Below are 60,948 nucleotides of genomic sequence, written 5' to 3'. Positions count from 1 at the left end.
GGTCCTCTTCCTGTGGCCCCTCGTGGATAATATGATTTTGTCTGACTGTTGCTTGTCCCATAGAGCCCAGCTCTGAGTTAAATTCATTCCAGGTGTGTCTGGTGACGTAGCCTGTAGATCACTGTACACATGCTCATTATGCGCTGCTGCGATGTCGTCGGTTCGAATCTGGCAACGCTATGTCCCTCGCTCACCGTTCTTCCTGTCCCTTTATGCTGTCCCGTCCAATGAAGCTGAAAAAGCCCTAAAAACACTTATTTAATAAAGTGCATTCCATCTGTTTTCTTTTGAATTGCCTCCTATTTCTGAAGAGAGAGAATCAAAGGGAACATGTTAAGCAAACCAATTAAAGAGGGTTCTTTTCTTCAATCACATTAAGATGGAGGAACATTAAAGTTGTCTCAATTCGGGTATTAAAACATTATGAGGGCAGTGTGTACTTCTGCAATCATGTAAATGGGACTTCATTATTACAGGGATAATGCATTAGTGCAGTTTTGAAAGCCCATTGCACAAAAAATGCAGTAGCTTATCTAATTAAATACACATTTATTTCACTGTGTAGAGTCGAGAAGAACAACTGGCAGCTCCAAATTTGCGAAGAAGAAAATCTGAGAAAATTAATTAGACTTCAAAAGACAACATAGAAGAGAACAAGATGATTCAAAAGACATGCATACTTTGAGATGTCTCATTATATGTAGCCAAAACCAGGAAATGTGCCTCATCATAGTGTGCATTTGACAGATCCATTGTCATTTTTATCACTCTTTCATCATTGTTCTTTAGTGAAGAGAATGTATAGAAGACATGGTTATTACAAGTAATGGACTGCCACTCAATGTTTGAAATGAACAAGATATGTCATGTGATCAGAACAGAAATGATCAATCATAGGATTCTGGGACATAAATGAACAAAGGACCATTGCATGCCATATCTCTCTCTCTCTCTCTCTCTCTCTCTCTCTCTCTCTCCCTCTCTCCGATTAATTGTCAGTCATTCAGATTTTCCTCAGAACATCTGTAAACACAAAATATCCATCCTTATAGTTAAGAGTGACAGGAATTTAAATAGTTTTTTTTCCCCTCTCAATTCTGCACATCATAAAATCACTATTTTTTTAATAATCATATTAATTCATTTAAAACTGTATTTTAATTACTTGAATAATTTCAACTTGCAAAGGATTTTAATCATTGCGTCTTTACTTTGTTATTTACGATTTTTTTCCAATTAAAAGTGCATAGTGATTCTGACAACTGGACAATTTTTTCAGGTATGCAAATGGAGATAATGTGTTCATAATGTTCATTTGTGTCAATTAAATAAACGAAAAACAATTTAATTAATTCAATACCTGAATAACTTTCTCTTTTGCGACAACCATGCGTGACATTTGCATTCATGTGTAAAGTGTGAAGAAAGAATTTAACACGCATAAAATACAACAAGCTGGTGCCTGTAGGAATTAACGAAACTGTCAACCTGCTTTTAAACACTGACCCAAAACAGAAAAGGGAGGACATAACTGTTGGCTTGAAAGGGATTTTTAACTTTCAGGTCGTTTCCCTGTGCGTTAATCGCTTTGTAGGAACGGCTGCGTTTTGCATGAATGGCCAGGGCTAGCCCCTGGAGGTAGTGGAGCAAGTCGAAGTGGTTGCCATGGTGATGGAGATGTGGAGCGCGAGGAAGGATTTGCCGTTAAAATGGGAGCTCTCGCATAGCTCAACACGGAACAATACCGCCGAGCGCACACAGGCGTAACCAGGAAGCCAAACACATGCGGGACTGCAGACACTACATAGCAGAGCAAGCGGTCTCAGTACTGAGAAATAAAAATGAAGGAATTGTGTAGCAGAGACAAATGATAAATGGCTCTGGTCCCTCTTCCCCACCTTATTTGTCTGTGACAGTGCCAGCACCACTCCCTTACAGTGGGGGTTAATGTCCTGAGATATACAGCAGACCTGACAGTTGTCTCATTTCAAGGCTGTGAATGGCTCTTTATTGTCTTCAATAATTGATTTACTCTTTTTCAGACGTTCCACTTCACCGTCCATTTTTCACAGCCCTTTGTTTTATTTGAGGACAGCGCAATGAATGTGAAGTGGAGAGGCTAATTTGCTTTTTATTTATTTATTTTAAATGTAGCCCAACTTTCTCTACATCACTGTTACGTCTGACACTGTCTGGCCGTTTAGCCTGCTGGAAACAAAGAGCCATCACACAGGCCTGAATAAAGCGCTCAGACCCAACAGCGTTTGTGTCAGAAGCAAATATGAATGCTTTTCAGCATTTAAACTGAGCTTAGAGGATGTTAGGAACTAAAGTTTCAACTCTGGTGACTGCCCTCAGATTGGCTCATAAAAAAGCAGTTCATGTCTCTGACTATGAATTGACAAAGATTGCTAAACTGCACTGTGACCTGTGGTTTAGAAGGCTTCTGTACCTTCTAAGCTATACGAAACCATGTGGGAAAGTCTGTGTTCTGCTGCAGCACTCCTTTTGGAATGTACTGGGTTTTATACAAGCTTTCTGCAGATGGAAATTACAGCCCATGTGCATTACAGGACCTCCGGGCACCATTGGAAGATATTAACAATCTGGAGCATCGGCTGCCTTTTGTTGCAAAACATGGCAGAGTCAAGAGTTTTGATCGACTTCATCCAGTGGTTTAATAGCCGAGAAGAAAAGTGTTTTGATGAAAACACAGAATTCACAAAATTTACAATACACTTTAGCAGCTTATGAATGCATATTAAACATTGGCAAAACAGATTCATAGCAGACAGAACAATAAACAGTTAATGGATGAAAACATTAGATGGAAAAAAATGATCAATTTGTCATTTTATGGGTAGGTATTTATACTTTGTTCCACATCAACACCAGGCACAAGCCTACTCCAGGGCACAAATAAACCTAAAGGAGCTGACGTGGATTACCCAGACAAATGAAACATTTTTCACATGGCTGTAAAAACAGATTAATTCAAAGTGCTTTATTGGTATGACAAAATTTGCATTTTCTATTGCCAAATGAACTCAGAGTAACTTCAAAAATAAGAATTACTACAGCAAACAAAATTCATTATTTAAAACAAAAAAGAACTCTTCAGAATGGATTTCAGAGGAACGCAATTCTTTCGGCCGCCACTAGAGGCATACAATCTGCGCTTGCGCATAGTGCAAATAGGTAGACTTCCTGTTCTCCTATCTTTCAGTGGTGGGTGCATTGTTGTTCATTGGGTGGGTGTAAAGTTGTCGTTAACCTACCACAATTCTGTGTAGCCTACACAACAAATGGAAAAAAGTTGGAAGCTGTTAACTTTTGCATTGGTCAATCGGGTGGTCCTGCCACTCCGGCCTGGATCTTAAATATGAATTTCCTTTAGTCGTGATGACGGAAGTAATCTACTGATCTCTAAGTAGCCTTCTGTCAGTCACTGAAGTTGACTGTCTCTCATCCTATTTTAAACTATGGAAAACTATCTCACTTTGTTTTTCATAGGAGCTTGGACAGCTTTATGTGTGTATTTATTTTACACCTACCTGTATCGCTCATATAAACTAAATAAAAGCGGCGTCGTTGTGTTTGACCGCCAACGGGAGATTCCAAGTTTTGCATACCTGCTGTATAGATTTACAAAAGCAGCCCTGCATAGGAGACAGGGAAAGCTTTATCCGATCAAGGATAGTGCCGAAAAAGTTACTTTTACCATTTTTAATTGCAGGTAACGTACCCCGGTGTATATCTTTCTTGTAGCAAGTTTCCACCCTCACTCTATCGTTCTTTCCACGTGCCCCGTACGAACAAAAATATTATGTTGCACTTTGCATTTGGGAAGCAACGGGCGTATTTATTTATTCATTTATTGGCGTTTTAACACAGGCTACTTAGAACAGTGCCACATATTATAGTAACAGCAGGGAACAAGAATGCAATTTTACTACTACTTGGTTAGTAATCAAAGGAAGCATAAAGAACAATCGCTTTAAAATTAAGTCAATAGTTAAACCGTGCGTTGATGGAAGCTCTCTTATTTTTAACAAACACATTGAGCTGCATACATAAATTGACAGTGGATTTTTACAGAGATCATTCCTGTATTTATTTTTTATTTTCATTAGAAGTGCCTTTCACCATGGTTTGTGTGTGTTTTTATATTTCTTTCAGATTTCAGTCCAAGCATTTGAGGCGGTACTGCAGTGCGTTTGGGTATGGTTGGGACTACCCAGACTCTACGTACAGAGACATCCCGATGTGCTATCCAGAGGTTCTCTCCTTCCGGTTACTCACTATGGTTGTATGTGCTGAAAGATTCAGGTTAAGCCCCTTGGGTAAGACTTATTTTTGTGAATTCATTTTGTATTTCTAAAGTCTATCGATGAAATCTAGATTTCTATATTCATTGCAATCTAGTGTGATTTTCAAAATCACCTCCAACAGTATTAACTATCTGGTGCAATCTGTGTTTCTTTTGAGGTGGTGAGACTTTTCTTTTCGATGTGCTAATGTGAACATTGAATTCTGTAGTGGTTTGCATTTCTGGGTAAATTCATTCCAAAACACAGGACATGAGGACTTGATTTGGAACTATCCAGAAGGTATGGTGTCAATGAAACAAAAGTACAAATTATACAAACATGGGACCTACTGAGATGTTGCGGATGGAAATTCTGATGCACTGCAGGAATTAGCACTGTACGATGATTATAAGTGCCAGTCAGGTGTTGCTCTTGTTTTTTAGGCCTTGTTCGTGTAGGCCAAACCCTGAGAACCTTCCAGCCGGTAGACGAGCTGAAGAAGGGTCCGTTCTCCCTGCAGGCTGGTGTGGTGGAGTACAGGGCGGTGGAGCGTGGTGTAGAGGTGGATATTAAGCTCTCTGCAGCCGACAGAGCTGACCTACCTGTGTGGGAAGCCAATGTGACACTGCTCTCCAGAGACACCCAGCACATAACGAGCAGGCAGCCTCCTGCCCAAGGGCTTCTGGGTAAATATAACCAGGAGTTTTATCCACATGGCTGTACACCGGTGGGGGGATGATCATAAATATGGATTAGAAGGGTTTTTTAATATGTTTGCAGGATTTAATTTGGTTCCCCCATTCAATCATATACATTAACATACTGTAACCAAAGAGTTGCTGTTGTCTGAATGCATATTAATAAAATTAATTAACCAGTGTTTTTGATGATCTTTTCTGCTCTGATATAGACAAAGAGAACCTTTGCGCATGATGTAGCGGTGTTGTGATCTTTCTGTTATGCTGTTATATCAGACCCAGAGTCGGAGGAGGTGAAGGCGGTGGAGATCTCCGTGCCCTGGTCCACCGGGCTGAGGTGTGCTTGGGCGTCCGGTGATTACTCCCCCCAGCACCTCCTCCCTGTCACCGCCCGGCTGCTGGGCTGCAGGCGCCCCCTCGCTCCCAGCCTGTGGGTGCTGTCCAAATGCCTGGCTGAAGTCGAAAAGCACAAAGGTAACATTATGGAATAATACCAGTCATCATCATCACTACCTATGTGGTGGCTTTAACATGGACGTGTTATGAGTTGTATGATAAGGATAATACACTAGGTAATTATGTGGCGTTTGTTTGAATAGTATGTTGGTTATGTGCACACTGACGCTCCAAACTCCAGCCCTTGGGGCCTATGATTCATTTTGTAATATGCGCTATACATACTCAGTTGTGTTTCACTACTATAAGTGCAAGTACTCTATGTAAATCTGCTAACCTGCAGATTAATTGGCTTGTTTTTTTTAAAAATCTGATCAAATTAACATGAGCTAAGTGATGATATTATAATGTAGGCGTGAGTCGTGGGTCTGCAGTTACAGCTGTAAGAAGCGTTTACAGTGCTCCCTGGGCCTTCAGCCACCCGCGGACCGTGCAGGGAAGTGCCACCGTTACTGCGCTTCTCACAAAATCCGTTTGTCTGATCACCAAGTCGTGCTCAGCTCATTAAACAGCAACATAAAAACGTCTGGATTCGCTGTTCTGCTTTACAGGCCCAATATGATTCTAATAAGATAATGCCACACTCATAGATATGAACTAAGCCATATGCTGTAAACAGTAAATCTGATATTGACTAAACTATCAAATTCTTGAAAATACAAATTTGCTTGAATGCAATAAAAGGGCACCTGAAGCTGTCGTAAGAATTATCAGATGGCCATCATGTTGTCAAATACTCACTGTTCAATGTAACTGTAAATTGAGATTTATGCAGTTTTCTGTTAAGGTTAATTTAATAGCTCTGTTGCGTTACAGTAAGTATTTTTTAAAGTGTTTTGATGAACATTTCTAATGAAAGTCGATGGGCAGAATGCAGCTGTGTAAATCCAACCAAACCTGGTCTGTGGGATTTATGTGCATCGCTGATCTACTAAAGGTGGCTTTTATAAAATGCACAGAGGAGATGTGCATCTGGTGACAACAACCTGTAATGGAGTCCTTATTGATTTGCCATGCGCTGAATAGATTAAATGGTGAAACTGGAGGCTTCCTACATCCAAGTCCCATTTGTATTATGTTTCATAGAGAGAGAGGGAGAGGGAGGGGGAGAGAGAGAGATGACTTATTTTAGATAATTCTAGGAAGCTTCCCGAAATCCCATTTATTTAAAAAAAAAAAATGCAATTATGCTAATTACCAGAATAACAAACCTTTTTTATGAACGTAGTGTGAAATCCTAGTTATCCTGGCTAGGGAGTTGTGTGGCTGTTTATTCAGTACGTTGCTGAATGCTCTTCTCTCCACCTCTGAATGATCCGTTAATGAAGATTAATAGGGGCGCTCCTCTGCAGTAAACCCGGATTGTGATTAATTTAATTTGCAGGAGCTGATGCTGTCCGAGCCCCAGTCTGCATGCGTGTCTGGTTCAGCCAGCCATTGTTCCTGCCTGGGAAGGCCGCTGTCAGGCTCTGGGAAACGGCCCCAGGGGCCCCAGGGGCCACGGGTCCCTCTCACAGACACTGCGCCTTTCAAATGGAGGACAGCCTGGGAACGCCGTGCATTGTGGGAGAAATCGGCAGGTTGGAGCAGTAGCCTTAGTAGGCCTTCAGATGATCTCTACAACGTTAGGAGAATCTGCCCCTTCCTCACCCCCTACTCGCCCCCTACTCATCCCATACTCAACCGCTACTCAGCCCAGCTCTTAGTCCAGGCACTGATCACCTCCCGTCTGGACTGCTGCACCTCCCTGCTCACTCGCCACCCTGCCTCCCCCATCAGGCCTACCTATATCAGCTCACATCACATGCACAACCCTGATGCTAACCTACTGGCTGCTAAAGGGACAGGCTGGCTATATTGTCAAAAAGGTCCTCAGACCCTAAACACCTCTTCAGACTACACTGGCTCACCGCGTCTCTAATGGTTTGTGATCGTTGCTCACTTTAAATTCACAGCTGTTGCCGAGTCACTCAGTCTGTTAAACCGCTGTGTTTGGGTGCCATGTCAGGCTGTGTGGCCTGCTCTGAAACCCTCATTGTGTGGGTGCTGTACGAGGCCTGCAGTATGTAATCAGCTGCAGGGAGGGTTTCGGTCCATGGGCGTGTCCTTGTGTTCCTGTGCACCGCTGCCCCCCTGTGGTCAGATTGTCCTCGCTGCGCGTGAGCAGAACTCCTCCAGTGGACCGAGCGGTAGTGAGCAGGGGAGTGACGTGGGAGTGTCTGGGGAGGTTGAAGACCAGACGAGCCGCAGCATTCTCATTCTCGCTGAATTCTCATTAAGTGTTAGCATTCAGTTCCTTGGGAAAAGCTGCTAACATATCAGTTAGCTTTAAATAAGCTTTTTTATGTATAGAAAGCTGAGGAAGTTGTTTTTTCCCTCAAGTTTAGTTCTGGATTCCCACCCATCGATTTGAGTCAATTTTCAGTATATGTATTTCATAATCTGTAAGATAAATTGCACATATATAAATACTCATATTTTGATTGAAATATATTAAGCACACCAAATTCACCTTACTTGTGTTCCTCTTTGCTCGGTTACTTCCGTATTAAATATGTTCAGCCGTGCAGAAGAAAGGGTTGGTCATCCCGTCAGAGAACCAGCACATTAATTCAGGCGTGCAAGATCAGGGGTGTTCAGGGGTGATTCAGGGGTGATCAGGGGTGATCAGGGGTGATCAGGGGTGATTCAGACGTCCGAGATCAGGGGTGATTCAGACGCAGGTATAAAGAGGGATATTTAAGCAGCGTGCTGATCTGGGTCCATTGGGCGACTCTGTTAAGCAGTTCAGCGGTGTATACAGCCACATACCATTCCCCCGCCTTTGTGTTTCTGGAAAGCCTTTTCTGAGCTCAAATGCATCGGTTTTGAGGTCTTGTCGTTACCATGGCTACCTCTTCAGCCTGGTTTATTTATAGCTCTGTGTAGTATTCTGCTACCGTGTGTGTGTGTGTGTCCACTGGCCTTCTGAAAGTATGCCATTTTAGTTTGGGACCTTTCTTTACATATTACTCCATCAGTATCAGCATGTTGCAAGAAATGTGTTCCTGTTTTTGAGTGAATAAATCAGACAGATTGATAAAATGAGAACCCACTTTTGTTTTGAATAATTTTTAAAACCGCGGCAGTTAAATTGAAAAACAAATGAATTATTGACTGTGATTTTTGCGATATGTGGCACAAGTCTGCCTTCATCTGTGACAGGCTGTTATGTATCATTATGTCTCTATCATGCTTATCATGTGCCCTAACTGTGCTGCTTGTATATCTTGTGTCAGTAGCTTTTTGTTTGCTTTGGCCAGTGGGGAACTGAAATAATTCCTTGATTTATAATGCACAAATCTGTCTGTCAGCCTGGGATAATTAGTGTCTGAAAAATTGATGAATAATATTGACGCACAAAGGTCATTGATATTTTCCACAGCATATTAAAAATGTCTGTCAAATATAATTCAAAGGCATCGTTTATGGTAGGTAGTTTGATCACGTTAATTGGCAGTAGAATAATAGGATGTCCTGTCATTGGTCCTCACAGTGACGGCAGCAGGACATTTCTCCAGCTTTGTTTCTGAGCCGTGACTTCCACCTCAGACTGTGTCATTCTGGTTACGAGCCAGCCACTCAGATACTTACGCCCGTCCGCACCAGCATCTCCATGACAACAGGGGGAGGGGCCAGGAACTCCGAGGGAGGGAAACTGGATGCCAGAATCAATACATGCGGGGTTAAATGCAAGCATATTGAAACTGAACAGTGCTTATATTACACGATAATATTAATAATATGCTGAGTGTGTGTACAAATCAATTTCCCCAAGGCCGAAGGAAGATCCAGTGCCTGGTGCCTTGTTGTTTTTATTCTGTGGCACACTTGGCTGGAATTAGCAGTTCATACACGTGTCTGATCCACATTTATGTGTGGCAGGAGGGAAAAGCATGTTAGCGCATTCCTTGCTGGCATACTGGTCCAGCAGCTAAAAATGTGTATAGTGCACTTCCATGTAAGTTTTCATCATTTTGTCTGATTCTGATCCCACATATACAAATACCAGACATTCAAAATTAACATTAAAAGGACTATGACATTTGCATAGTGCCATATTACTAACTAATCAGTTGGTATATAACGTATAGGAATATAGTTAAGAAATATAAAGTATAAATTCACTGTTTTCACTTCTGCATGTTGCAAATTTCCCTTTGTGACGTGTATTAGCATTCCTGTGTAATTAAGTGGCCTAAAAGACGTCTGTGGTATATATGTGACTGCTTGTGTACTCCTGCAATGTGCTATGCTACTTTGTTTTATGCCCCATTTTATAAATGGCCACATATTAAATGGCCACCACATAAATAAGTGTAAATTAGGAAGCGGTTTAATTATTTAAAAGTGCTCCCTGCTAACTATTTTCCTTTTAGCTGTGCTCTAGCTCGTCTGGCTGGTCATTGTTATTGTTGTTTTCTTCCCGGTCAAATTTATCTGAATTTAACACAGTGACCCAAAAAAATCATTCATTTGAGATCCTTAAGGAGGCCTTGACTGCTTTGTTAACACTAAAAGATCTGTAGCTACAATCAACACTGCTACCTCGTCAGATTAGATTGGTGCATATTCGATCTGAACATTTGATGTTGAAGCTTCTTATTATGATTAATCCTAATTTTTTTGCAAAATGATTATTTCTTATTATTTTGTGTTAATGGCTTCATTGTGGAATGTCACCGCTGTAATGTCACAATGACATCGAAAAAATATGGCCTTTCCCCTATCCCCCTATATATCCCTCTATATATACCCCTATATGTACAGTAGCAGACTACCAAAAGCTATAATAAGACCCAATTCTACTCTGATATAAAACGTGGCTGATTTTGTATCTGTTCTCAGTTAGCAAAAGGACTATACAGAAATTCTAAATTTGTGGTTTTCAGCTTTCAGACAACAGTGGGATACTAATTACAGCAAACTGCTGTTTTCCCCTCAGATGATTAGAGGTCCAGTAACACACCGGCAGGGACAGAATGCATGTTGCTCTTATGCAGCTGCTGGGATCTGAAATATGGCTCCATTACAGGAAGCGATCGTGGCATACATCACGTCACATCTGCGTAAGAGAAAATGGCATCTCTCATTGTGTTTATGGTAATAGACTACGCTTAAACTGGATTCGTGTTTAACGGGCTGGAAAAGAATATCACACAAGCATTCGGGAGAAACACTGCTTATTACAATTGCACATTATGGAATAGAAGCGCTTAAATAATGAAGCTTTTTGTAGTTTCCTGATTTCATTAATACATTTTATTGCGATTAGGGCGATTCTCAGTTGTGTAGGCTCACTCCTTGCCCCTGGGTATATGGGCAATGTAGGCTGCTGAATCACACATCTCGGGCATAATAGTACACAAGTGCAATTATGTTTTATTTAACACCATAAACCAAGCTAAAAGTAAATAAAGTGAAAAATAACACTTACTGATATGTAAATAAACCAATGTACATAATAATGTAGAGTGCAATTCAGTCTCAGCAGTGTAGTCAAACAGCCATTATGAGAATCTGCTCTCATTGGTCGAACCCCAGCAGTGGTTCCAAATCCCCGCCCCCAAGAGTCCTGGCCTGTTCCATTTCAGTCCCGTTCTCATCAGGGCTATCTAAATGTCATTTTTGGGGCCGCAGTTAATAATTGTGTCATTTCTACAAGAATCGTCTACTACAGCGCCTCAGCAATTAACAAGAATTATATATATATCAGTATTTAAGTGAGTACTTGATAATAATTTTGGGATATATATTAACAATAAAAACTGTAGTTGCTTCCTGTGAAATGGATTCTCCCCATTCCAGCAAAGGCTGCATGATATGAAACCTTGAGACAGACAAAGATCCTCCTCTCCCTTACTGCTAGGACACATGAAAAGCCGCTATTTTGCGTGTGCCAGGCTTGTGCGGGATTGTTCATTATAAAGGTTGAAGCGCTGAGCGCTAAATGACATGCGCTGGTTTGGGTCATCGTCCGAGTCCGTGTCATTCCTCTGTTCTCAGTCTCACATTCTCTCCAGAGCCAGTAATACTGCAGGCTATCAAGAGCCCTGTTAATGACAAGGCATCACCCAATGCTAGTGTACCTGGCTTCTCAGGGAAGGAGATCAAACACAAGCCTGTCCTCCCCTCTCTTCCCTGGGGCTAGTACTAGTCCCACTTCTGCTCTGGACACATGTACCTGGACCAGGGGTCTCGCTTCAAAGAGCTCTGCAGGACTGGAGAAGATCATAGGTGCTTCTGAGGCACGTTAGATGTCCCTTCCACTGCTCAGTCCACTGCACTTTGAGCTTCTGGCTGTCATGGTGATGAGGCTAGCCAGGGGTACGGTCACTGGCTCACAGGGTAAAACGCCTGTGGTGTGTCTGAGAGGACCAGGGTAATGCCTATTTGATTCTATTCAATAGCTATTATCTAGGGTGGCAATCATCAAATGAAACACCAAATTCTGTGGATCAACCTAAGTCAAGATATAAAGCATAGTCTCTGTGGATGCATGGAACAGTGGGCCGCAAGGGAAATGATAAGCTTTTCTTTAAACTGAAACATTTTCAACTTTTCCCCATTAGTGGAAGGACGAGCTACCATGCAGTCCTCTTCCGGCCGTTGGTGTCTTGGCTGTTTCCTCAGTCCTCTGGATGCTGTGTCCAATGTCCTCCTCTTGTTGACAGGATGACATTATTGACTCCTTCCTTGTATATTCTGTTTGGATCTCTGGCTTTCCAGGGAGCATCTCAAAAGTGTGTGTCCTTCGGGCCCCCTTCTCTTCCATGAGGCCCTCTTTGTATAGGGTCTCTTCCTGAGCTGTTTGTGGCAATGTCCTTGTCTTCAATGCCCCCCCCCCCCCCCGTCATTGTTGGATGATTCAGTCTCCCAGCACTCACTTAACCTTCATCTGCCTGGCCTTTACAGAGTGCAGCCCATAAAGATACGGCTTCAGCTTCTTGTGTTCTCAAAGGTTTTTCCCCCTAGTCTCAGATATTTCACTCAAGGGTCTGAAGTAAGGTCACTGAATTTTATGTCGGACAAGTAGACATTACATTATTTAGTGGCTTGGCGGACTCCCTCATCCAGATCAACTCACACAGCAGCCTTTTCTGTTAAATGATTTCTACTGTATTTATATAGCTGGATAGTTTACTGGAGAAATTGAGGTTAAGAGCTTGTGCAAGGGTGCAACTGCAGTGCGACAAGTGGCATTTGAACCGGTGCTCTCTTAGTGAGAATTCCAGTTTATAAGCACTACACAGCACCAGTGTCACAGCCTGCAATTGAGTTCAAGGAGGTTTAACCAGGGGTGGAAAATCCAGGTCCAGGAAGTAAAAGTCCTTCCCAGTGTTTTGTTCCAGTCACCTGAATTTGCTACTTAGCACAATTCTTCAGCCAGGAGGTAGAACTAATTAATTAAATCAGCTGTCTGAGTTCATGGGTGGAAGAAACACACGGCAGGACTTTTATTTTCTGACCCCTGAAAAAGCAAAAACAGCACATACATCTGCACCATGCACAGAAAATGTAGCACCCTGCTGTACAATTGAGTAAATTATCTACAAATAAGAAAAGGTCCTCCTAGTGTACCTATGAGCACAGCTGGGTAAATGAGAACAAGCGTTGTTAGCACAGGGAGCTTTGGACTTAATTGGACTTGGAGTTAAATCGGAGCATTTATGCTCCCTTGCAGTTACAGGAGGACAATCAAAATGAGCGTTATAACTGCCTCGGGGTATTGTGGGTTAGGGTTCTTACAAATGAGATGTGACTGCACAGAGCAACTGGGTTTTTAGTCATGAATATCATAGTGGCTGATGAAAAAAATACTGTGTATTGCTGAAGTATTTGGACATTGACAGAATTTTTGTTGTTTTGACTGCACTTTGGATTTGAAATTTTAAAAAAGATCATTTTAACACATAGTCCCCCATTTTAGGGGACCAAGTATTTGGACTGATTAACATAATCTTAAATAAAGTCGTTATGTTTAGCTTTAGTACGCACCGATATGCATATAAATACTCTCAAATTAAAGGTGACAGTCTGCACTTTAACGCTATATTAATTATTTCATTTAAAATCCAATGTGCTGGAGCACAGAGGCGAAACAACAAAAATGGTGTCACTGTCCCTTACGGACTGCACTATAGACCGCCAGATCCTATTGTTGATACGATGCGCTTCCATTTGTGTTTCTTTGCAAAATCGTATAGATTTCACTCCGTCAATAAGAGTTGCATTTGTATCATCATATAGGCTATTTCACAGACAGAGGAAGACGCAGAAGGGGGAGGGGCACGGTACTGCTTGCTCATCGCGGCTCACGGCATTAGCGTTTCTGCCAGAGATGACGAGGTCAGCATGGTAGTATCACACTGTCCAGCTTTATTATAGTCTTGTCGTGATCAGTGATCGCTTGGTGTACAAGGACGATACCGCACCGCAGCGAAGCGTGGCCGTCCGTCTCCTTCCCTTGCCTCCAGAACCGCTGTGCTTTTACGAGCTCCACCCCCCTACTCACTTCTTGTGTTCAACCTCTTCAACAAACACGACATCCTGTAATCACAACCCAGCCGAGTGCCGTGATACTGGAAGAGTGGAAAGGACCATGGACTAACACCTGTCATTTGTGGGATTTCCCTCTTCGTTCCTTTGATGCATTTCCCTCCTCACAAAAGGAAATCTTGATCGTAAGGTAAGTTTCGAAAGGAGAAGGGTTGGTTGATGAAAATATTGCTGTTTTCTGTAAGGGATATGCATGATCTTTCCGTTATCAGCTTGCGTGCGCGTTTTATCGTTGAATATCGAGATGTTTGTTACTAATTATGGCAACATAATCTTTGGTTGCACCATATTTACTCCTAAAAATGCAATATTTCTTTTGCGTCGTAATGACTTCCAGCAAGACCACATATATAAATACTGAAGCTTAGGTTAATGGTACGTGCTCCGTCGTTTAAGACATGCATTACTTCACCGCACTGGTATCGTTCTAATAGATTCGCCTAGCAAATTATTTGTAGAAACATAATAGAATTACACTTAATAAATCGAAGGGAATTCTGGATCGGGGTTTTCTGGAGCAAGCCAGGTTGCTTTTTTCAGGACGTGTGGATTGTCGGGATTCCATCAGTTCGCCAACCTCATACACGCCTCCATCAAATGTCATTTTGAGTTGTGGGTTACAACCGATGTGTGCCACATGGGTTTTTTTTTTTTTTTAAATATATTTTTTATTTACTTCATTTTGGCAATCGCCATTTCATAATATACTGAATAGATATAGTATATTTGTTATGAAATATGCAGTACAGATATATGCTTCGATAACCAAATATGAATTGTGCATTTAACATTCTTTACCTGCCAAGCATTTATAATAACATTTAACATTATATAGCCGATTATGTTATAGTGCAGGAACAACATATAACAGCGTGTAATTGGTGCTTGCTTGTTAATAACAGTAACATGCACTCTTCTCAAATGCATTCAGTATCCTTTTCCACAGATAATTTTACTGAAAACAGTCCACATTTTGTATTATTATTATTATTATTATTATATGGCCTTATTTGTGCACTGTGAGAATGGCATTTTAAACAATCGTTCACTGTTTATTTATCATATACAACGTAATATTGACTTTGTATTGTTATACTCTACCCATCATTGCGGACATGAATTAAAATAATTGTTATGCAATGCTGTGGATGTTATGTTGCTGTGAATATCCCGGAAGGAACAGAAGAACGCAGAAGGTAGGATGTAGGTTGCAGTGATGTCAGAAAGGCATATAGTGTTCCTGAAGTGCAGTTTAGTTTTCACCTGACTGAGGACTGCCTTGTTTGATTTATTATGCATTTTAAAAAGACACCCACATATTTGTACTTTCTGATGTTCAAAAATGGGATAAAGACAGAAAAGAAAGTTTATGAGATTGTCTGTCTGGATGGATGGACCACCTTCCTTTTCACATTCAGCCTCCAAAATGTGCTTGAGATAAACCTGGGCAATAATAATAATCTCAGCCTGTACTTTTTATACATATTTTACAGTTGCAGAATTTTCAGCTTAATGCCTATGAATCTTACACTCTGTTTCTGATGTTCAGCTTTGATAGACCATTTCTGAGTGGACAGCAGTTTATTCTGCAATAGGCTCTTGTACCATCTCATTACTTCCCGTTTAGAGGTGTTCCCCCTCCTTGGTCTGTGGAAGAGCGGTTTGCTCGTACTGTGTGGACCGTAGCGCTCAGTTATGAGGTCAGGTTGAGCAGACTGCTGAACTCATAAACCAGGAATCTGCAAGTGGATGAAATGGTTTTAATCAGCAGTTCTCCTCCCATCTCAGCGAGACTGAATGTGGCCTGAAGGATCCTGCTCTTAATTGGCAGTGCTGTGAACTGCATTGTCATTGGCTGATCAGCCGGATTCATTTGATGCATTTCAATTTGTCTTCTGCTTTACAGCTCCAGGCCTTTTCAGGGTAAAATAGACTCGCAATGAAAGCGGTTTAAATTTTACATTACCGAAGGGAAATAAAGAGATACAAAGAGGAGGAAGGGAGAAGATTTAAAGTTTTTATGTTGGAGCTCAGGTAATGGCTGTCTGGACTCCACTGCTTTGATTTCTGCCTCGTGTGTCAGAGACACGTGTAGGAGGGCGTCGCTGTAACTCATGCTGAGGTGCATTATGGGTACTTTCATACTCTGATACTTCTGGTCAAAAGTGTCAAAATATTGTATATAAAAAAGACTAATATATAAAGCATTTTTAACACAGTACAATACTAGCTGAGGATGAACTATACTCCATGTCCAGTCTTGTTAGTATAATTTCCTTGTTCATATTGTGGCTAATAGTGCAGGGAAATTATTCAGCAACGGTATAAAAACCCAGCATTCAGGCCAGCTTTTTTTTGTCAGCGCTTATGATGTTAGTGCTTGAATAAGAGGTAGGAAGGCACTGGCCAGATGCCAGATATCCTCAATGTGTTTGGCAAGTCTATTCTGGCTGAGCACCGCATTGCCAGGGATACTGCCATGAGCATCTCTCAATGACTGCTTTGGCCGTATATTGGTTAGGGAAGTGGGCTTGTAGCCCAGAGGTTGCAGGTTCGATTCCCAGGTAGGACACTGCTGTTGTACCCTGGAGCAAGGTACTTAACCTGTGTATCTTCAGTATATATCCAGCTGTATAAATAGATACTATCTAAAAAATTCTTTAAAAAGAAGTTGTGTAAGTAATTCTGAGTAAGAGCGTCTGGTAAATGCCTGTAATATATATGTGTACATTACAGGCATTTATACTGAGGGCACCTTCTCTCTTTTATAAGCTTTGACTACTCTGCAGTATATACTCTGCAGTTATGAAATTATTCAGATGTTCAAAATTCTGACAAATTGTAGAGTTTATTATGTGAAATGTGCAATCTTAGAACCTGCAATTAATATCCATGTCACTTTATGGAATCTAGTTAGAGATCATATTTCTGAAACTAGAGTCCGAGGCCTGAATTAGACCTGAATGTTGACTCATTCAGTTCATCACAACTTTTAAATTTCATTTTGGCAGTCACTGAAGTCACCAGAGGGTTTGAATTCAATTATGAGTCAAAGCTAACAACAAATGTTTGATTGAATAGTGTCCTATTCTGACTCTTAAGACAACATAATTACTCATGCCTTGTAGCCATTTGTGGTGTGTTAGATGGATTGTACTGTACGATAGTTTACTGTTTGAAAATACAGAATAATCGGCAGGAAGGAGACCATTTGTGATAAACCACAGCAAACTCGGAGCAGGGACTGTGTTGCGCTCATGGAAACAGAGGCGTAATAAATCCAGTCTCATGATAGCATTCATTTCTGTCTGCAGCCCATTTTAAATTTGAGAAATCTCTTCCTTGCCATGTCATTAGCACATATACTGGTCTCTCCCAGTATAGCAGGTGTAGTGAAATCGGAAATATTTACAAACCTTTGTGTTACATGCAGGGGAACATTCAGGCTCCATACCTTCTATGCTGACCTTTTTAGTGTTGATTAATATAGTAATTGTAAGTTTGAGCACATCTTAGTTGGCTCATAAAGTCTCCAATTATAAGGAGGTAGGGGAAAAAATCCAGCTCTTAATTTCTCCCTCAGGTGGCAATGTTTTACATTTGAGTTGAGCGTATTCAGCAAATTAACTCACTTTCCCTGGCTTTTGTGGTGTCAGTATGTGCACTCAACGTGAGATCATTTGCCTTCAAATCCGTTTTGTTGTTGTATTGAATACTTAGTATTGTCTAGAGTACATTCCGTTTTTCTCTGCAAGCAGTGTGGTCTAGTGGTTAAAGATAAGAGTACATATTCAAATCTTGGGGAGGATTACAGAATGTACGTACTACAGCTGAATTCTCTCAGTAAACATTGTGCTGTATGAATTACAGATTCATGATAGCATTGGAATCTCATTGGCATCGGCTTGATGATAAGTTAGTGACCCATATCATGGTGGAATGCTTTTGGTTGTAAAGGTGATACATTAGATGTCCTACTGGTGCTTTAAATTAGGTGCAAATGTCATGCTCAAAAAGTAGCCCAATCATAGTCATTTGAACGTCTTTTTTTTTATTATGAGCTGTATCATTTCTACCAGCCAAAGCTCACAAGCCCAGCTATGCAGAGACTCATAGCTCTCTAGACTAGGGGTGATGTAGAGAGGTTTGATGGTATAGCATGGTGTCGGAAGAGCTGGTTATCATACATCATTTCCCACATCTACTGTAATAACTGTCTGCTGTGTTGGTGGCATATCATGGTATTTGATATAAATTACACAGATTAAATGTGTGTTGCTCCAGGATCTTACTGACACGTTTTACAAGATTACAGTGGTGATACAAGCCTCTGTCTCGAGCCTGAGCATCTCTCTGACGCTGCTGAAGAAAGCTGTGCCAGTTCTGGTGCGTGCCTGCTCGCACTGTTAAGTTACAGACTGATGGGAAATGAGTACGTGGTTACCAGGGTAACCGGGGTTAGGCTGCAGTTTAATAGCTTCAGCTATATATAATTTGCCAGACATGCTATAAATGGTCCAAATCCCAAATTTAAGCCCCATCTGTCACCATAAATATGTGTGTCTAAGCTTATAAAATATGTAAACTATTTTGTCTCCAAATGCAATATTATACCATGTTGTACCAACGTATACCGTTGCCAATTAAAGTAGGTCGAGATACTGTATACGGTGTTGTATGTACAGAAGATCCGGTAGGATGTTTGGATGTGGCACTCTCATTCCCAAACAAAAATATTTGTTGATTGTTGGCTGGCAAAATGCAGTCTTTGGATTACATCTTCTCATCTGCCAAAAACTGCTGGCAAAATCCTACTATTAGTATTATTATGGAATCACTGACTCCATTTCATTACTAATCTTCATAAAGATTTTTTTAATGCACCAGACACTGTAGCTTTTATTTAAATAAAGGACATAAGTCTTATATGATCTGATTAACAAACCTGTGTCCTAACCGTTCTTCAAGCTGCTGAACACAGCTGTGAACTTGCCTTTACCCTCTTATCGTTTTCCTAATCCTAACCCTAGTTTGGGCCCTTAACCCTAATTGAAGCCATTGGTAGCTTGGAAAACATCAGAAAACCCATTTAAAATTGATTAATAAACAAGGTAAATATCACGAATAAAATAATACAAATGCAAAATGATATGTTTCAGGTCTTTTAAAAAAGATTTTCATTGAAAAATCTTATATATAGTGCACATTTTTTAATGGCCTAGGTACCCATGCTACAGTAGAAAATATTTACTCATTCAAATCATTAACAACCTGTGTCCTAACCATTCTTCAAGCTGCTGAACACAGCTGTGAACTTGCCTTTACCCTCAGACTTACCGTTTCCCTAACCCTAACCCTAGTTTGGGCCCTTAACCCTAATTGAAGCCATTGGTAGCTTGGAAAACTTTAGAAAAATCAAGGTAAATATCATGAATACAATAATACAAATGCAAAATGATATGTTTCAGGTCTTTTAAAAACATTTTTTCCTTGAAAAATGTTTTATATATAGCACATTTTTTTATGGCCATAGGTACCCATGCTACAGTATAAAATATTTGACTCATTCAAAATCATTAACAAACCTGTGTCCTAACCATTATTCAAGCTGCTGAACACAGCCGTCAACTTGCCTTTACCCTCAGACTTACCGTTTTTCTAACCCTAACCCTAGTTTGGGCCCTTAACCCTAATTGAAACCATTGGTAGCTTGGAAAACTTCAGAAAACCCATTTAAAATTAATTAAAATCAAGGTAAATATCACGAATACAATAATACAAATGCAAAATAATATGTTTCAGGTCTTTTAAAAAGATTTTTTCATTGAAAATTTTTTTATATATGCCATTTTTTTATGGCCATAGGTACCCATGCTACAGTAGAAAAATGTCTTAAGATCATTAACAAACCTGTGTCCTAACCTTTTCAAGCTGCTGAACACAGCGTGAACTTGCCTTTACCTCCTTTATCGTTTTCCTAACCTAACCCTAGTTTGGGCCCTTAACCCTAATTGAAGCCATTGGTAGCTTGGAAAACTATCAGAAAACCCATTTAAAATTGATTAAAAATCAAGGTAATATCACGAATACAATAATACAAATGCAAAATGATATGTTTCAGGTCTTTTAAAAAGATTTTTTCCTTGAAAAATTTATATATATGCCATTTTTATGGCCATAGGTACCCATGCTACAGTAGAAAATATTTGACTCATTCAAAATCATTAACAAACCTGTGTCCTAACCATTATTCAAGCTGCTGAACACAGCCGTCAACTTGCCTTTTCCCTCAGACTTACCGTTTCCCTAACCCTAACCCTAATTTGGGCCCTTAACCCTAATTGAAGCCATTGGTAGCTTGGAAAACTTTAGAAAAATCAAGGTAAATATCACGAATACAATAATACAAATGCAAAATGATATGTTTCAGGTCTTTTAAAAAGATTTTTTCCTTGAAAATTTTTTTATATATAGCACATTTTTTATGGCCATAGGTACCCATGCTACAGTAGAAAATATTTGACTCATTCAAAATCATTAACAAACCTGTGTCCTAACCATTATTCAAGCTGCTGAACACAGCCGTCAACTTGCCTTTTCCCTCAGACTTACCGTTTCCCTAACCCTAACCCTAATTTGGGCCCTTAACCCTAATTGAAGCCATTGGTAGCTTGGAAAACTTCAGATAACCCATTTAAAATTAATTAAAATCAAGGTAAATATCACGAATACAATAATACAAATGCAAAATAATATGTTTCAGGTCTTTTAAAAAGATTTTTTCCTTGAAAATTTTTTTTTATATAGCACATTTTTTTATGGCCATAGGTACCCATGCTACAGTAGAAAATATTTGACTCATTCACAATCATTAACAAACCTGTGTCCTAACCATTATTCAAGCTGCTGAACACAGCCGTCAACTTGCCTTTACCCTCAGACTTACCGTTTCCCTAACCCTAACCCTAATTCGGGCCCTTAACCCTAATTGAAGCCATTGGTAGCTTGGCAAACTTCAGAAAAATCAAGGCAAATATCATGAATACAATAATACAAATGCAAAATAATATGTTTCAGGTCTTTTAAAAAGATTTTTTCCTTGAAAATTTTTTTATATATAGCACATTTTTTTATGGCCATAGGTACCCATGCTACAGTAGAAAATATTTGACTCATTCAAAATCATTAACAAACCTGTGTCCTAACCATTATTCAAGCTGCTGAACACAGCCGTCAACTTGCCTTTACCCTCAGACTTACCGTTTCCCTAACCCTAACCCTAATTTGGGCCCTTAACCCTAATTGAAGCCATTGGTAGCTTGGCAAACTTCAGAAAAATCAAGGCAAATATCATGAATACAATAATACAAATGCAAAATAATATGTTTCAGGTCTTTTAAAAAGATTTTTTCCTTGAAAAATTTTTTATATATAGCACATTTTTTTATGGCCATAGGTACCCATGCTACAGTAGAAAATATTTGACTCATTCAAAATCATTAACAAACCTGTGCCCTAACCATTATTCAAGCTGCTGAACACAGCCGTCAACTTGCCTTTACCCTCAGACTTACCGTTTCCCTAACCCTAACCCTAATTTGGGCCCTTAACCCTAATTGAAGCCATTGGTAGCTTGGCAAACTTCAGAAAAATCAAGGCAAATATCATGAATACAATAATACAAATGCAAAATAATATGTTTCAGGTCTTTTAAAAAGATTTTTTCCTTGAAAAATGTTTTATATATAGCACATTTTTTTATGGCCATAGGTACCCATGCTACAGTAGAACATATTTGACTCATTCAAAATCATTAACAAACCTGTGTCCTAACCATTATTCAAGCTGCTGAACACAGCCGTCAACTTGCCTTTACCCTCAGACTTACCGTTTCCCTAACCCTAACCCTAATTTGGGCCCTTAACCCTAATTGAAGCCATTGGTAGCTTGGCAAACTTCAGAAAAATCAAGGCAAATATCATGAATACAATAATACAAATGCAAAATAATATGTTTCAGGTCTTTTAAAAAGATTTTTTCCTTGAAAATTTTTTTATATATAGCACATTTTTTTATGGCCATAGGTACCCATGCTACAGTAGAAAATATTTGACTCATTCAAAATCATTAACAAACCTGTGTCCTAACCATTATTCAAGCTGCTGAACACAGCCGTGAACTTCTTTTTACCCTCAGACTTACCGTTTTTCTAACCCTAACCCTAGTTTGGGCCCTTAACCCTAATTGAAGCCATTGGTAGCTTGGAAAACTTCAGAAAACCCATTTAAAATTGATTAAAAATCAAGGTAAATATCACGAATACAATAATACAAATGCAAAATGATATGTTTCAGGTCTTTTAAAAAGATTTTTTCCTTGAAAATTTTTTTATATATTGCTCATTTTTTAATGGCCATAGGTACCCATGCTACAGTAGAAAATATTTGACTCATTCAAAATCATTAACAAACCTGTGTCCTAACCATTATTCAAGCTGCTGAACACAGCCGTGAACTTGCCTTTACCCTCAGACTTACCGTTTTTCTAACCCTAACCCTAGTTTGGGCCCTTAACCCTAATTGAAGCCATTGGTAGATTGGAAAACTTCAGAAAACCCATTCAAAATTGATTAATAAACAAGGTAAATATCAAGAATAAAATAATACAAATGAAAAATAATATGTTTCAGATCTTTTAAAAACATGTTTATTTCTTGATGAAATATGAATATATTGCAAATGTCTTTAATGGCCATAGGTAGCCAAGCTACTGTAGAAAATATTTCACTCGTTCAAAATCATTAATCAGTGGTGCATCAAGGATTGTATGTGTAACTTTATCCCAAGAGTAAAGAACACACAGAGGATTTTTGGGCCATACACTGTTTCCTGGAATGCTTTCATGTGATTGAATGGTTATGAGACTCTGTTTTTTTTGGAAACAGGTTTCAAAGCATTTGGAGGGGCTGTGACTCGGTTCTCTGACTGCATGAGCATGAGAGACAAGGACTACTGCTATACAACAGTAAATACAAATGTAAAGACTGGGTCCAAGGCCAGGGTTAATTGGTCCACAATTAGTTTTTTGTTAACGAGTGCTTTAAGGATTGGCCTGTTAATTGAAATATCTAGTCACCCTTCAATGCATATACATGACAGGAAAGTGCTTATAATCAAGTGGAATTCAAACTGGCATTCATTCTGTCCAGTTGGCTTCCGATGAGTCACTGGAAAACAGTGTGAAATTTGTTTGAGGCTGATCTGCAGATTGCGATCAAAAATATCTGATTCTCTCCATGCTGAGCTACAGTTTCTAACTGGTAAAGATGGGGCTCCAAAGGGGATCTGCTGAAACGCAGAAACAGACAGATTGCATCCACACTTATAACCCTGTTCATGTTTTAAGCTGGAAACAAAATGTGTTAATTTGTAAAAATTAAAAATGGTCTTTAAATCATTGTATCATTGTATAGCATGAAAGATACATGTCATATAAAGTATATAAAATCACAGCACTTCAGTTTTTTCTTTGTAAAGTGAGTCGTGTAGACTGCCATGTATCATAGAATGTGTTGGCTCCAGAATTTGTTTGCTAATCCATCAGCCTGTGCTGCAGCTGGAAGTTGAATGCCTGCGCTGAAATTTAATGTTTATTTAATGAAATTTAATGTTTATATTCCAAGCTGAAGTGAAGCAGGCATTGGAATGCTGGTGGTGTATGTTGAAGGTGCTCAGAGGAGGCTTTCTAACATAGAGTAACTCTGTTAATATCAGCTTTGCTGATGTATGAACTATAACCACCAGTGTACTTGAGATTTTTTAAGCTAGTAGTGGTTCTCATTAATTGGCTATGAAAGAACCTGATATACTCTTTGATTAGATTTTGCTGGACATAGCTTTTCAAGTTGTGCAGAAGGAATTATCTGTCATCTGAAAAGAAGAAATGAATCAGAGCTTATACTCAGTTACCTTGAAAAATGTATTTTTCGCTTAGATGTGTACTAAGTCCCTTCAGACTTAGTGATTTGAGATTCTTTAGGTTGAGTTCTGCTAGTAGAGTGAGGGGACATAAATGGAAATTAGCAAAAGGTAAATTCTGTACAGACATTAGAAGACTTTTTTTTCACACAGAGAATAGTCAATGTGTGGAGTAGTCTGCCAGGTCACGTAGTAGAGTCAGAAACTCAAGACCAGGCTTCTGCCCCATTTGCAGTAATTTGGCCTGTTCCACCCGTTCATAACATTAAAGACTGTGCTGAAGAGGTCTTTATTCTCAGCATTGCTACAAGGTGCAGAATGGAAAGTGCATGTTGTAGCCACCGAGGGACATAATTTTGTTTTAACTTCTGTCCGATCCCAGAACAGGTATTCAGGGACTGGATTGGTCATCAGAGCAACACAATGTTTTTCAGTATCATAGTTTTGGAGAGGATTATGTTGTCGTGGAAAGGTGTAGAGAAAGCAAAACAGATTTTTATGTTTAATTGGTCCAAGTTTATTTTCCATGGGAGTAAACTTAATCGCCACTTCCACGCACTGGAATGGGTTCATTTGAATGAATATTGAAAGCATTTCTGGTGTCTGCCAATCTGCTAAGACTGATTTTCCGAGGCCAGCTTGGCAGCGCCCTCTTGGCTGACCTCCATGCCAATAAATGGCAGACAATCTGTACAACTCATCCAAAACTCACACTCAGTTCCCAGAGCTCCTGCCTCCTGGGCTAAATCCATAGGCTTCCCATTGCATCTAGCATTTTACTCAAAACATTGATTGCTATTTAAATATTTCAAGCAGGAAATTAATGTAAGAAATTCTTTAAGGAATAAAAATATTTTAATCATCGACTGTATTAGTGCTATGAGAACCATATCATTTCGATGATGATGATGGTAATATAAACGTAAAAGGAGCTATGTTTGTTCCAGGAGGATTATTTGTTAATATAATCAGTCATACGACTTGTCCGCTTGTCATCATTTGTTACTTTACTAGCATTCAACTGGGATAATAAAAAGCAGATATGTGTGTTACTGTGCTTTCTTCTTTAAAGTAGACGTGCCTGTGTGTCCCTGGCCATGGGTGTGTGAGATTTAAGCACTAAACCTAGAATTCATGAGCTCCTGAATTATGAGAAACTAGTTATCACAAAAGCATATCTCGGAATAGAGATAAGTACTAATATTAATTTGGCATCAATGGCATTGAAATAGTTGAAATATGTGTGAACTCTGGCTCCAATTTGAAGGGGGGTGGTCATGTTGAAATGTGATACGTTTTACAGTGCATGAATGTTCCTAAATGCGTGTTTTTGTTTTTCAGGGTGGGACGGCACTGAGACTCACACCAAAAGAAAATGGCTTTTGAAAACACATATCGCAGTTACTCAATCATACCATGCTTCATATTCATAGAGGTAAGACTAACATACTAACCAAAATCCATTATATTTTCCATAGGATCAAATGTGGCTAAACTCTCTTATTTCAATGGAAAGAATGCAGCTGTCCTTCGAGAATCATTTTGGACAAAGAGACATGGGGCCTGTATCACAAATCAGGATTACTGAGTTAGTTTAGATAACTGCAGCGCTTAGTAAAACCCGGAACTGTCCTAAATCTGGAACATGGAATTGAAGTGAAAAATGAACTGTTCCGTGTTTTACTCAGCGCAGCTATCCTGCTAGCTGCCTTGTGCTTCTGGCCCCAGGTGTATGCTCATGCTCATGTGAGCTCATGGGGGTGTTTTTTCCTCTTTCTCAAAAATAACTTTGACGGCACTATTTGGTTCACCATTTCTGTCAGTTGTTTTTAATCACATGAAAATGCATTAAATGTACAAATGATTTATTTGAAAGACTTGCAGTCCCAGTGAGGAAGATCCTCTAAACAGCCAAACAGCAGTGACAGCCATTTTCAACTCTTAAGAGCTACAGCGCTATCATGCTGTGATAATGCATCATGCTAATTAACATACAGAGTACAGTATAATTGGTGTTACTTGCATTAGCTAGCATTCTGCAGTCAGATATGAATCCATCATCATGGACAAATACATATTTTTGCAGCACCCTGCACACCATGGAAGGGGTTTCAGATGCACAGTCAGGGATCTGGTTATGTCAATTTCAATTTATGATTTCTGCATCTCGGCCTTGTCACCATGGAGACCCAGAAACTGGTGAAAACACTCAGTAATTACAGCCGAGCCATAAATTCCATGAAGATATGGACACTGCCCTGGGAAGAGAGGGGTGTGTGTGTCTGTGAACACTTCCGCTGCCTGAACTTGAGAATATTATTGCAGCATTCGTGATAACGCACGCGTATGGACCTCAGGGTCAGTATTTCTTGCCGAAAAGGACACTTGGATGTTGTTGTAGCCAGATCGCTTCCTGTACAATATGGTAGTGGTTTCCTGTTTCATGTGTACAGTCCTTGGATTTTTTTTGTAAATTGGGTCCATTCTGAACTAGGCTTGATTGAATTTACAAAATGTGTTTAAAGTGCAATCTTTCTACTTGCAAGGCGTGAGCAGCTGGCATTAATACCAAAGCTATGTTTTTTTTTATTTTTTAGATCAGCTCATTTGGAAGAGTGGAGCATAGATTAAATGGCACCCTGTGTATTGATATCTGAACTCCGTATTGGAGTCTATGATCTATAAGTGTTTGCCTGGCCCTAGATTCTGTCTTCAACAATCAGCTGTCCATTCCTAAAACTGCTTCTGTCTCTCCCAGGGAAACTGTGGGCCGTATAGCAGGCATGCTAGTCATCAGCTGTGGCACTATGACTGTGTCTGTCCTGGGGGGGGAGAGGGGGGGTTGGTACTGTGCTTTTGGGACTCACTGCCGTGTCCCATATGGTGTCAGTCTGTTCCCAAATCCTCCTGATGGAGGCCTGGGGGCGTAATCCTGGATCTGCTGGATAAGAATCACACGTTTCAGCGGTTTGAGGAGGACTAAGCGCTGCTTACCCGCCCGTGTTCGGGCGATGGAAGATAATCCCAGCGCTGTTTGCAAAGCGTGAAATGCCTGAGAACAGTGGGCAGACATAGCGCTGTGCTAGCTCTTCGTATCGCAGCAGGCCAGTTGGAAATGCAGGAGTGCTAACGTGCTGTGCTAGCTCTGCGTATCACAGCAGGTCAGTTGGAAATGCAGGACTGCTAACGTGCTGTGCTAGCTCTGCGTATCACAGCAGGCGAGTTGGAAATGCAGGACTGCTAACGTGCTGTGCTAGCTCTGCTTATCACAGCCGGCGAGTTGGAAATGCAGGAGTGCTAACGTGCTGGCTAGCTTTGCTGCTGAAGAGGCAGCCTGCAGTCATACAGGAGGTATCACACAGGAAATCACGTCCCTTTAAGCCGGGTAGCGTGTCAAACAAAGATCATACACAGACCAGCTCTGGATGTAAAACCAATCATATGTGCTCCAGTACTCTGCTATTACCAAGGAAGCAGTTGCAGCCTTTAACCTGGGGTTTAAATGGTTGCTGGGCTGTTTAGTAAAGAGCTTTCTACTCCTGCGGCTTTTGAGTTTATGCACGTTTCATCTTTGCTCTGCTAACTAGTAGGTATCATTATCGAGTGAGTTTAGTAAAGGTCTGGTGTCGCCAAATGGAATGGGGTGTAGTCAGTGCTGTGGAATATACCAGTCTACTACCACCACTCCTCTGGTTAATGATACTTAAATGTATAAATAAGTGCAGATTAAGCCATAAATATCTGTTGAATCTGGGCCTCATTAGAGGTGTTGGTCATCGTCACGGCTCTGTTTGGCTGACCTCGCAGTCCTGCTGCCACAGTCACGCTTTTCCAGCACAAGGCTGCGTTTCTCTTCCCCTGGTGGGAGGAGCCTCACTCGCTGCTCGTTAATAATGCATGAGGAGCCTGCTGAGTGCTGATTGGTCAGGTGAAAGGGCTTCTGCTCTGGGACGCCCACATTTGCGCAGTTTAAAGCGCAGTTTCCCGTGCTTGGACTTTGAACCGATTCACGGATCTGCTGTGATAATTAAAATCCCGGAAACACTAACCGCAAGGGGACGGTTTTCACCCACAGAGTATTTTTCCAATTCCCTGCGTGTTCTTTCTTTCATCTGGCCATGGAATTACTGCGGTTCTAATTGGCTCATTAAAACCCCAGCCTTTCCACTGAAGCCTGGGCTGGCGGTTCTGCCACGACATGCCAGCGGACTCTCAGGATACACACTGGTTGTGTTAATTAATTGCTCCACACCTGAATTTCTTTTTCTGAGAAAATCTAATTGGGATGTGGCAGCCTATGGTCACCCCAAATGGTCTGACCTGGCTTTTCCATTTAAATATCTGGCTCCAAACAATTAACCACATGAGTGTTGGAAATGGGGGAAAATTGATTCAGTTAAATATTGAGATTCCTTTGCTGCCAGTTTTTATATTCTGTGTGTAAATAAGCCCCTGACTGGGCAGATATTATATTCACAGTGTATCAGGCTGCCTACAAGCTTTACTAAGATAACGCCCTGCTGTAACCTTTTGAAACGTGTTTTAATGCCACAGTAAAAAGCATCATGTCTGCTGCACGCCTGTGGCCTGGGAGTGCTGTCATAATGTACACAGATCTCCCTTAATCTCAGCAGTGAATGCGGCAGCTTTAGACGAGCTCCTCAGTGCTTATTAACAATAATCATAGAGCTGAACAGCCAGGGCTGAGCCCGCTGTGGTCCTTTGGCCACGCTGTGTTTCCCACACGGCACAGACCCTCTCAGCTCATGAATTCAAACTGGAGTCAGACGGGCCTAAAGCAGTGGAGTTCTGCCACCTGCAGGCAAAGGAGGGTAGTGTTCATTGTTCTGCTTTAAGATTTCTGTGAGATGGAGAGCTTCATTCATCTGTGTATATAGGCCTGGATCAAATTAACAGTTGTCCTTAGCTTTGACATACAATTAAATGAGGGTGTCACCTTACTTCTTTGCGAAAACATTTTGGTACATTCAGTAGTTACCAGAATTTATGAAAGAAAGTATTTGAATAGAAAAAAAGGCAATGCTTGCATGTATTTGTCAAAGAAGACTGAATCCAGGCCGTAGTAGTGTATACAGAGACTGCAGAGGACAAATGAGTCTGAGACGTGTTCATTTCTTATGTCTGGTGACATCGTTTATCGTCTTCGGATTTATATAGCTAAAGAATTCAGTGGCCAACATTCATTCCATGTTTCTTCTTAACCTTGACTTTCAAATAGCTGCAAGTGTTTGTTTTCTTCACACAGTTTGCCAAGCTGAGCACTGAACTTGTCTGCAAAGAAAAAAGAAAGGGAAAATAAATGTTTGTGACTTCATTTCAGAAGGACAACCTTGTATTAAATCCAGATCATTATGACTGAGCCATTATGCAGAAATAAATTAAGCGCAGTCACAGACAGCATCTTTGCTATTGCACAAATTAAAATGAAATAAAAAATTCAACGATGACAATAAGTGCAGCGCAGCAATCCAAACATTATTAAGAGTGATGTGGCGCTGAAAGCAGCAGTTTTGAATCTCGGCAGATTTCTGTGATTTGGTGACGGCTACCTCTCTGGCCTCCTGGTTCTCCCTGCCAAAGTTTTATATAATCTTTATTTAATTTTTTTTCTTCTTCTGGTTTTGCTTATCTTATCTAGTCAGTTGAACCTAGCCCTTTGGCAAAAGTATATTCATAACTCCATCTTTGTTTGCTTTACTGCGATGTAGCAGAAGTCGGTTTGGAGGCCTGTTATTAACAGTAAAAGCTGCCGGCTCATTTGCCTTCCTGCTGACAGCTGTACTGTTTCTTCCAGGACCAAGAACTAAATGAATGAATAAATATACATCAGCCCACGGTATAGAATTCATTTACTTTATGGCAGTTTCCTACACGCCTTATTTCAGAGCGGTGCACCCTAATTATGTAGTAACAAATAAATGAATGTTAGCAGCAGTACATAAAACATCAATTGAGGGGAATGTTTAAATGTTTAGTGCCAGTGTCGTTAAATGCACTTTCAGAGTATTTCTGACGGTTAACAGTTTATCAAGCACTTTTTCACAGTTCAAGGAAAATAAAGATGGCAAAACTAGTGCTAAGAACCTGACTGACTTTAAATAAGGAAAAGCTGGCTCTGTGTGACTTAGCTGTCAATTTCTAATATCACAATCAAGCAGGCAGTACTGCTTTAGCATAGTTTTTGATCAAGTATTTGACACATGAATTTTGCAATTTGTACTTCCCTTGTTGATCATATGTAAAATATTGCCAGATTGAACAACATTCTATTTAATATGTCTGTAGCAAAATATTTGGTGGCATGGAGTCTGCAGTTGCACAAAGGCATACAGTCTGTCAGGGAATATGTTCTATTCCCCAGGGAGCATCTATGCATTTACACACAGGAAAAGCAATTACATTCCAGACCGTTGCGTAACAGCAAAGTGACCTTCTCAGCAGTGAAAGTGCTTTAACCCCCTCCTCTCAGATTTCACCACGGGGTCCCCCCTTACTCAGCAGCCTGGGGGGTGACCTGGTGCCGCTTCTTTAAATTGGGGTGAGAAGAAAAAAAAGTTCTGAGCTAATCAGCTTGCTTTACCCAGAATGCACTTGATATTGGTTTTTGATCCTGGGCAAATTTTGAACTGTTCCACCACTTTTGGTGCTTTGTGTTTATTGTCTGCGACTGCTCTTAGATATCATTTCATGTTTTGGAAAAAAAGGGAGCCATTTTTTAATTTGCCAAGTAAAATGATTTGTCAGAAGGGGTGGTAAGTCACCAATATATTTTTGTCAGTATATCTGCGATTTATGTACATTCTTCTTATTATTTTTGCATAGAATGACTTGTATTATTAATCAGTAATATTTCTAAGATAGCACTATGGGAGGCATTGAGGAGTAGTGGTTATGGATCTTGAATTGTCTCCACAATCTTGTTTGATCTTGCTGGGTAGGAAGGCTCTTGTACCTTCAGGGAAAGGAACATTTGATTTTGATTAAAAAAACACTAACAGTTTCAAATGCAGACCATTCAAGTCACCCCAGATGACACCTACTGAGCTAGTAAATTGTAAATCATCCTTTCCTACACTACTTCCTTTCCTAATTTTCCCAATTTCTGGTTATTTTCTATATAATGCTAACATTGTGCTAAGTACAGCTACACTATTGAGGGTGCGTCCAGACAGTTGATTTCACATGTAGTGTTTACTTTCACATTTTGTGCACTGGACACAAGGGTACCACTGGCAAAAAGTGAAGAATTGTGTCAGTCATTGGTTATATTCATATCACATGTTGGGGGAAAATGTGCTCTTGTTTTACAACCTCCTGCTTCTCTGTTCCTGTTTCTTGTTGAGTGCCCTGATGGGGTTGCACAATATTTTTTCCAGCGCAAGCTGAAGCAGAGTCATGTTTCATCTCTCGTTTCTGTATCGGTCCTGCAGCTGGCTGGCGTGTTTCTGCCTCAGCGCGATCCTCAGACATTCGTCTCTTTTTGGCGTTTGTTCCGTGACCCGTCATCAACTGAAATGACTGCCGTGGCGCAGTATCCAGTCAATTTCGGATTTTCCAAATTTTTTAAACATTTTCCCTTCTCTTTTTCAAAGCACAAACTGGAATTGTTTAAACTTTTGACTTTTTGGTGTAAAATATAGCCTGGTGGGCAAGTACTTTTTCTATGTTCAAATCTGTTGGACGTGTCATTCTTAATCCTTAAATTAATTCCTAAAATCGATATGAAGAGCAAATGTGTGCATAAACTGTCTGACAGTGACAAATATTTTTTACTGCATGTTTTAAATGAGTTCCAGAACAGTGTGTGTTTCAGACTCAGTTGTTCTTGAGTGGGCTTTACTGATTAAATTACTGTGATGATTCCTTTGATTGCTACCTTTAGTGTTCACCACTGAGCATATGAACTTTTTCTCACTAATTGAGATCAATACAAGTGTAATTAGGGTTATTAATCAGTGAACTGCAGCCATCAGGAGCGTTTCCTCCTTATAAATCACAAACAGGCTCAGAATCAATGTCCTTGTTAGCTGCTGTATCTAATCAGGCATATTAACACCAGCAGAACCAATCAGCACTGTGCTCTTAAAGCCACACTGTGGCTTCTGATTGGATGCTGTGGCTTTGGGGTGATAGCTTGTGACTAATCACACTGTGGCTTCTGATTGGATGCTGTGGCTTTGGGGTGATAGCTTGTGACTAATCACACTGTGGCTGCAGATTGGATGCTGTTTCATTGGGGTGATAGCTTGTCACAAGCTATCACCTCAATCAAGACAAATGACTAATCACACTCATTTGTCTTAGAGAGAAGCCTCAGCGATGGCACACAGAATGAGTTATAGGGGATCCAGAGAAGCATTTTTTGGTCACTTTTATTAACTTTCACCACCCCAGAGCACGGCCTCTTCTTATTTTTTGGATCAGTTACCCAGAGTGCACTGGTTGGATGATGGAACCAATCCTTTGTTCACTGAATTTCCACCAGAGAAACTCAGACAGAAAGGGAATGCTCACATTTGAATCGAACATTTTTTTCTGTAAAGAACAGTGAAATCAAAAGATCTCTCATTGATTTAAGTAGTTATATGTGAAGAGGTGTCAAGTGTTTAAAAGTGTTTAATAGCTCAGGTGCGATAAAAAAGAGCTCATTTGTGAAGAGAAATCTACTTCTAAATCTCCAGCTTATTTTCTGGATGGCTTATGTCTGTTATCTGAGTGCCTTAATCTTCACTCTCAGGCTAATATCCTCATGAACATGCAGCAGTACATTGTGCGCCTCTGGTTATTGAAAATACGCTGTTATTACACACACACACACACACACACACACGCGCATGCACATACACATGCACGCACACGAACTCGCGCACACACGCACACGCATGCACTCACACGCAGACACACATATATATACGATCTGGCGGTCAAGAGTGGAAGTATCTAAAGTCTATAGTGAACATGTCATTGGCATCATTGCTAATTATGACAAAAAGGCTGCATAAAATAAACAACACCAGTAATGTCTGTGATCGGAAGCCACCTAGGTCCAGTAATCAAAGTCCAGCGTTGGAACTTATGTTGAAAGTAAAATCATGCCTATAATGAAATATGCAGGTGGATCTGTGATCTTATGGGGTTGTTTTGCATCTCTGGGTCCTGATGATTTTGTTTAGGTCAATGGAAACAGAAGGACTATGGCATTCTGGGTAAGAAAAAGGCTGCTGTTTAGGAAGCAAAGATTTGGCCTCAGTTGGATTGTTCCACAAGACAGTGATCCCAAATACACCTCAAAATCAAGCAAGACATGGTTAGTTGAGGACAAAATTACAATGTAATGTTTTGCAATGTAATCTCTGTCTCCAGACTTTAACCGATTGGAAAATTGTGGTTTGAATTAAAGTGAGCTGTCCACAAGTAAAGGATCTGTACGATTGAGAAAACATCTGTGTTGAGGAATAATGGCCAAATCCCCTCCAATACGAATACTAATTTCATACAACAGTATAGAAGACCACAGTGTAGTCGTATTTCTGTGATGAGAATACTGAAAACAGAGGTGGCAATACAAAATTGTTACCTGTTAGAAAAAACTTTCTTGAACAGTTGGAACAACACAGTTGTGTTACCTGTGTTATTTTTAACAGTCTTTTTGTGCATCTTAAGGATTCACAGAGGTTGCCACTGAGGGGGAAAATGCTGTCTTTAAACATCAGCCTACACTGTCTGCTAAGTAGAAGCACTTCATTAAACATTCTTGATTCCTACACTCTCTACAAGCATATATTTAAGAGTCCAGAAATGAGAATCTTTCGCTTTGTGTTGGAGAGCAGTATGTTTGCCTGAAAAACAATGTCACTGCTGATAAATGACTTCCTAATGCACCCTCCATGTTTTCATTTATTATAAAGGTCTTTGGGCAGAATGTTTTGGCAAGATAATGCCAGAAGATTTACTAATGCAAGTATTATGAGTATAAGAATTGGATGTTGGTTTACTGTGAAAGCATTATTACAAAAATATTTTTTCAAATGGTTAACAACTGCCAAAATCTGGCAAAACGTATGAAACAAATACATCAATCTGTACATATAAATCTGTACATATAAGTGTTCTCAGATTAGTACAAAGTGCAGCTGAATCCTCCGAGTAGCAGTGAGTTTGTGGCTTGATGTAGATGAGGACAGATAGTGAGCACTACATCAATGGCTTCTTTAACTGGACAGGGTTCTGTGATTCTGTGATTCTGTGAGGTGAGAGCCTTTTTGGCACAAGTCTGTGCTTTTATGTTGTGAAGTTTAACAATCGCCATTAAGATTGATCGCACTCTCTAAATTTGGGACTTATGAAAACTTGGGACAGTCTGTCTGAGCCATCACAGTTGTGCTTGCTTGTGCGTGATCGTGTGTGCTTGCGTGTAGGTGTGAGTGAGTGTGAGTAACCAGTAGAGAGTTTCTGTGTAAAAATGGTAAATCTCTGGAGTTCACTTTAGAGTTCTCTGGTCCTCTCGTTTATGGAGAAACACATCCTTCTGTAGCATGAATCCAATCTTGTGGTGTGTGTCCCCATCACTTTTTTTACGGTAAAATGTTTACAGGATTTCACAGATTTTTGAAAAGAATGATGGATATTTACAGTTAAGTAAGAGGATTTATACCGTTTCTTCCCTTCAGTAAATGGTTTTTCACTGGCAGCATTGCTGGTAGTCTGTTCATTTTTTATTTATGGGGCATTTGTTTACAGTGCAGTTTGCTACTAAGGGTGGAGCATTTTACGGTTTTCTCTAAATGATTACAAGCGGACTTCCTTGTGTCTACTCAAATACGCTTTTTTGCATTTTTTATAATTTTTGTGCCTGAAGCCTGTTTTGAAGCGGTGTACTGGCTTAAAGACATTGCGTTTCTGATAAGATAATCAAAGCAAGTACTTTGCTGACTGCAGTCTGGTCATTTCTCTCCACAATCTTCTCTGTGCGGTCCCCAAAGATGCTGAAATCCAGAAGGAGCAAAAATATCAGTCATCATCTGTCACTTTAATCCGTTACTATGGCGATTATTATTAAAAGATGCAAAAAAAGATCTTCAGTTTCTGATTATATTTTTTTGAAAGAATCTGCTGGCCAGACTCGAGTAAATAGTCCTACCCCTAGCTGCTGCTGTAGAGTGTGCAGTGTGTGCAGGCCCAGATTTATTTGACTGTGCAGAAATGGTCTGCTTTTGTTGGTTCCCTTCACTATGCTCTCTTTTGAAGTCCACTGTAAACTTCCTTTTTTGAAAGCTTTGCCAGAGTTTAGTAAATCTAAGCATTTTCCAAATCATGTGACGAGCTCTCAAATGTCTTCTTCTCTGCTGGCATCCTGTCAGAAGTGGCATTCGTACAGTACTTGCAAATCTGGCCCATTTTCGGTCAGGTTCTCAGCCTAACATGGAAATGAAATTAAATGAAAAGACCAGTGTTTTACAGTGTTTTACAGTAAACATGTTGTCCTGGTGTCAAGCCAGACCACCTAGCCTGCGTGTTATTTTAGGCAGCCATCTAGCTGCTGTAGCCTTATTCATTCAATCTGTATTAAAGTGTTTATTATTTGTGTGTGTGTAAGTATTTGGGCAGTGACACATTTTTTGTTGCTTTGGCTTGTTACTGTAGCACATTGGATTTGAAATGAAACAATGAACATGTGGTCTAACACCCCCCTCCCCCCTCCAGCTGGTCATCATGGCCGGGACAGTCCTCCTGGCCTATTACTTTGAGTGCACGGACACCTTCGGGGTGCATGTGCAGGGCTTCTTCTGCCACGACGCCGAGCTGATGAAGCCCTACCCCGGCACGGACGAGGACAGCTTCATCCCCCCCCTCATCCTCTACTGTGTGGTGGCGGCAGTGCCCACCGCTGTCGTGAGTACCTAACCCAACCCTAACCCAACTCTGGCCTTTCTAACCCAACCCTAACCCAACCCTCATCTTCCTAACCCAACCCTAACCGAACCCTCACCTTCCTAACCCAACCCTAATCTCACCTTCCCAACCATAATCCTAACCCAACCCTGGCCTCACCTTCCCAACCCAACCCTAACCCAACCAGTCTCAGAATCAGCTGCTGTAAAAAATTAAATAAATAAAAAAACAAGCATATTAAATTAATTTTATGGAGGGCAGTTGAGTCAGCTGGTATTTGTTTCTTAAAAGGAAGTTTTAAGGAGAAACAGCTCACTTAAACAAATCCAGTCTTTGCACTTGACTCTGGAATTTTAATTAATTTGTTTTTCTGTTGTTTGTTGTTGTTTGTTGTAGATTTTCATTGGCGAGATCTCAATGTACATCATGAAGTCCACCAGACGAGCCCTCATTGCCCAGGAGAAGACCATCGTCACCGGAGAATGCTGCTACCTGAACCCACTCATTCGGAGGATCATAAGGTTTATTGGTGAGTTCTGAGACTGACTCGTATTGTTTATGCTTTACCCTGAAGAAATGTGAATGCACTATGAGAGGCCGTAAATCATATTCTGTCACACACACCATTGTGCTTTCTCACACACGCCATCATACACACACATATAGTGAGTATGATGGTGTGTGAGAGATCCAGTATGGTTTATGGCCTAAACAGCCACTCATAGACACACACACACACAGCCATAAATAAATATAGCACTTTGTGGCCAGTATTTCAGTGTAGCAATGTCATGCACATCCAGTTAAAACACTGCCCCCCTCAACAATTTTGTGAAATATACAATACTGCTAAAGCACAGCATTGACATTGAGAGATGGTTGTGGTTTACCTGGGTGTATTTTAAAATTTAAAAAGGCTTATTTAAATATAGGCCATGCTGGGGAGTAGCTTGTTAAACACAGTGACAACTGCATATTTATATTTTGCTGGAGCCAGTAGCATTGCTATTTTCAGCTTCTAGGCAGAGTTTCTAGGCAGAGTCTTCACAGATTTATCAAATGACAGTTCTCTTTGTCTATATTGTCATTGTGAAGAATGTTGAATTTTTAGAATTATTGAATGTTATTACAGGCCATGGGCTTGCTCTTCCCAGAGTTTAATTTAGCATAAGCTAATGTATTTTATGTTAAAACAGGATCTACACCTCGAGACAGAAGAATCTATTTACAGTGGATTTCTGGAGAGTATACAAAGATATTACATTAGAACATTCCAAAACTCTGAACTGAACAATTATTTTAATGTGTTAATAATATAATAAAGGTAATAGCACACCAATGTGGAAATTTAAATGAATTTAAGTAACTCCTCCCTTTTTTGAACTCTAGGTTTGCAATGGCTTGAGGTCAGTTTTATTTCCATTTTTTTCTGTTTTTCTTTCCTGTCTCTTTCTGCAGGTGTCTTTGCGTTTGGGTTGTTCGCCACGGACATCTTTGTGAATGCCGGTCAGGTGGTGACCGGCAACTTGTCCCCGTACTTCCTGAGCGTGTGCAAGCCGAACTACACAGGAACAGACTGCCGCTTCAGCCACCAGTTCATCTCCCGGGGGAACATCTGTACAGGTGACCCCGCGGTGGTGGAGCGGGCCAGGAAGTCCTTCCCTTCCAAAGATGCTTCCCTCAGCGTGTACTCCGCTGTGTACGTCACTGTGAGTCCCCACAAGACCTCCTCCCTCAGAGCCACTGCTGCTCATGCACACCGTCCTCACAAACACCAGCCTCGCAAACAGGGACCTCACAAAGACCAGCCTCACAAACAGGGACCTCACAAAGACCAGCCTCACAAACAATTTAAAATGTTTTTGTTTTTAAATCAGAATCAGAATTTCCGGGTCAGTATACCCACGTAAGTCTTTTTTGTAAACGGACAGAAAAACATTTTTGAAAGGGGGTAAATGAAAAGTGACAGCTTTAGGAATTCAGAGAAAAATTCCAGTTGTTGTGTGTGTTCAGTGTGTGTATCGCATGTAGTAATGCGTGTATTTTAAGATTGTACTTTGGTTCAGTCATTGTTTGTTTATTATAGATAGCTGAATTTTTGAAAACATTGCTCACAGGAATAATAATAATAATATGTAAAACTTTTCAGAATATAACACTATTTTCAGTAATAATAAAGGGGTATGGTCATTTAAGGGCATTGTATGAGTTCCGGAGCAGGATGTCGCCCTGATATCCGGTACATCCTTAGGGCCCCAAAGAGACTCAAACCCTAATCTGTCCCACCGGCAGCAATGCAGCTGCTGATTGAGAGGTCTAGATCAGGACTGGACAAGCCCAGGCCAGGTGCTGGTTCTGACCTGTGAGTCGCTGGTACAACATTTTAATACATAACAAAGGAAAACGTATTTCTTTCAGTTCAGTGCCCTAAATAAAAATCTATAATTGGACTCAGGCAAACATGGTCACACACATGCTTATGAGGACCATGGTGGACTCTCAGGTTCTCATATGCAGCCCACCTTAGTATATTCTACAGGCAACACCCCCTGCCTGTTGCCTCTAGCATCTACAAAGAAGAGTCCTTCCGTTGCCTTTATGTCGCAGCCTCCATACATGGTGCTGATTTCACCTGGGCCTCTTCCCCTGACGTGTGTGTGTGTGTGTGTGTGTCTCTCTCTGCTTGCGTGCGTGCATATGTGTGTCTCTGTGCGTGTGTGTGTGTGTGTGTGTGCGCGCGTGCGTGTGTGTATCTGCATGCGTATGTGTGTATCTGTGTGTGTGTGTGTATGTGCGTGCGTATGTGTGTATCTCTGCGCGTGTGTGTGTGTGTGTGTATCTGCGTGCGTATGTGTGTATCTGTGTGTGTGTGTGTGTGCGCACTACTCTCTCAGATGTACATCACCAGCACCATAAAGACGAAGAGCAGCCGGCTGGCCAAGCCTGTGCTGTGCCTGGGCACGCTGTGCGCCGCCTTCCTCACGGGCCTCAACCGCGTGTCTGAGTACCGCAACCACTGCGCCGACGTCATCGCCGGCTTCCTGCTGGGCAGCTCCGTGGCGCTGTTCCTGGTGAGAACGTGCTGCACAGGTCACATGACTCCTGTTCCTGGTGAGAATGTGATGCACAGGTCACATGACACCTGTTCCTGGTGAGAATGTGATGTACAGGTCACATGACTCCTGTTCCTGGTGAGAACGTAATGCACAGGTCACATGACTCCTGTTTTTGGTAATACAGGGCTGCAGAGATCTCATGACTTAGCCACACCTCCGTAAAGACACACACTGATGTGAAGCCGCTGATTTGAACAACGCTTCTGCGAAAGCGCAGTCATTTCTACATGGTGAAGCCACAATGTGTAAAACATACCCTTTTATAAATTTACAGGATGGACATCTTGATACGGGCGTTTGATTGGTTAAGGTTTGTGCAGAGATGCGCTGGCCCCGTTTCCACTGCTTAGTAATTACTGTCAGACCAAATGCCAGTTTCTTCTTCAGCTGTGGTTCTGTTGCTTTTTGTTTGCCAAAGACCAGTTTGTTAAGACCTGTTGATTGTGTCCCGGTTTGAGCCTTGGCCTCAGCGTTACGTAAGTATTGGCTGCTGACTGTGAGGTGATTGCGAGGCGGTTTTTGCCTGCAGGCGGTCTGTGTGGTCCGTAACTTCAGGGGAGTGCACTCTGCTGTGGCCAAGCTGAAGACGGAGGAGCACCGCGGGCTGCCGCTCATCACGTTTCCACGGGTCGAGAGCCCCCTAGAGACCCTGACTGCACAGGTAACACCCCACCTGTCCTTCGGTACGCTCAGTCAAGTGTGTAATATTTAGTTTTCATTCAATATCATTCTCTCCTGCTTTTGAGAACATGGCATGCACTCCAGAATTTTTCATTTACTTCGATTTACAAACAAGTGCAAGTCTTTGTTTTTCTTCACAACCCCAATTTAGCAAGCTCAGCATAAATAAATAAACTCGCCAAACCGTGGACACTTCTGTGGGTGGTGCAAAGATGATTTTGCCAAACTTGTGCTTGTGGAGAGAAACAAAGTTAAAAGTTTGTCGAATTCAGGCCTAGGGGTACAGTATGTATAAAAAAATTAAATGAAATCTGGTTTAATTCCTGTTTAATTTAACGAGCTTTGCGATTTGCCTGACAGAATCATTCGGCGTCCATGACAGAGGTCACATGACTCCAGACCCAGCAGAGACTGCAGTTTGCTTCCCTGGAACACCCCTAGGCACAAGCATTTTGTACTGTGTCACACTGTAAAAAGGACAGTATTATGTTGTAGTTAGAAGCTGTTTTTTGTACATTTTTGTATAAGAGAGTGCCGTAGCTTACCCTAAATAGCTTTGAGAAAGATATTGATGTTGTTGTGTGGTGTTTGTACAAGGAAAATCTCTTATAACTGTTTCTGTAAATCTTTGAAAAAAAGCTCACCTTTTGTATTCTTTTTTTAATCTGTTTTAAACTCAATATTTGACCAACTTTGCCTGCAATTGTTTCAGGAATGCTTTGGTATTCATATATTTAGGTTTTAAGGAAAAATATATATTTCTTTATTCTGTTGTACATTTTCTGTTGGGATTTTAAAACATGCCCTTTACTCAGCATGGAAGTAAAGAAAATCGAACAGGAATCCAAAACATATTTGTGTGCTGTTTTTTGTAAAACCTGGTATTTCTTCAGAATATTTTTCCTTTGTAAACCAATTGTCAACAAAATGAATTATTCTACAGAAACTATATTTTTGAAATGATTGGACCTTTTTAGGTTTTTTGCAAGAATATTGAAAAATATCCAGTTAAAAATATTATACAGTATACAAAGCATACACACTAAACTGTTCAGTAAGATGCTGTGGAACACGCATTAGTCATGCATTATAAAAACAGCTTCAAGGCTGTGCATCATTTAGCAGAGATGATGTCAGCTCTGCAGTGACTGCTCATCACAACTGTAACAGAATCTTGAATAAGTAATAGCCACTGAAACACAAAGGTCCACGCGTACTTTGTCATTGTCAAGGACTCCAGTTCGATTCCCGTTCCATGTGCGTCAAAACCTGTGGCTACTACTTATTCTATTGATATATTTCAAACTTCAAGTTCAGATATAGTTTCATATGGTTTCCAGTGGTTCGTTTTGGCCTTCTGTGTGTAGAAAATTGATTTATTTTCTTAAGTAACACAAACGGAAATAAGATAAGGCACAGCCAACAAAATGTGTTATAAGAGATAATGCTGAAAGTGATAAAAAGATTAACTCATGGTAGTTCTGGATAATACAGTGTACCATGCGATAGACGGGCACATGGGTGAACTGCGGTGCTTGGGGTTTCATGGTCCTATCTTAGTTTATTCATTTAAAATCAGAGTATTTATTTGAGCTTAGCCACTTCAGAGACCCTGTATAGGGCTTGCCTAACACCTGGACTAGAAGTCACTTTGGAAAGTCCGGTTTCTGTTAAAGTTGTTTTTATTAGGAGAGCTGGTGGATGGTGCAAAAATGGATGCCCTAGAATAGTGGACATAACAACCTTACTGGGCTTATTAACTAATAGAAAGTAATTTGACAATTATTAAGACTATGCATTAGGTTCAGAGTTTAAAATAACTTGAGTATCTCTATGATTCTGTCTGGAACCCGGGTTTTCAGCAAAGGGTCTGCAGAGCCAAGGGGGGCCTTGAAGGTTCTGTAGGGGGTCCCTGGCCAGGCATGATACGCAATGACGATATATAGATTTGCTGAAATATTGCTAAATAGTAGAACCCTGATGATGGGGGTCCCCTGGATGCCTTTGAGGCCGGGCGTGGGTTGGAACCCCCTGCACTGGAACCCGAGCGCCATACGCTGCGGGGTTTGTTGCTTCAGTGTCGGCTTGACTGAATCTCATGAGAGAGCTTTTTGAGAAAAGTAGTAGCGTGGATGTCAGTTTTATTAATGTTTTATTGCAAACTGCTTTCATCAAAATAAGCTAGTTGTATTTACATAACACTGAATACATAACTCACAATAAGCTGTGCTAAAAATGTTCTCAATTATGGGCGCGAGTGGGCTTAAAAAACTGAAAGCTTTTTGATATTTCATCAACTCAAAGTTTTAAAAATTCTTTCTGGATGAGCAGCGACAGAAAAAAAGAAGAAGATTGAAACCATGTTGTTTGTGCATTGCAGTTCACTCTTTATTTGGCTGTAAAAGCCATTGTAATGACTGCCACCTCACTGCTGTCCGATGACCTCACTGGACTTACTCTTTCCTTCTTCCTGTGGTAATGCTTTGTTTTGATAGATTTGAAAACGTACACAAGCACATGTTAAATTTTCAGTCAATATTGTTTTTTTTTTTTTTTTTAGTTATTGAATTCTGCTTTCAGTGATTGTTTATTGTGGTTTGATCCGACATCTGTAACGGTATTTTCTGTGCTTTGTGGAGAAAATGAATTTGGCCATCGTTGCTTCGCCTGCTCTTTCCAAGAAAAATGGAGCAGCTCTTTCAGTGACATGATGTGTTTAACAGGCCTGTGATATTACCTCATTCTTTCCACAGGAAATGTGAAAAAATGCAGGTCTCTTAACTTTGAGTTGCTGAACGGGTCACAATCTGCCTTTTCTTTCCCGCCCCCCCCCCCCCTTTTTAAGTTTAGATGGATTATCTAACTTTTTAAACAACTAACGATGGAAGACTGAGTTTTCTAATGTGAGCGGTATGAAAACAGTACTAACCTTAGTGTGTATTTTCATTTCTTAAAAATGAGGATAAAAGTAAAATACGGCAAACCAGTACCCATTATTGACACAGTAATATGTCATGCAACCCATAACTAAATATTTGGACTCTATTATTCATCATCCAACAGGGTCCTGTATTTATTCAGCATGTATTACGCAGTCATATTACAGATAGATTCATTATAATGCTGAACTCGAGTGGGAATTGCCATTGCTCAGCATAAAAATTAGGCAGAAGCCCAAAGTAGCAAAGCCACAGTTTGCAAATGAGAACTGGCGTAGCATACGGCTGAAGGACTGAGGAGATTTCAGAGGAATCTGAGATGAAATCAGCACGGAAAGCAGCCATGGGTACAGTTCTGCGCTGTTGAGGACTGCCCTGCACGCTGTGTGTTTTGTGTCAACATGCACTGTGTGCCTTATCAGAATTTTCGACTCAAGTTATTTCCTGTCTTTTTTTTTTTCAAGTTTCCCTGAGCTTAATTTGAACGTGGGCCTGATGAATTGCTTTCACACAGTAGTTATGCTGGGTGGGAACAGGGCGGGTTGCTTTTCCGCTACCCCGCCAAAGCCTATGAGCTTCTCCCCGAAAAGCACAAGGGAGGAGGTTGTGCCAGATTTGGACTGGCAGGTAGCGCTGGCTGGAGGGACGTCCAGGCCCTGTTTATGTCGGGGCGTTCAGGTTCCACCCAATGTGCAGTCAAAAGGGGAAACGTTCAGCTGAACTCTGAGCCGCTGCAGTGGAGCCGGCTCATTAACGCGTCTCGTATTCCCAGCTAGTGCGTCTGAATGATTTGACTTTTAGGTAAATAGCCTTTGAAAGGAGTCTTTTTTTGGTAAGAGAGAGGGAAAAAAGGGCATAACTGAAATAACAAATAAAAATTCCTGAATGGTGGTGCTAAATAATGGTGTATGAGGCCAGGAGGACTGTAGCAGTGCATTGAAAAGCACGGCACCAGGGGAGACACCTACTGGATGTTAGGCACTAATCCCTTGAGGTTTGGGTGCCGTTTATGTCAGTGTGAATACCAGCCATTGTCCCGCTGCCGTGTCATTCTATGGGTAATATTTCTGCTATGTGTAGGTCATGTTACTCAGAACTGGTTGGCTGCATTGCTAGTTAAATTAATTCACTGCTGGAGGTTGATATGTGTGTGTGTTTAAATCTTTACTTTAGCTTAATAGCTGCTTAGACTAAGACTTAGGTTAGCCTAGTTGAGATTAACACACACCACTGTAATAAGTTTTTTCGGCAATAGCTTCATAATCCTGGGGCTAGAGAGAATATAGGCACTATCACTGAGTATTTTCTCTTTTTTTAAGCAAATCCTGTGTTCTCTTCCAGTACAGGAACTAATAAGCTTTTTTTAATTCACAGAAACAGCCCTGATTTGACAGTCTTCTTTTACATTGCCAGAGAGAAGAAGTTAACCGTTATGAAGTACAGTGTCATGCTAAGCTATTACAGCAGACTAATGCTACAAAGCACGGGCCCTGAAATAAATTCCCTCTAAATGATCCTATGCTCATTTTTCTCCCCCACTGGAATATAACGTTGCCAGTTTTACTCATCAAGTGGAGGTTGTCAGAGGCCATTTTGGGTTTGGTGCACTCCTCAGCAGCAGGGGTGTACACTGCCTTCGTCCCACCGAAACACCGGCAGGGTCCATCTTGGGGTTCGGCACAGTGCTTAGAGCTCTTGTAGAAGCTTCGCTCCCTAAACTCTGGTGGAAGCCATCTTCTAAAAGGTGTGCAGTCTTTCAATCACAGGCAGCTTTTTAAAATGTACCTAATAACTTTCCCATGTTACACTTATGACCTGTACTGTTCTCTAAGCTCTCGGGCCGCGGGTCCATCTGTCTCATCTGTGTCCATCTTATCGCCCTTATCTGGGACAGGAGTGCAGGAACTGCCAGTGCTCTGTTGAATGTACGCTAGACATTGGTTAGATAGACCAGTCGTACATCTCCCTTGGAATGTAGCTGGCTTTCAGAGATGAAGCTGTTGGACGGGACAGTGGAAACTAGACTGTGTGGACAGGCTGCACCACTGCTGGCTCTTCCCATGCCACCCAAGCAGCGGTGGCGTCATGGGCAAGTTTCCTAGGAGTGATTCTGCCTGACATCTGCTCTTCTGTCTGCTGGATACCTGGATTCCAAGTATTGTACCTTCACCTACTTTTACACCTCAACATAGTCTTCACCAAACATCAGTGAGATGCTGCATGTTGCTTGCTGAAATTCTTAGCTATGTTAGTGGCCTGAACATAGGGAGGTTAGTTCATGGGGTCTTGGTCTAGTGGATGATATATCATGACATTCAGTGGTGACAGTGGAGCTCATCTGTGCCTCACAACATGGTGCCTTAACCGGATGAGCCCCCCAGCAGCCCCCAAGAGGGACAGATTATTAATGGATTTTCCTCAAATCTTAGTTAGAACCAGATATGGGTGGATTTTGCAGCTCCAAATCATATGTTCAGATTACAGTCTGAATATGACTGAATGATATTCCCAGAAATAAGAACCTTTACTTCTACAGAATTTGTAGGGGGTCTTGAAACTCAAAGCTTTAATACACCCTCTAACCAATGATTGATGGTACAATTTAAGTAACCAGTTTATCTTAAATTGGAGCCAGTTATTTTGTAAAAACTCATCTGGCACAATCAACTGTTGGGTGGGAGACCAGTTTGGTTTGATTGCGTCTTTAATGAGCTTCTACTCGAAGCAGCAGGTGTTTTGCATTAATTCATGTGTCTTTAGATCTTTAAAGCTGTAGGTGATTTATACCAATTGAAGAACAAAGAGGATCCAGAGGAGGGCTGAATTTGCACATCTGTCTGGCTAAGAGTGAGTCAGGGCTGTGGTGAAAATGGAATGGAGGCCGTAAGAGGAGACTGCCAAACCCAAGCCTGGGTTCAGCGTGGGACGGAAGCGGATGAGTCTGTCTGTCTGTCTCCGGCTGCATGTGGTACTCGTTTCTGTGATGTGGCCAAGAGCTCACGAGCCCTCCTGTCGGGATCAAGGCAGCCAATCCTGCACAAGCATTTGGGGACATGTGGTGCCTCATCACTGGTCTCCATCAGAGCACTGCACCCAGAATCATCACAAAAGGTGAAATTAAATGTATGTGTGTGTGTTTGTGTGTGTGTGTGAATGTTGAGTGTGCGTGTGTGTGTGCGCGTATGTGTCTGTGTGCATTTGGTTGTGGGTGTGTTTGCGTGCTTGCGTGTGTGTTTGCGTGCGTGTGTGTGTGTGCGTGCGTGCGTGTATGTATATGTGTGCGGTGGTGGTGGTGAAGGGAGAAAGCTAAAATTGCCTGAGCTCTTCATAACAGACAACTCTCTGGTTGAACTCTCGCAGAGTTTGGGAAAATTAAGTTGCTAAGAAGAAGAAACTGAAAATTGGCAGTTAATGAAAGCCCATCTGGAGCACAGCCTCGATGAGGATCCACCGTACAACAGCAAGAGGACATTCCCTCAGCTGTGGGACAGGCAAACGCTAACAGCACTCACATCATTAGCAGAGAGAGTGGACACCAGACACCAGTCAGGTGACACTGTCATGGCGATATCATTGTCTATCAAATTCAGTGTATTTCAATGCAATTTTATGGAAAATTATGACAGTTAATGGGACAGTTTACTACTGTGTTATTGCTTGTCATTTTCATTCCATTCTATAGCTATCATAAATTTCTGTAAAATGACAAGATTATTTTAAAATGTATTTCTGAAGCTAAAAACTCCAGGTTTTGAGTAGGAGCTACGGGTTCTGTCTTTACTCCTCTTCATCCTTCAGAAACGCCATCAAACAGCTGCTCAGTGCGGTATGTCCAGAATGTTAAGCGCCTGTCAATCAAGCTTATCATGAAAGGCACAAGGGTGCCCAACGCTGGGGTCTGTGGTCGACCGCTGATAACAGATCATGGCGCCAAAAAGGCCAGATTGTGTTTATTATGGGCTTTAAAATATCACGCTATTTAAACAGACGAATGCCCATAAACATCACATTTATTATAATGGTGGAAATGCATCATCTAATGACAAAATTCCGCTTGTAAACTGAATTCCTACCAATGGAAAACAGCTGTAACTCTGATTATATCATTGAATCCTCGCACTGGGATTTTCACCAGGATTACGGATTTCCTAGTGTGTCACAGAGACACAGAGATGCTTGAGTATTTTTGAGGAGGCTTCAAAAAGTTACAAAAATATTTAGTTAAGAAACGACAAAACATTTTCCGAAAGAATTAATCTTTTATCTAAGCTACAAGCGCACTTTAGAGGTATGTTCATTTATCTACGTGGTGACCAAAAGATCAGTCTTTTTGTATCTAAAAAAAAGAATGAACTGTATACTCATAATTCAAATGTATGTGATGGGTTTTGAAACAGGGCAGATTCTATTTTATATGTATGGGTTACAGTCTCTACATCACTTCAAACAAATGAAATCAGCTGCCATCTGTCACTGCTATTGAAATATTACAGACAGCACTTTTCCACATATGCAACAGGGTATATGAGGTCAACCCACCAAGGCTTGCTCCTCAGATGAATAAGGAGAATGAAAATTGCTTTAAAAAATCTTTACATTTATATATGAATACTACTAGAGTATTCTTGTGCTCAGTGATAGAGAAAAAAACGGCGAGAGAAACTTTTACAGTAAAAACGTGTAGCAAAAATGCCAAATGGCTAAATACATTTGTGAATAATCAGATGAGGATATAACTGTATTTTTAACCCATCCCAAATCACAGACACATGAAAGATGATGTGAATATGTTGTCACCAGAATGCGGTGGAATACATTAGACTGGTGTTCATAAAGCAGAGCCACATTTAACTTCACAGCAAGCAATCTATTTACATTCAGAATATCATCCACAGCCTTTCTGTATTATATTCTGCATTGTAAATGCCTGAGTTTAACTTTTAATAGACAGGTTTGCCTTCCACTTGAAACAGCTCAGTAATTACTGTCTATAACTGTAATCTAAAGAAAAGGAAATAACACCACTTTGGTAGGCTTTTGTAAAATGTGTCAAAGCAATTGGCAAAACATATGAACATTCAAATGCTGCCATTTAACTGTGAATCTCGTTATGCTATCTTGTTCTGTGATAAGAACTCACGGGAAGCTCTCTTTAATGTGATGTTTGTGCTGTTTCTATGCAGTGTAGACCAGCTTTTTAACACACAGAGCTACTCTCCTGTAGCTGGCCCTGTGCACATTTCTGACAGGGGCATCCAGGCCAATCTGAAAAGGGCCAATGCGGAAGCAGGTTTTTATTTTAGCCCAGCACCTCAACAACTGATTCAACTAATTAACTAATTGTGGTCTTCAGCATTTTGATTAGCAGAATCAGGTGTCTTTAGTGCTGGGCTAAAACAAAAATCTGCACCTTTTTTTGGATGAGACTGAACACCCCTGTGTTAGAACAAACACAAAACACATAAGATTCTATAGGAAAGGAAAGAACTATTGTTCTGTGGTCCTTCTGTAAAATGTTTCACCTCCGACAGCAGTTTATACCCGCAGATCCTGGGCAGCTCAACCTGGTGGGTTCAGAGAGGGTTCAGAAAGGGTTCAGAAGGTTCACCCCCTCCAGCAGATCGACTGAGCAGATTCGTATTGGGTCTGGAGCATTTTAGCTGGAAAACGTAGCATGGGCGAATGTAAATGCAGGGGCGTAGCCAGGAATCCTGGCCTCCCTTAAAGAATATTGCTCTGGGCCCCCCTTTTTTTTAAAACTAAAACCAACTGAATTTTTTTTTTTTAAAGCTACAGTACCCCCCCCCCATTCCTCCTCCCAGGCTGTTGGCCCCTACAATCATCTCCACCTTTCACCCCAGTAGCGACGGCCCTGTGTAATTGCAAAACTGCACTAAATATTTCTGACTGCACAAACAGTGTACGCCTCCTCTTTGACCATTTGTGTCACCTCCCTACCGACTCCCCCTTGACTACTCCACCAGGAGTTCGCTGGGCAATCTGCAACACCCCCACTTAATCTTCAGTGAACCCCACCATGACTCATTTTATGGACAACTCTATCTCTTAAATACACGTCATCTTTACAATGTACAGTTTAATCCGTTTCACTGTCTTGCTGTGATTCCAAGTAACTCATGCATCGGGTCAAGTAGCTAGCTGCTTTGTTTACTGCGTATTTCCAGCCCCCAGGGTTTGAAGTCTGGCACGCGCATTCTCAGCTGCAGCGGGCGCTCTTGCGTTCTCACCAGGTTCTCACCGCAGTCTGAAATCAGTGCCTTATGACGTCACCTCATTAACGGCGATGCTGTACTTTACGCGTTGCGCGGGCCCTGAGAGGAAGCTCAGTACTCCGCGTGGGTCCGGCATTTACTCATACTGCTTAGGCAAACGGGGCAGAAATGTGTGAAATGCAGCTATTTTGTTTTAGGCTCTCCTGGTGAGCACAGCTGGAGGTCTTAAAGTGCTGTGCATTACAGTTCAGCCAATAAGGGAAGGAAGACACAGCATATACTCATTCCTGAATCGCACCTTTCCGTAACAGAAATCTGTATTTTCACAGCAGCTTTTGTGTTTGTGGGTTAAATTGGGCCGGGACGCTCTGGAACATCATTACTTTGGTAATTGCATGAATTTAACCAATAAATTCACTAATAAATATATAAAGCCAGGCAATTTTTAATAAGTCCATTTAGTCCAATAGTCCAAAAATAATAAAAATGTAGTTTATTAGTTGGAGAAATCCAGTGCAAATATAACAAACGTACAGAGACAACATGTGCTTCGAAGTTTCGGGTAATTTAAAAATTAAGCACAGCTAGCAAGCTCACTCTTGCGTAGTTCGGTACCGTTACCAGGCTAGCTGGCTAGCTAGCCTCCATACCGGTCTCAGAGCAGAGCCCACTGCTTGTGGCAGTCATGCTTCTGGTTACAGACAAGGCCTACTAGCTAGCCATATAGGTACAAATGTCTTTGTGTTGTGTCAAGGTTTAACATGCCATTTAAAAACAGACAAAATACAAAATGTAACCCTTGCCAGACACAGGCCATTGTAACTAACAATATCCAATTGCAGATTACCACGATACATTTTGCAGAAATCTCCAGTAACGGATTTAAACATTTAAAACAAGGTTTAATTGATCTCCCACAAACATGTTTTCGGAGATGGATGCAGAAATAATCATTCCTGTGTATATATATATATATTTTTTTTTTTAAGTGATAGTACTAAAAAATAAACAAACAAAAACACTTATGGTCCCTGTTGAAGAGTCTTGATTTGTTTCTGAATACAGTGCGCTGAGATCACACAGAGCCGCGCCTCACTCGTGACTGTGAGCGTGTTAACGATTTACGTTCCTTTGATCACTAACGCTATCCGGCTGTTTGCTGCTCTTCGCTTTCTTTCACAAATTTTGTAAGAAGGCTCACGCCTCAGCCGCAGTTACACAATCAATACGCTGCAATATTTTTCGCACGGAGGTCATATTATATCTATATTAGCTAACCGCTGTGCTTTGCATTGGTTTCTTGCACTGTACCCTCAGCAGTTCACCAGAGTTGCCATACACTCTCAAATTAAGAATCATTTAAATGCAAGGTTCGTAGGCTACTCCTTTCTTTCGCTGGTTTTTGTGTGCTGCTTGACTGCCTTTTCAGTACCATTGTAATTATTAAAACATTTTCTTTGCTTAACTGAAACATGACTACCCCTGATTATACCATGTGGTGCTACGATTTATTCTAATTTTAGTAAGTATTTTTTAAACATAAACATATATTCCTAATCCAAAATTGAGCACATTGTGTTGTTATACTAACTATGCTATCAAACTCTTAGCATTTTTTAATGTGAATATGGTCAGCTGTCAGTGCTCTAATTATTAGTTATTGGTTCTGATATCACATTCCCTGTGCAAATAATGAGTTAGTTTTGCTTTTTGAAAAAGGAAAAAAAAAAATCACCAAACAGAAATCACAAGCATACGTTTAGATAGAACGGAAGAAACCACAGAGACCAATTAAACATCTGGTTCACACTTCATGCTTTATACTGTATAGTTTTTGGATGCTTAATTAGCTTGAATGTCTAAAATCTGGTTCCCCGATGTTTTCTTTTGAACCTATTCACTGCCTACAGTGAACACAACACTGCTTCTTTGAACTTACATTTAAAATGGCATTTCTTATCGTGATCAAAGAGAATAATACAATGCACCCATTTATACATTGCATCTACATAACAGAGGACTAACAGCCTTATTGATAATTACATTGAATGCCCCTGTGAACTGATCAACCCTGTGTACTAACAGGTAGTGCAATAGTAGTATTAAACATCACTGAGGCAGTTGGCTGTAGTGTGATTGATGCTAATAGTACCACTTTTATTCTGAGAGATGAGGGAGAGGGGTGGGGGGGGTAACGGAAAGGAGGGTAATTGGTTCCTCATGTGAGGCTGCTTAGTTCTTGGTGAAATAATGGGGCTTTTTGTGTTAAATGGCTTTTCCATTCATCCTGTGAGTGAGCTGGGCTGAACACTGAGGGATCCGATGCCTGCCTCACCTTTACGTACTGTACAAAAACACCCTTCTACAGAGACACCCAAAATGGCTGTGACCAAAATAAAAGGTCTGAGATGCTACACAACAAACTGATCTGTTTTCATTAGTATGAACAATATTGCTTCTGCAGATAAATACATATTTATAATACCATTACAACTACTAGCATGAATGCTAATGATAATAATAATTTTAACCACTTTCGTGGTAGTGCTGGCGAGAAAGACTGTCGATTCCTGTCTACTGCAAAGTTCTGTAATTGAAAACACCTTACCGGGAAGGAGGGAAGGAGGGAGGGAGGGAGGAGAGAGAGAGAGAGAAGGTGGAGACTCCATTGCTACAATTCCAAAAATTTGGTTTAAGAAACTTACAGTATTTACAGTATTCTCAGAATGGTGTTATGGAACTGGATGTCATTGCTTACTGAAAGTTAAGAAATGAAATCAACAAATTTCAGGAACAAGTAAGAAAAATGCCCCCCCGACCCCTCACCCTCGCATGTGCACACACACTCATGCGCACACACACACACAAACTCAAACACACACACGTACACACACATACGTTTTTGGACAGTTCCAATGTTTTGTGTTCTTCCAATGTTCCAATAATCATTCGCAGGAAATAGGAGGCGGAAATACAGCTTGAGAGCTGCACATAAAGGGGATCACTCAGCAATTTCCAAATGCTGCATGAGACGCCCGCATGCCTGAAGTATGCGATAACTGACCTCACTTTCTCAATAACAAACATCTGTCGGGAAAAAGGCTCGGGCAGGGAGGGGGGAGGTGGGGCAGGGGGGAGGTGGAGAGCCACTCATGAGAGATATATCACCAGTGAAAACGGGAGAGAAGAGAGAATGGTTCTGGGGAGGTGTCACCGGGTCACTCTGGTGTTCTTTTGATATCGGTCATGGTGGTGTCACACGCCGTGACCTTTAGAACTGACACTGTCAACAGCTGCATTCCTCACGCACACGCGTACGCCCAGAACAGGGACTGCGGAGAGACCACCAAATATTACAACATTTTTATAATTCAGGTCATACATTCACTTCATTCGATCACGGGGAATTGTAGCCTGGTAAAGAAGTGCATTTGTACTTTTAAAAATCTTTAAATGGAAAGAATGCATTTCAATGCAATACATTTTGCAGTATGTTACACAATGTATGTAAAAAATGCATTAGCAATTGCAGGAATTATAAACTTAATGTATGAAAGTATTAGTATTTCTACTTATATCATTCATATATTCCTGTACTTTACTTAATGAATTTGACTTCTTTTTATTAGTGTATATTGTTCATAACTGGATTTTATAGCTGATTAGACGTGCCCTGCTATGTATTCCTAATTGGTTAGCATGTTCTGAATGGCAATCAAGGCAAAGCAGCACTGCTGCTGCCCCTGACTATGACCCTAACCTGCCATGTATGGGAATAGCACACGGTTTGCTCCTTAGTTTTTATTTTATTTTTTATTTAACCTTTATTTAACCAGGTTAGTCACATTGAGATTAGAAATCTCTTTTTCAAGAGAGACCTGGCCAAGAAAGCAGCAGTCGATTACAGACACAACAAAATTTCAACATTTAACATACTATAAAAGCAGACAAACAGCAATGTTCAAATTTTCACAATCTGGTTAACACGAGTAGTTAACATCTGTAGTGCAACTAAGGGTCAGAACAATTACAAGTTTCACTTTCCTCCATAACCTTAAGCCTTTTTTAAAAATAATTGAATGATAAAAGCTCCTGTAAATTAAGTTCTTTCTGGAGCTCATTCCACGCAGAAGGAGCTGAGAACTGGAATGCTTTTTTGCCAGCCTCAGTACGAACCTTTGGCACAGACAATAAAACACTGTTTTGTGAGCGAAGTTGGTATTTTCCATTAGTCTGCTGGACAATGTACATGCAAAGGTAAGATGGAAGCAATTTCAATATGGCCTTGTAAATGAAAATATACCAGTGACATAGCCTACGTAATGCCAAGGAGGGCCAGCCCACTCTACTATAAAGAATACAGTGATGTGTCAAAAATTAGTAATTTGTGACAAACCTCAGTGCCCCATGATACACCATGTCCAACCGACGCAATGACGCTAAAGGTGCATGCATATATAAAATGTCTCCATAATCTATTACCGGTAAGAAAGTTGAGACTAGCCTCTGTCTCACCTCAAGAGAAAAACAGGACTTGTTTCTAAAATAAAAACCCAACTTAAGTCTAAGCTTTTTTACAAGGGAATCTATATGAAACTTAAAAGTGAGACCATCATCTAATAAAAAACCCAGGTACTTATAAGTTGTCACCCTTTCAATTGGTTTATCCTGTGTGGTAAAGATACAAGGCAATGTCTCCGGCTCTATCTTTGACCTAGTGAAGAGCATCAACTTGGTTTTATCAAAATTTAAAATACGCTTCAGCTGATAAAGCTGAGCCTGTATGGTATTAAAAGCAAGACTGTAGGTCTTCAAATGCCTTTTTTACTGTTTCTGCATAAGAGTAGATGACTGTGCCATCTGCATAAAAATGAAAACTGGCATTTGACACGTGTTTGCCAATATTGTTTAAATAAATCGTAAATAAAAGAGGTCCTAGGACTGAGCCCTGTGGCACCCCATTCTGTACAGTTAAAACACCAGATGTCTTTCCATAAAACTGGATGCACTGTGTTCTATCTAAGAGGTAGCTTCTGAACCAGGAAACTGCCTGGTCAGAAAATCCTATATTGACTAATCTTTGTAGCATGATGTCATGATCTACAGTGTCAAATGCCTTTGACAGGTCAATAAAAAGGGTGACACGGTGTTGCTTCTTATCCAGCGCACAGATAACATCATTAACCACTTTAATTGCTGCAGTAGTAGTGCTATGCTGTCTGATTGGCACTCAGCTAAAATATTGTTGTTGCTTAAAAATCCCTTGATCTGATCACACACCAGTGTCTCCAAAACCTTGGCCAGAATTAAAAGCTTAGAAATAGGCCTATAGTTATCTGGATTTGAGGGCTCCCCTCCTTTAAACAGGGGCAGAACAAAGGCAGATTTCCATACACTGGGGATAACATTCAATTCAAGAGTGAGATTAAAGAGATACATTAGGGGCTCAGCAATAAAATCAGAAGAAAGTTTCAATAGATAAGGATCCAAGTTGTCAGGACCAGCTGCTTTTTTTTGAGTCTATACCTTTAAGCGCTTTGTGTACTTCTGGTAGAGAAAAAGGGGAAAAACAAAAACTTTGTCCCATTCTCTTATTTACAACGGCATCAGTAAATGGCGGATTACCTGATGTAGCCTTAAACAGAAAACCAGAGGAAACAAAATGTTTGTTGAAACAGCTGAGCATTTCAGCTCTATCAGTGACCTTATCAACGCCCTTTATAATACATGATGGCAGTTCATAATTACAGTTTGTATGCAGGGATTTGATTACTTTCCAAAATTTGAAAGGGTTTTTTTTACATTTTTAGTTGTGGTTGATACAAAGTAGTCAGATTTTAGCTTCTTAACTAAAAGTGTACACTTATTCCTCAGAAACCTAAATATTAGCCAATCTGACTCTGAACCTGTTCTCCTAGCAGTAGCCCAAGCTTGGTTTCTCATGTGTAATTGCTTAGACAACTCGTCAGAAAACCAAGGATTTTCCCTACCTTTAATCCTATAAGTTCTAACAGGAGCATGTTTGTTTGAGATTTTCAAGAAATTGTCCCTAAAGAAAGTCCAAGCCATTTCAACATCTGGAATAAGACTGATCCTGCTCCAATCACAATAGTGCAGGTCGTATAAAAACGATTGTTCTGAAAAATGTTTAAAATTACGTTTTTGGAGAAAACGGGGGTTGGTTTTAGGGATCTTAGTGTTGCGTATAGCTGCAATGGCACAGTGGTCACTCAGATCATTAACAAAAATACCAGTTGCAATATATTTGTGCGGAACATTTGTCAGGAAAAGATTAACAAGGGTCGATTTCTCTGGACATTTCTGATTTGGACGTGTTGGGCCACTTAATTACGTTAAATTCATAGAGTCGCAGTAAGCCTTTAAATCATCAGAGACCGGTTTTAACCAATCCCAATTTAGATCTCCGACAATGACAACCTCACTGTAGTTCAGTTTCGCCATGCATTTCGTGAAAGAAGACAGCATATTGTTTACACGCGGACTCTGACAGCAGTACACTCATATGGAAATTGCTTTTGACATAAATAGCTACACCACATCCCCTTTTGAATAGCTTTATCAGGAACCGACTTGCTCAACCAAGTTTTAGATATCACAATTATATCCGCATCAGTTGATTCAACCCAAATCCTTATCAGGTCTATTTTCGGAACTACACTACGAACATTAAAATGTACTATACCCAGACGCGATGTACTTTTAAAATCTGACGGAGTTTCCAAACATTTTAGACTTACGTCTGGGCCAGGGTTTGGTTGAACATTTCCGGATAAAAGCAACAGCAGAACAATTAAGCTTCTCAGTTCAGTGTGCTTAAACATCACTTTTTCGGCATTTAATTTGTCCACAAAATCCAAAACGGAGTCTTTCGATACAACAAAGTAGTCATACAAAAGCAACAAACTACGAAGATGATGTAGGATTTTCGAATTTTGTGTTGGCTTGACGACAGACAGAGCATGATCAAAATGAAATACTGAGTCCGTGGCAGTCAAAGGGAAGATCATCCGCGAAAAACGCTCGTGATTGGAACTACTCACCACATTCTGCTCACTACGGACGGTGAGTAGATAGTATATTATTACTAGGAGAGCTTTCATTTTGACTGTACTTCTACCCACTGATTTGTGTTGTGAGCTCAAACACCAGGATTGCCAGATGTGCTCAAAGCGGATTTCCAGATAGCCATAGTCTTTGATCACTGTGTGGGTTGCCAGGTGCACGAGGACAGGATTGCTTGTTGCTCACAAAGAGCCGCGAAGTGCAGGTAGAAAGAAGATTCAGCTGACCAGGAAAAAAAAACTTCTACTGATGTGCAGGCCAGCTTCCTTCATAGACAACATCAGTAGGCAGCCATGGAGAATGTTGACCATGGAACAGGGGCTGGGAGATGGTGGTCTAGCTGATCAGAACAACTCCAGGGAGAGGCGCTGAAGCCACTCTTATGCCACTCACGCTGGCATTTTGAATCATATAATCCACAAACTTTTCTTTTGCAGACTTTGTCGCACTTCAAGGGACCTTTTGCTAGGTCTTGTTTGGTGGTCCTGTTTTCAAGTTTGGGCAGCAAGCCAAAAATAATGCATCAAGACGAACTTTTCAACATATTAAAAATAAAATAAAATAAAACCTATTCTTCTGCCTATAATTTAAAAATAATTGGTGCGAAAAATGAGTACAATTAATTTGCAAACTTACAAAACACTTACAAACACTGGACTGCAAACTCAGACAAAGACTGATATGCTGCCATCTTGGATTCGATAATATGATAATATGCATCTTGAGGAAAAATGTGGATGAAAAATAGTGGATGGAGTGGTGTGAGTTCACGCTAGTGGACGGAGTGGTGTGAGCTCACGCTAGTAGACGGAGTGGTGTGAGCTCACACTAGTGGATGGAGTGGTGTGAGCTCGCACTAGTGGATGGAGGGGTGTGAGCTCATGCTAGTGGATGGAGTGGTGTGAGCTCATAGGCACGCTAGTGGACGGAGTGGTGTGAGCTCACGCTAGTGGACGGAGTGGTGTGAGCTCACGCTAGTGGACGGAGTGGTGTGAGCTCACGCTAGTGGACGGAGTGGTGTGAGCTCACGCTAGTGGACGGAGTGGTGTGAGCTCACACTAGTGGACAGAGCGGTGTGACTCACGCTAGTGGACGAGGGTGTGAGCTCACACTAGCGGACGGAGTGGTGTGAGCTCACCTAGTGGACGAGGGTGTGAGCTCCTAGTCGCGGGGTGAGCTCAGCCGCTAGTGGACGGAGTGGTGTGAGCTCACGCTAGTGGACGAAGGGGTGTGAGCTCACGCTAGTGGACAGAGTGGTGTGAGCTCACACTAGCGGACGGAGGGGTGTGAGCTCGCACTAGTGGACAGAGCGGTGTGAGCTCACACTAGTGGACGGAGGGGTGTGAGCTCACGCTAGTGGACGGAGCGGTCATAAAGCTGCTCCCAGCTCCTGGAGAGAGTCCATCACATCTGTCCATGGTATGCGTCTGAAGGGTCAGGCCCAGAGGGGTGACCTCAGTTCCCCCCTCTGGTCTGGGGGGAGACATTTGAGTGCGCTGACCTGAATGGGACAGGCCCCCCCCTTCGCTCGCATGGCTCTCAGCAGCTGGCTTGTGTAATTCAGACGCAAACCTCCCACTTGGCCGGGCAGGGCCATGCGTGCAGCCTGCCAGCAGCAAGCCACTCAACATCAGGAGATGCAACTGCACTTTGTTTTCCCGAAACAGCCCAAGTGGTGTTTAGAAAGTCGTTCAAGGACGTGCTGCGTCACTTTGTGTCAGCGCTAATTAAACACATTCAGCTCAGCCGACGCTTGCCTAACTTGCGTGTCCCCTGGGACTGACGCGAATGCCCATAATTTCCATCTCTGATTTATTTAACCTTTCTGTGGCTGTTCTCTGGAAGGCTCCAGGCTGTGTATAAAGTGTTCCAACAATGCTTCTTCTTTATTTTTCTTTGTATATACGGTGCCCCAACAAAGACGTGCAGACAGTCGATGATCTTATCAGAACGGTTAAAAAGCGCACTCGCTGACTACGGTCAGACCGGGACTCAAATACTACTGAAAAAGCCCAAACTGCGGATGTGAGCAGAGCCGGGCCTGTTTGTCGAACCGGGTCACATTAAGGTTCTGAGTTCCATTTGAGTGACAAACCCAGCACTGAGCTTCTCAAAGCCAGAAAGTGCCACTGTTGGTGTTTCCCCTATGTTACTGAGGTCTGATACTGCCCTGCTGCCAGATCACCCTCGTGCTCGCCACTTATCCCGCTGTCACTGTTTTGGTGATTTACAGTTGTGGACTTACATTAAATAATCAGGCTTTTAGTAGCTATAGCAACTGATATTCACCCAGAGATGCTACTATGACTTCATGCAACAGCAAACATTTGTGTTGTAATATTATTACCTCATTACAATACTCAGATTGCTCAAACCACACTTTTCCTCTTAGTTTAAAATTGATTCGTTTTTACTGAAATGGGCTGAAAGAAATTAGCATCTGTTTTTACATCATAACCTTGTGAACAGCGGGGTCTCAGTCACAGTTAATGTTGAAGATAATTTAATAACTCAATTCTCATCATTAGTTTTCTTTTCATTTAAAATTGGGCTTTAATTTAAACTACCATGATTAGGATTTCTAATTTATTTATGTGTAGTCAGTATCATTCTGTGTGAACAGTCTAAAAATAAAGATGTAGGGCCTCTGAGTTTTTGTTTTCTAGTGAATTGAAGATATGTCTTAATGGTGTAAGAACAATTCATATGTTAAAATGAATGCAGTTGTATTCTGTCACTTTATCACAATTGTCAGGGCAGAATAAAACAGCCTCAGAAAATGACATTCAAATGCCTGAGAAACAAAAACATTTAGGTTCAGGTTTTCCTCCCCTCCTTTTGTTTAGAGTTAAGTTTCTTGAGCTTGTTGTGAAGCAAAATCTGTTTCCAATTAAACTCCAGAGACACACGGAGTGAAGGGGGGGGGGGGCGGGTTAGCGTGTCCAAGTTAGTGGGTGTGTGTATGCTGGAGGCTGATTTAAGGTCATGTCTTTGCACCATGAACGCAAAACAAAACGTGGTGCCTCGTAGAATTTTGGGTACGGTTGTCGGCTTCTGATTGGATATCAACAGCATGGTCTTCTTGACTTAAATTTTGCGGTTCCACCGCAAAGAACACGGCCAATGCGAACGGGCTGACGTCACAGCAGCAGGAGACTGATTCTCCCTCAGCAGAATGCCGCTCGCAGCCCAAAGAAACTGTGCGGAGTGGAAAAGAGACTCCCGTTGGTATCTCGCCGTCTCACAATCTCCCTTTAATGGATAGAAGATGATTTCATCACGTATGGATTTTTCGACTGGAAAATTTGTTCTGTCTTCTTTTCCTTAATTCAAAATTTATTGTTCGAAAAAGATTTTTTCTTAATTCTAAATTCCCAGTTTTTGGAGTACAATTGACGAGTATATTCCGTGTCACCAAGAAGGTAAGTAATCGTTTTTGTTATACGAAAGTGGTAAACTTATGTCTACTTATTCAGTTATGTTTTATTTAATTGCAAGTACTGTATTGCAAACATTTCATTGTGTTATAACACACACACAAACACACACACACACTATTTTCTAGGCACAGAACTATACTTTTGATTTAGGTCACACCTGCGCATCTGGAAAAGCGTAATGCCAGCGTAATGTTAAAAACGCGCTCTAGCTTTTAGAGCAATAATGCAGAAACTGGTCTGATATACTTGAATCGGCCAGTGATGTACGTTTTTCCAAGAAAAATATTTTGAATACTGACATGAAACTGTCTGAGGGAGGAAAACTACACATGCTGCAGTCTGGAGATACGTATTTCGGGTCCGTTATAGGTGTCGTATGTAGACATTAACTTTTATGAACAAAAAAGTCAAGGTCCAGTCATCCCATTAATGAGCGCATGTAACCACGGTGGTTCGTCAGATTAAAGGTAAGACTTATAGAGAATGTTGCGTGAAGATTCGTTTGTTTGTTGCAGATCTTTACACTAATATTTAAGAATGAAAAAAGTCGAGCGTGTGTAGTGTTCCGCTCATTTCTAAATTCCCAGTTGTTTTTCTTTCTTTCTCCCTGAAGCCTTGTCTTTTTTCTTGGCTGACACATCCTTCGAATACGAAAATCCCAGCTGTTTTGGATTTTCTCCAAATTGAACCCTGGTCTGGGAAACTCGATTTTAATTCTGAATGCTGTACTGGTTTTGCACCCCACAAATGTGAATAAAATCTGCACAGGGCTGTCTAAACTGTTTGTCCATTGTGGTATCATATGCAAATATCTGGTCAACTTATCTGAAAGTGTAGCTTTTTGCCAATGTCTCCGGCCATGGTCTGTACTAGATAACAACATCTGGCAGTTTAGTAAGTACAATATTGAGCTGTATGGTTTAGCCTACAATATTGAGCTGTATGGTTTAGCCTTTCTCGTTATAGCCCTCGTAATGGCCGTGTGAGTAAGATAAAAGGGGCAGACACTTCATTTAATGTGCTCTGTTTTACAAGTAGGCGTGGAACAGAAGGGAGTTGTCAAACGTTTTTAGACCTGTAAATTAAGAACGATATATGCAGACCGTGGTTCCATATAGTCTTTACTTAAAATGAAGAGTGTGTTTGTAATTTGTGTCATTCGGTTGTATTATTGTAACTACGGTGTAATTTGGAATGTCATGCCAGATAACAATTTGAAGACAAGTTTAAGAGGATAAATGCAGCGGGAATAATTATCAGCTTGGAGAGACAGTGAGACAAGCGGACACCCCAGCAGATACGCGTGATCAAATCATTCGTGTGTCCTGTAGGTTCGAGAATTCACTTACCAGTTAGACAGGAAATCATTAAAAAGCACAGCCCAAGGGACGGTAATGCGTACCGTAGGTCCATGATTCACCAGGAGTTTGAGAGGAGGAAAAACTTTGCGGGAAGCGCGGCAGAACAGACGCTACAACGATGGCTGTCTGTCTTTCTTCCGAGA

The 60,948-nt window shown here is 40.9% G+C and overlaps 2 protein-coding genes across 5 annotated transcripts in view; both read left to right on the top strand.

Annotated features, from left to right (window-relative positions):
• Positions 1 to 3,217: 3,217 nt before the first annotated feature.
• si:ch211-12e13.1 (phospholipid phosphatase-related protein type 1) lies at positions 3,218 to 40,599 on the top strand. 3 transcript variants are annotated; one of them, XM_064297392.1, is made up of 11 exons: positions 3,234 to 3,736; positions 4,180 to 4,343; positions 4,754 to 4,996; positions 5,285 to 5,482; positions 25,381 to 25,474; positions 35,764 to 35,952; positions 36,349 to 36,481; positions 37,411 to 37,661; positions 38,847 to 39,023; positions 39,598 to 39,729; positions 40,110 to 40,599. In XM_064297392.1, the coding sequence occupies exons 5-11, from the start codon at positions 25,415 to 25,417 to the stop codon at positions 40,140 to 40,142; spliced, it is 975 nt and encodes a 324-aa protein (XP_064153462.1). In that variant the 5' UTR covers positions 3,234 to 3,736; positions 4,180 to 4,343; positions 4,754 to 4,996; positions 5,285 to 5,482; positions 25,381 to 25,414; the 3' UTR covers positions 40,143 to 40,599. The 3 variants fall into 3 exon arrangements, with proteins under 3 accessions (XP_064153460.1, XP_064153462.1, XP_064153461.1); XM_064297391.1 differs by lacking the exons at positions 3,234 to 3,736; positions 4,180 to 4,343; positions 4,754 to 4,996; positions 5,285 to 5,482 and adding an exon at positions 13,762 to 14,192; XM_064297390.1 differs by lacking the exons at positions 25,381 to 25,474; positions 35,764 to 35,952; positions 36,349 to 36,481; ... (2 more) ...; positions 39,598 to 39,729; positions 40,110 to 40,599 and adding an exon at positions 6,849 to 8,779 and having other exon boundaries at positions 3,218 to 3,736.
• A 14,867-nt stretch (positions 40,600 to 55,466) lies between these two features.
• The window catches only part of LOC135233634 (lysophosphatidic acid receptor 1-A), a 14,124-nt gene continuing 8,642 nt past the window's right edge, over positions 55,467 to 60,948 (top strand). The window contains exon 1 of one of the 2 annotated variants that reach the window (XM_064297389.1): positions 55,467 to 56,004. The gene's annotated coding sequence lies outside the window, so the exon portion shown is untranslated. Of the gene's footprint in view, positions 56,005 to 59,009; positions 59,427 to 60,948 lie in introns of those variants that run through there. The other variant, XM_064297388.1, reaches the window with a different exon arrangement.

Source organism: Anguilla rostrata, chromosome 10 (genome assembly GCF_018555375.3).
Source record: "Anguilla rostrata isolate EN2019 chromosome 10, ASM1855537v3, whole genome shotgun sequence".
Taxonomy (NCBI): Eukaryota; Metazoa; Chordata; class Actinopteri; order Anguilliformes; family Anguillidae; genus Anguilla; species Anguilla rostrata.
Note: the sequence above shows the minus strand (reverse complement) of the source record. Positions and strands in the feature narration are given on the sequence as shown.

Coding starts and splice junctions, on each gene's coding strand:
- si:ch211-12e13.1 (XM_064297390.1), top strand. CDS start 3,483: ATGGAAAACTATCTCACTTTGTTTTTCATAGGAGCTTGGACAGCTTTA. Junction 3,737..4,179: donor TTTACCATTTTTAATTGCAG/GTAACGTACCCC, acceptor TATTTCTTTCAG/ATTTCAGTCCAAGCATTTGA. Junction 4,997..5,284: donor TCCTGCCCAAGGGCTTCTGG/GTAAATATAACC, acceptor CTGTTATATCAG/ACCCAGAGTCGGAGGAGGTG.